Raw genomic sequence first — 72089 nt, forward strand, 5'->3', positions numbered from 1 at the left:
TCCGAATCCTAATAAGAGATGGACATTTTTGTTTTCTTTTAGCCTTGATCCCTTTGATATATTTTTTTATTATTATTTCCGTAGCAAAATAACGTCTGGAAACTCGATACACGTTAATGGAAACTACTATATTCTAAATCAATAACATGTTTTTTTTAAAATGGACCGCCTAAAACCTCCCCACCCTCCGAAGGTGCGACGAAGAGGAAAACGCACCCCTTGCCTCAATAGAAACAATAGACCCGGAGGCAAAAAATTGATTCCAAACAAGGGTCGGAATCACCCTTAAATTACAAAACCTAGAAATGTGCTCTTTAACCGCCCATTTGCAAAAAGCATGAGCAATAGCATTCACGTTCCTTTTAACCCAACAAACAGAAATAGACTCGAAAAAAACTAACTGATCCAAAATCGCCACAATAAAGGGAAGACATCTCCACTCAGGGCACTCCTTCCTATCCCGAAGATTGTTCATAATTCCCTGGTTGTCTCCTTCAATAGCTACACGTTTTATATTCCGAAATTTGGCTAGCATGATTGCCTGCAGTACACCTGTTAGCTCCACCTTTATCACATAATTAGCGATAATCGGGCTCCTCCAAAACCATAGAAACCGCCCCTCATTGTTTCGAGCCACAACACAAATAGTAGAGCCCCTGGTGGAAAAAGCCGTGTCGGTGTTTACCTTTACTGTTCCTACCTCAGGCGGCCTCAACACCATGTCACGTTCAACACCAATTCCTGCTCTGAAACACTGGTCTTGGCTACTGCTATCCGGGGTATCCTCTTTAGTTCTCTCCACTATTCCCGCAATAATAGAGTTCATCGTCTGTTGAAAGTTGAGGCTCTTGGGGTGATATAAGCACGAGTTCCTCCATCTCCAAATAGTCTCAAGGATAACATTAACCCGGATAAGAAACAAGTCTTTCCTCTCCTCAGGGGATCTCCAGATCACGTTTTTCACAAACACCTCGCGCATCAGCTCAACCCTAGGCATCTCAATCTCAAAATCCCACCTAATACCCATCCCTTCACGGAACCAAAGACACCTCACGTGCTAGCACAGAAACAAGATGTGGGTCATCATTTCATCCTTTGAACCACACACACGGCACTCCCTCGGAATGGTTATCCCCTTCCGAATCAGATTCATCGCAGTAGGCAAGCACTCAGCCGCCATCCTCCAGAAGAAGACCTTGAATTTCTCTTGAATTTTAGACTTCCATATAGCCCGCCAAACATCATCTGTCAGAGCAAGAGGAGCACAGAGGGCCAAAGCAGCTGCCGATCTCACAGTGAAAATGCCGGAATTCGTCCCGGTCCGAATAAGGCGGTCCTCGCGCTGAGCAAGGAAGGACCAGATCCTTTCAATCTCTCTCGCCACTTCGGTCAAGAAAATCTCCCTGACCAAATCCACCTTCCAAGCGTCACTCCCATGAACCAAAAGCTCATTCGCCCTCATCTTCGGAATTCGGTTATCCCCAATGATAAGAAGCTTGTCCGTGAAGACCCAATGGTCCTCGAACACTTTCGTCTGACTCCACGTACCATTAACGGAGCAAGAATTATGCTTTATGAATTCTCTGGTAGACAAAATATCCTTCCACGCCAAAGACTGGCCTCCTTTAAAATTCACATCAAGAAACCTGTTTGTGTGACAATACTTGGATTTGAGAATCCGAACCCACATAAGATTAGAGTTCGCTGCAATATTCCACCCAATTTTAGTGAGAATGGCCATATTAGTATCTTCAAATTTCCTTAAGCCAAGGCCACCGCTCCCTTTTGGTTGACAAATCAAATCCCATCTTTGAAGGGCCAAAATCTACCGTCCCCACTTCTGCCTTGCCACAAAAACCTACTTGCCATTTTGTTTAAGGAGCGAGAAAAGGAGTTCGAAAATTTGAAGGTAGACATGGAATACGTGGGGATTCTTTGAATAACGTCTCTCACTAGCGTAGTCTAACCCGCTTTTGAAATCGTCTTCGCCATCCACCCTTCAAGCCTCTCGTGAACCGTTTTCTTCAAAGACACAAAGGCCGTCGATTTCTTGCGGATGACTAACAATGGGTTCCCCATGTATATAACATCTTTCGAACATTCCTTCATCCCAATGCAAATACCTATAACTCTTTTCAAAGCCAAAGAACAATTCTTAGAAAACATAAGCCCGGATTTATAGATATTTACCTCTTGCCCAGACCAACGTTGATATTTCTCAATGCAACTCCACACCGCTTCCACTTCCCCCACCTTAGCACGACTAAAAAGAATTGTGTCATCAGCGAACATAAGATGTGAAATGCTCGGGACTCTTTGGCCGATTTTAATCCCATGAAAGCGTCCCATAGCTTCCTCTTTCGAAAGTAGCCAGCTAAGCACCTCGGAGACCATGATGAACAAATATGGATATAATGGGTCGCCTTAACGTAGCCGTATTTCAAGACAAAGGGGGTTAAGAGGGCTCCCGTTAAGGAGAATGGAACTAGATGCTTTATAAACACATAGCTCGATAATCTTGATCACTTTGGAAGAGAACCTGAAACAACGGAGGACTTCAAGAAGGAAACCCCAATCGATTCGATCGCATGTCTTGCTCATGTCTATCTTTATCCCCATGAGTCCTCCCATACCTTTGATTGTCTTCATCTTATGCATAACTTCCCTCGCAAGGATTGTGTTTTCTGCTATCCACCTGCACGGAACGAAGGCAGACTGGAAATGGGAAATCATCTTATCCATCAAAATCCGAATGCAAGAAGTAATAATTCGGGTGATTACCTTGAAGCTAAAATTGCATAGACTTATAGTTCGGAACTTGTTAACGGAGTCCGCTTCCCCGATTTTAGGAATGAGCACAATATGGGTGAAGCTCATCTTATCTTCAAGCTTATTCGTCTCAAAGAAGATTTGACACAATCAACATGAGATTTTCCAACCAAATCCCAATACCTCTTATAGAAGACTCCTTGGAGACTGTCCGGTCCCGGGGCTTTGAGCTACGGAATATTCCACGCCGTTCTTTTGATTTCGGCCTCAGTAGGAATCGCCACTATTCTCCTATTATCTTCATCCTAAACATACTTATCAATAATACCTTCGAGCCCCATAGGAAACTATGTCTCCGAAGCTTTAAAGAATTCCCCAAATTTGTCTTCCAAAAGCTTCCCAATCTCCGTGCGATTTCGGCATAAGGATCCATCCTCACGGTTAAGGCTCCCAATGAAGTTTCTTTTCCGTCTAAAATCTCGTGTTCGCATCTCCATCTTTAAGCCAAGTTTCTCTAGAGCGTTACCTCCAAATCTTATCGACATTCCGGTTCAACTCTAAAATCTCCTCTTGAAGCCGATACTCTCTCTCCGCATTGACCCTCGAATTGGTATTTTGAACTGTAAGAAGTTCCTTTTCCCTTATACTCTTTTGTAACGTTCTCTAATGCATAGCTTGCCAACAATGAAGCATTTTACCCACCCGTCTCATCTTCTACATGAGAGGCCCCTCGCCCGACCCTTTCCCAGTAGGAAGCCACACCGAACTAACAATATCGCGGCACTCCGGAACATTAGCCCAAGCCTCATAAAAATGAAAAGGCTTCTTGCCCCTAACCTCATGACGGAAATAGTCCAGTATAATCGGGTAGTGGTCTGAACCCACCATAGGAAGCACCTTGACTCCCGCCTTGCCGAACCGACGGGTCTCTACCATCCGACCAAGTGAAATGACATATGCTCGCCCTAAGATAAACACCTCCCGTCTTATCCATAAAGTTTCTAAGAATAACACTAGTATTCCAAGAGACCATCCGGCTAGTAGAATCAATCATAGAATCCCAAAACGATTGATGTTCTTGAGCATACGGGGGGCCATAGACACCGAAAAAGTTCCAATCTCCTTCTTGATAATCTCCTCGAACAATCCTCCCAATCACATTTTTAGTCACCCTCCACGCTTCCATAGTAATACTTTCCTCCACCATAAACACAAACCCCCTGTTAAACCATTCGCTGAGTGAGCCACGCCATCCCTAAACCCCAACCTCTTCTGTAACAACTATATACGCTCAATACTCATCTTTGTTTCCATAAGAAAAACTAAATCCGAGTTCCGATCCCTCATGAGGATCCGAAGAGCCTCCCCCGTCGGGTCTCTATTGAGACCACGACGATTCCAAGAGAGGACTAACATTGGGGGGTTGAAGGCATGGGGTGACCCACCTCCTCGGTCTCGAAGCTTGTAGCAATAGTATCAGATCTAGATCCTTCCCCCTTCACCTTGCTGGTTACATTGCCCAGTTCGGTTATATTTTGCTTAATCTGATTAACCTTGGGCTTCCCTTCACCAATTCTCTTACGGCGTTTTAAGGTCTTGGCCATTTTTTGGCCCTCCACAAACGAATTGTCCATCTTACCTGCCGCAAAAACTCTTTGAAAGATATTAGCAAGGTTACTTACCTCACAAGTATTGTCCACTATATCCTCCATCTTTCTCAAGTCACAAGCTTGTTATTTTTTATTACTCCCCGAGCCCACAGAGCCATCCTTCTGCATTTCGTCCACCAAGCCCATATCGATATTTCTCTTTAGCGTAAGAGAAAATTTTATCGGTATTGAACTAGAAAGAGAGACTGGTGTAGCAACATGAGCTAAACCCAGTAGGCCCTAAACTCTATTATTATGAGGAGTAATGAAACTTTCATCATGGGCTTTGGCTTTCGGCCCACTAGGAGTCAACTTTCTCTTTGGGGATTTCATTTGCTTCAAAGTACGTTTTAAACTTTTGGCAACCATACCTAGCTCTTTTCCACGTAGGTTCACCTCCTCATAACTATTTCCGCCTAGACCTATTTTGCTCAAAGTTGGTATGTCAGATCCTCGAGCCTCCCGATCACCCTTTTAGGACTGACCTTCTCTTAGGTCCTCTCCTGGTTTTTTGTTAAAAGCACTAAAGAAACTTGAGAGTCCACATGTTCCCTTTGACTCTCGTCATCTCCAACGCTCACCAAATTTTCTGGTAGCTTTCTCGGCGTTGGACCGGACTGGAGCCCAGTTGCTTTTCCGAAGTACCTTTCATTAGACCCTTCTCTTCTTCTCCGATCCGCCACTGCTCCAGAAGAGCTTGCACCATGCTCTCCGGTAGCCGGTCATCGTTGTTATGGTCCTCCAGTCAAGCTACAGCTTCCGGAAACTTGCCTTGCCTTTGCCGATCAATCTTTCCAGTCCTGTGTATGATGTTCTGGCGCTTGAATCAATATTTGTAACAGATCCAACCAATATTTTCAAATTTAGCCTGAATCCACAGAGGAGGATACGGGCTCCGATCCAAGAAGAAACCAGTTAGGAGCTTTTTCCTAGTATCAATATCAACCCTGATCTTCATATTATTCCCTTGTCTGACTAAGCAGCTGATAAATCTGCCAAACATCCCAGCCAATTCTTTTGCGTTTAAGAAATTTTGATACCCCGGGGGAAACCCCACCAGTCTTACCCAGAAATGGGACGAACCAAAATCAATCTCATCCTCTGTAAGGAAAGGCGGCCATTCATATAAAAGCATTAGAGCTCCCTTCACCGTCCAAGGTCTTCCTCCTATCACTCGTTCCACGTCTGCTCTACAGCCAAATTTAAACTGTAGTATACCAGGTCTGATCTCTTTCACGTTCCAAGGCTTTCCACACCTGCAAATTCCCGAGAAAATCTCAAAGATTCATTCGTCCCTGCCGGATTCTTGGTCAAGACTTTCCCAGCGAGGTATAGAGTTCCCTCTGTTTCACCATCTTCGTCACCTCTTTCAGACAACAGAAGATTTCTGGCCATGAATGAAGTTGCCTTGTCCACCTCATCTTCAAGATTATTGCTATCCATAATCAAACAAACTCACACTCACCCGACAAAACCCCAACTCACGGAACCTTCAAAGAAAAACACTCTAAACCTGTAGAAGAAAAACTCACTTGTGTTTCCCAGACCAGAACTATCCACAAACAAAAAGAACTAAGGACTCAGCCTCACTAGTACGGAGTTAAAAAAAACTCAATTTGTACGGAGAGAAAACTCAACTCAACTTGTACGTAGAGAACGATCAATAACATGTTTAGTCAGGTTATTAGTGAAGGAATTGAATATACCGTTGACTATATAAAATGCGGGAAGTAAGTAGAATTCACCCAAAGCAGCGTTTAAATTAATTAAGAAGAAGGGTATTGATATGAAAAGCATCGTTTGTTACTCATTTTTTATATTTAAAAAACAAAAAACAAAAATCTATCAAAGACGTACTATAGATTCTTCATAATCCATATTTTTGTTCGTTTATTTGACACAATTTGTCACAATCTAAAGGAAATCTCAACTAAATATGAAAAGAAAAAAAATAACAAAAATAAAAACAAAGGCGGGCCTCAATGTTCTAAGAAAAGACATAAGATTGTTCATTAGCTTAGGCGAAATGTAATTATCACGGGTTTTAAGAAACTATATATTTTTTTGTCACAACACTTTTCTTCTTTTCATATATTTTTTTATTAAGCATTTATTTTACGTCAATATTTTAACCGAAACATAAGAACAAAAGAAAAAAAAATCCTTCATTCCAAATTTCTTTCATATCTTAAGCTCATTTGAAGTATGTTTTTAAATCAAATATCCACTTTAGTGTTAAATTATATATAAATATGGAAGATTATTAGGAGAAAAATATGAAATATGGAAATAAAATTCTACCATTAATCAAATTGACAATAAATGATATTTTTTTCAAAACAAAACGAAGCTAAGAAAGAGAGAAATTCTCGTTTTGTGAATGGGGTTAGTGTTGATGATGATTCTGGGATTGTCAACAATCACAAATATTTATACGATATATTTGTTTTATTTAATAGGTCTCAGAGGACTTCGTATAAGAAACAGAAATGAAATCCCGATTTAATTCAAAAGAAATATTAATGCGAAATATAGAAAGAATAAGCTTTAGTAATAGAAAACGTTGACCCGTGGCTTCGCGTGAAGACGTGTTCTTTAACACGTGGCGCGACGTGATTGTATTTCAGAAGTCGGAGTCGAAGAGTCGCGAGCGTTTGTTGATATCCTCGAAGATATCGAGAGAATATTTTCGATTTGATCAGATTTTATTCGAAATCATTAGATTTTCACAAGATTCGGTTAAACATAAAGATGTATAAATAAGCGCGTTGAAGAGTCACTTCCTTTCATTTATATTCTCATCATTCGTGGTAAAAAGGTAACTCTTTCTTTTCCTCACATACTTCGAACTCGAGTTCTCTCTCTAAGTTCTTTGAATTTGCTTAGACTTCGGCTATTTTTCGTTCTTAGTTCGATCAGCGCACTCAAACAAGTTCATATCTTTATACACTTCATCATTTAAAACTCTTTGTTTTGGATGTTGAACTCAAGAGTTCGTCCGTCAGGTTCTCAACCGTTAGGAAACGAGGACATTCTTTTACCCTTTGTCGTAACCTCTATCGATTTAAGGGGAATTTGTGAGAAATACCAAATACCCCCATAAATCAAAAGCCTTCTTTCCATAATAGGGTTTCGTGTTTCTGCGTCGACTAACGACTTGCTTACCTAAAATATTGGTCGTTGGTCCTTGCTCTTCTCTGACGAGCACACCGCTAACTACCGCTTGGGACACGACGACGTATAAGTAGAGTGGTTCTCCCTCAATGGGTTTTGCGAGGATAGAGGGTGTCGACTAGTATGTTTTCAATTCTTTAAATGCTTCTTCGCATTTTTCATCACATTCGAGCTTTTTATTCCCTTTAAGGAGTCGATAGAATGGGAGGCATTTATCCAAAGACCGAGAAATGAAGCGATTGAGAGCGGCGATTCAGCTTGTCAATCTTTGCACCTCGCGCCTGTTGCGAGGTGAGGGCATTCTCTTAGGGCATGCAATTGATCCGGATTTGCCTCGATTCGTCGCTGGGTCACTAAGTACCCGAGGAACTTGCCGGATGAAACTCCGAATGAACATATGGTTGGGTTAAGTTTCATTTGGTACTTGTTGAGTACTTTGAAACATTCTTCCATATGTTTGATATGGTCATTTTCCCTTAGGGATTTTACGAGCATATCATCGATATACACTTCCATAGTTTTTCCTATTTTTTCAACGAATATCTCGTTGACTAGCCTTTGATAAGTGGCGCCAGCGTTCTTTAGTCCGAAGGGCATGACCTTATAGCAATATGTGCCTTGGTCTGTTATGTATACCATTTTTTCTTGGTCGTCGAGATGCATCAGAATTTGGTTATATCCTGAGAACGCGTCGATGAACGACATGATTTTATGTCCCGCTGTTGCCTCGACTAGTTTATCAATGTGCGGCAAGGGGAAACTGTCTAGATCGGTAAAATCGATACATACCCTCCATTTTCCGTTTTTCTTTTTGACGACGACGGTGGTTGCCAACCAATCCAGATATTTTTCTTCACAGGTGGAACTTGTGGCTAGGAGCCTGTTTACCTCATCATTGACTACTGGCGCCCTATCGGAGCCGAGCTTGCGTCTCTTTTGTTTTACGTGCTTGAAACTAGGATCAATGTTGAGCTGGTGAGATGTAACGTCGATGCTAATTCTTGGCATATCTTCCGTGGTCCAGGCGAATATGGTATTGTTTCGTTTTCGAAAACAAATCAACTCCCGCCGTCTATTCCCTTTGTGCTCGGCTCTGATCCCTACGAACTTGGTGGGATCGAGGCCATCGAGCTGCACTTGCACTGTCATCTCGATACTTGGGGAGTCCGACTCTTAGGTTTTTGGGTCTTCTCCGTGAGTCGGCTCAATATTCATTAATCACTATTATTTCTCATCGGATGTCTCAGTTTTTATCTTGTGGCTTGTGAGGTAACAACTACGAGCGGTTGCTTGGTTTCCTCTTATCTCCCTTACCCCTCCAGGTGTAGGAAAATAGATGCATTAATGGAATGTTAAAGGCACTGCCCTCATCCTGTGTATCCATGATCTTCCCATTATAAGGGGGGGGGGGGGGGGGGGGGCGACATTCCAGAACCTGGAACTCTACTATTTTGTTATTCCTTCCGTCTTTACGGGTAGCGTAATGGTTCCTATCGAAGGAGTGGTTATCCCGTTGAAGCCTGAGAGTTGGGTTTGTTCCCTAGGGTGTCCTTGAAGATAAGATCCACAGAGCTTCTTCCGTCGATCAGGACACTGGCGACCTCACAGTTGGCCACGTCAATCGTGATAACGAGCGCGTCGTCGTGTGGGTCTGTTGTCCCGGAGGCTTCGCTTTCTGAGAACGAGATTTGGACTTCCTGCTCTACTCCGGGCCGGGTGGTCTTATTCATCACCCAGGGTGGTCTTATTCATCACCCATCGCTGATGAGCTTTGATCGATTTTACCGAGTTGCTGCAAAATTTTGAGCCACCCATTATGAAGTCTACTCGATGTTTTAGTACGGTTGGCGGGGAGTCGGGTTCCCGTTCTTCTATTGGCCTTGACCTTTTAGGCAAGGGATTACCTCTCCCTCGGTTATTTTTTTAGGTGGGGGACGTAAGTCGACATTCTTTATTCCCTTTTTGCGTATTTTTCGGCCAAGACTTTATGCATAGTCTCGCAATTTACCGTCGCACGGCCGTGGCTTTGATGGAATTCGCAATACGCATTTCGATCCCTCGTCCATCTTTTCGTTTGGGGTTCCCCCTCCTTGCTTTCATCTCCGATGTTGAAAGCGAAACCAGGATGAGCGTGTTGCTTCCTAGCTTGAGGTCCGGCGTCTTTGGGACTGACCTTTCGAGGATTATTTTCGCCATTTTCGTGTCGTACCCAGGTGTTCGAGTGTGGTTTCTTTTCGACTATATGCTGTTTGACCAAAGAGGCGAGTTCCTCTTCTGCTTTAGCATAGTTTGCGGCTCTATCGATAGCATCCTCTAAAGTGGGGGTCGATTGATGGTCATCTCTAGTTTGAATCTCGATTCGTGCCACATTCCATTCTTCAGAGCGGTCATTGCAGATTTAGGGTCGACATTCGATATTTTTTATAGTACCTCCTTGTAACGGACCATGAAGTTCACCTTCTTTTTGTTGGACCCCCTATAGGTCTGTCATTGTTGGTTCGTCCTCGACGAACATCGAGTAATGTTTCAGGAATGCTGCAGATAGTTTTGCGAAACTATCAATGGAGTTGGACTCTAGTCTGGAAAACCACTTTAGAGCGGATCCATATAGGCTTTCTGCGAACAATTGACAGTAACCTGCTTCTCGCTCTCTCTCTCAGCATGGCTCGTCCCATAGCTATTCTAAAGGATAGAATATAGGACTTCGGATTCGAGGTGCCATTGTAGCGCGGGAGGCGAACTTTCCCGGCGTCTCCAATGAACACGTCGGTTATGTTTTTAGCGAGCGGAGTCCTTCCCATTTCGGCGATGAGCCGGTCTATTTCAGGGGCCGAACTGGTCGCACTGTGGAACTTCGAATTGACAGCCCTTAGTTCGGCTACCATGGACATTTTGAACTTTTCAAATTCTATAATGCTGGGTTCGCCATTCTGAGAACAGCGAAGTCCCGTGCGGAGTGGTGTTATGGTTCTAACTTCACCTGGAGTAGTTGTTGTCTGATTCAGCTCGCCCGGGATTTGGGTGGTGAATATTTGTGAGGTCACCAAGGGACGAGATCCGGAGTTCGCTGGAAAGGACCCGAAGGGTGCTCCAGTCGGCGGGGTCGGGGGCAGCCCGATCGGATCATTTCGAGCCCCCGGAGTTGCCTCATCTGAAGTCCCGCTGAGCTGGAAGCTTGGACAGGGGGTCTGGTCTAACCCTTGAGAGACCTGAATCTCAGTAAAGTCCAGTTGGATGCCTGGAGGGAGAGGTCGGCCCGTCTGTGATACTGACGCCGCATTCCGAGTCGACTCAGAGGCGGTCATTTCGCTAGATCCAGATCGCGGATCCGGAGTATTTAGAGGGGTTGTGAAGGAGTCCAACCTAGCGCTGAGAGCTCGGTTGGTTTCTTCCTGATTTTCCAATTTTTTGTTCCTCTCCTGATTCATAATGAGTCGGAGTGAAAGACATGGTATTTCTTTTCTGGGAAAGTTGTTTCTTTCGACGTTTGTCTTTCCGATGATTCTCACAGGCGGCGCCAAATTGTTGATGTTGATTTCGGGATCGTCAACAATCCCAAATATTTATACGATATATTTGTTTTATTTAATAATAGGTCTCAGAAGACTTCGTATAAGAAACAGAAATGAAATCTCGATTTAATTCAAAAGAAATATTAACGCGAAATATAGAAAGAATAAGCTTTATTAATAGTAAACGTTTAAAGAACAGGCGAAGTGCCGAGGTCAAGAGGGCGAACTCAACAAAGACTAGAGAATTCGAATACAAATATGTAAGACTGAGTCGAAGCTTATGTGTGTGCGAAAATGAATACAACAGTCTTTGTTTATAGGCGAAGAAAGAATCATCTCTTGGACACGTGTTGATCAGCTCGTCCTCGTCACGTCGCGGGTTGGTCAATTCCCATATTCGGTCTTCTCGGTGAGGTTCCAGCTTGACACGACTTCACTACTTTGCTGGACCAACGCGGGCGATCTGTTCTCCTCGACAAGCTGGGCTTGGGCTTCTTACTTAGATCCGGGCTGAATCACTTATTGGGCTTTGGCCGAACCAAGGCCCAATAAAAATAAGTATTTAAAAAAAATTTATACCCCTACAACAGTCTTATTTATAGGCGAAGAAAGAATCATCTCTTGGACACGTGTTGATCAGCTCGTCCTCGTCACGTCGCGGGTTGGTCAATTCCCAGATTCGGTCTTCTCGGCGAGGTTCCAGCTTGACACGACTTCACTACTTTACTGGACCAACGCGGGCGATCTGTTCTCCTCGACGAGCTGGGCTTGGGCTTCTTACTTAGATCCGGGCTGAATCACTTATTGGGCTTTGGCCGAACCAAGGCCCAATAAAAATAAGTATTTAAAAAAAAATTATACCCCTACAATTAGATTTTCTATATACGAGATTTCAGGTTGAAGATGCCCTTCTTCTTATAGAAAAGCTTTGAGCTATTATTATATATAAAATATATATATATATATATATATATATATATATATATATATATATATATGATTTCAAATTGAAGAACGAGAAAGCTTCCTTTTCGGGTCACATCTTGAATGGAAGTCCAGTTAGCTAGTCTAGACTTCTGGCATTGTTTCATAAGTCAAATTGTTAAACATGAAATTGAAAGTAATGGAGAAGAGATTCGCAATAATATTTTTTTTCAACATTTCAGCAATATATTTAGGTAGGTGTTAGACGCAAGTAGTAGGATAAGAAGAGAACTCGATAGCGGCCAAACAATGAGCTACCAAAATTTTCGTTCTTGTAACAAAATAAAAGCAAACCCGAGAAAGACTCATTTACTAAAATTATATTTTTAACCAGATGACCTTTCTCTGATGAAAAAGTCTAATAGCCAATTTATATTTTTGGTCTGAATAAGTCTTCTTCGAATCTGATTCAATTTCACATGGCACGTGTATCAATGCCAGCAAACTGAATACCACAAGCCACATTGCTCTCATATCTACAGTCAGGATCCCATGTCGACATATCTACGTTGTTCATATTGTCCGCCGTGTTTGGTGAGAAAGCGATCACTGAGTCTTCTAAATTCATAAACTGCTCAGACATATTCGAATAGGTCACGGTACTTTTCCAATGGTAGCACTTTACAAATAAACTATCACGATTAAGTGGATATGCGAGACTTCTCTGCTTGACTTGTGCATTTTATGAGAGAAATCCCCCATGATATTGGGCGGTTATGAACTGTGTCAATGGGCGGTCAGATCGGATTGTTCTTGTTTTTGTAATATATTGGACATTATTCGACCCTACGCGGAGAGCCTTTTCAGCAGACTGAGAATCTCAATCGATGCTTGAGTACTCTTTCCTCTACAGCTCTTCCCTCCCGGGAATGACGGAGAGGTTTTAACGGGCCCATTTTCAAATAAATAAAAATAAAATCTCTTCATCTCTCCATGGTAACTCTTAAAGCAATACACACATTAAGAATACGAACTCATATAATTACACTATCATCTAGAGTTTTCTACTAATCTACGTCAATAATGAAAATTTAAATATGAATACGAAGATTTACTATCTCACGATAAGAGAACAGCCATAGATAATAATTTTATGGTGATCAAACACTAGAATGTATTAAACACAATTTAAACCAAAAAATCATAATATTAAACAAATAAGCAATCATCGAATAAATATTGACAATGAAACACACAATAATAAACAAAAATCGGGAATTGAGAGCAAAACGAATTCATATTAATAAAAATTGGTGTTCAACAATAATTTAAGAGCAATATATATAAAATAAATAGTAGGGAGAAGAAAGAAAAATTATTGAAGCAAATGAAGATGAATATGTCAGGCTGTCTATTTCGTTTAGACACATTTTTCTTCAACAAAAGCTCTCAATAAAACTAACCAAATATTTTTCTAAAACTCTATTATGTGTTTCCGAATGCCTGATCATAAGGAAATTATATGTTGAAGGAAATGAAATACTATTTTTAAAGGGTAAATGGTGTCACTAAGAGAAAAAAGGCTTATAGAAGCGACAAAAGTCGCTTATAAAACTAATTTAGAAGCCACATTAGAAGCGACGATGTCACTTCTAAAACACCGCTTATAATACTTTGTCGCTTCTAAGACTTAGAAGCAAAATATTTTTAGAAGAAAATCAGAGAGAGAGAGAGAGAGAGAGAGAGAGAGAGAGAGAGAGAGAGAGAGTGTGAATGTGTGTGTGAGAGATTTGGTAAAACAAAATATTGGTAAAAACAAAATCGCCTGAAATCGAATGAAAAGGAAAAAGAAGAAACTAATGTATATCATGTCAAAACCTATGTCAAATAAGAAAACATCAAAACTCATTGCTTCAAAGAAAAAGTGGAAATTTTTTAGAAAAATTTTTATTTTTAAAATACCATGTTTTTTTTACTCAAACGAAATGTCGCTTCTAAAAGTCTCGACGCTTCTAATATCACTTAGTGTAAATTTGGAAAAATATGTGCAAAGTTTCAAATATTCTGTTACACACATAGTTTTCAAATATTTACTTATCTCTTCTCTTACTTTCTATCACTCTCATTCCTTCCTACTCTGTCACTCTCTCTCATGTCAAACGCCTATCATCAAGTCTATCGCCACCCCTCCTATCAAATGCAAACGTCGAACTTCAATCGCCCCACCTCACGCAGGCTACTCTCCCACCATCGCCATCTCTCGGGTTAGTGTTTTCGCAGTTTTCAAGTGATTTATGTTAGAGGTTAGAATTTATATTTTTTTTATTATTAATTTGGGTTAGTTTGGTTCAAAATATTATGTTATTTATGAATTTAGGGATGATTTGTTTGATAAATTGTGTTTATCGATGATTTAGGTCAAAATATAAGTTTATAGATTTTTTGAGTCCAAATCTTAGTTTAGTTGCGATTTTCGTTCGTGTTCAGAACTTTTTGAATTCGAGATCTGCGGTGTATTGAAGATCAACTATTCTCTGTGTTTGTCGTTTGGAAAATTGCTTGTCGTTCAAGTTATTTGCTTATTAAAGTTTTAGTGTCGTTTGGTTTATATGTAGGAAAAACGACTTGTCGTCGTTATCTTATCTGTTTTGTTTTAATAAAAAGATTGTTTTACTGTTTTATTGGAGTGTTGAGACACATACTTTTTCGATGAATGAAAATTCCTTCTGAGCTTAATTCGAGTTTTCAGTTTTCTCTTCGTTCCCAAATTCTTTTTTGCAATATGGTATCAGAGCTCATCCGCTGAGATATTCTGTTTCCTTCGTCATCAAGAATCCTTGAGATCGACTCTTTCCACCAGTGTCACCGGAAATCCTTGACCTAGGTCGACTATTGAAGATCAGTCTTCGCCGTATGATCTTCACCACTCCGATTCGTCTGGAGGTAGCCTCGTCTCCAACGTCCTGAAAGTTACAAATTACATGCCATGGAGTAGATCTATGCTGATCATTCTTGAAGGCAAGAACAAGATAGGGTTCATAGATGGAATGATCTCGAAACCTTCACCTGAAGATCCACATCTTCTTCGCTTGTGGAGCCGAAACAACTCAACGATCATCGCGTGGATCATGAATTCGGTCAGCAAGGAAATTGCGTCAAGCATCCTTATTGGGGGAACTGCTAGAGATATCTGGAATGACTTGAAAGATCGGTTTCACCAATCGAATGGTCCAAGAATCTTCCAGTTAAGACGACAATTCGTCAATCTCTCCTAAGATCAGCAATCCATTGGCGTCTATTTCACAAGACTGAAGTCAGTTCATCAAGATTTGTGTGACTTCAAGCCTGAGTCCACTTGTCCTTGCACTTGTGGAGGTAAGGCTAAATTGAGTGAATATGCAGAATCTGAGTATGTAATGCAGTTCCTCATGGGCCTCAATGAGAACTACAAACACGCTCATGGTCAAGTCCTTCTTATGGAGCCTATTCCTCCGATCAACAAATTCTATGCGATGCTCACTCGACAAGAGACTCAGAGGTCTATTGGATTGGATTCAATTACTCTTATTGAATAATCAAACACCCGCCATGGCAGCACGTGAAGACCAGAAGAAACTCAAAGGGAAGGATCGACCAATCTGCACTCACTACAAGATTTCCAGTCATACTGTTGATAAGTGTTATAAGATACACGGCTATCCACCTGGTTACAAGTTCAAGCCAAAGAACTCAGCCAACAGTGTGGAAGGCTCCAACAATGGGGGAATCTTGGGGAATGTCACCTCTACGGATGCCTCCACGGGCCTTTCTACAGAACAGATTCACCAACTCATCAATCATCTGTCAAACCAGCTTACTGCTTCAACAATGAGTCAGCCTTCCTCGTCCAGTGAAGTCAATTTGACTATGACTTCATTGCCAACAGGTTTACATGGTTTGGTCAACTCTATACCTTCTTATATTCCTGCACATGATGCTTGGGTTCTTGATTCAGGGGCTTCTAGGCATATATGTGCTAATAGGAATCTTTTTTGTAGTCTCCGTCCTTTAAACAATTCTACTGTTACTCTTCCTAATAAGACTGTTATTGGTGTTAGTCTTATAGGAGATGTTAGACTAAGTCTTGATTTTGTTCTTAACAGTGTCTTGTTTGTTCCTAGTTTTAAAGTAAATCTTATATCAGTCATGCTTTAACACAGGAATCTAAAATGTTGGTTATTTTTATGAATGACTCATATACTATACAGGATTCCAGTCTCTTGAGGACGATTAGCAAGGGTAGAAGCTGCAATGGTCTCTACATCCTGACTCAAGAAAATCTCATCAAATCTACTGCTCATGTGAATAAAGTCTCTGCTCAAGTTTGGCATCAACGACTAGGACAGTTATCTTTCCAAATACTAGACACTCTCAAACATCGGTTAGATTTTAAACCTCATGATGTTGATAAAATGCCTTGCTGTATTTTCCCTCTTGCCAAGCAACATAGACTACCTTTCAATTCTGCAAATAATTTTTCTGTTTCTAGTTTTGATTTAATCCATTGTGATGTTTGGGGACCTGCAATACGGTAACCTATGGTTATTCTTGAAAAAGACGCAATAAACAATTTTTATTATTATTTATTACCGCAAGAGGCTGCCGCCTACCGTACCGCAAGAGGCCATAGGTGATCGTAGGATGCCACATGAGAGCACAACCCACCACAAGATCGAAGCTCACTGCAGGTGGCCGCAGGAGACTGCAGATGGCTACAGGATACTACGGCCCACCGTAGGAGATCCACAGTTTTAAAATGTTCGTCGAAATTACCAAGATTCGCTAGAAAAACTGTAATATTTTATCTTTCTTCACAAAATAGTACGAAATATGCATTCAAGTTTGAAATAACAAAAGTAACAAACTTATCCCTAGATTATCATGTTCAAATTAATTTTTGGTGTATTCTTTGTCTTATAGTGAGGGAAAAGAGACGGAGAGAGGAAGAACAAAAAGAAAAATGAGAACATAAAATAATAAAAAGGTGGGTGCATTTCGGGGTATTTTAGTCAAAATACATATATACTACAAATTTATTTCAGATCTCTATATTTATAGAAATTCTATGTTATTGACACATATACAACAAAATTACCTTATTTATTTAAATAACATGGTGATTTCGGAGAAATTTTGGCCCTTGATGATGAGATCTAGTGGTTTAAATTGTTTTAAAAAGGGAAAATTAGAGCTTAGAAAACCGCCGGGCTTTGGCGCGCAAGGATACTGAGCATAACGTGGTGCGTTGATGAAGACCGCAGCACGCTGAAGCATTTCCTCGCAGCACAGAGCAACGAGCAATTTTGTGTCCAAAAATAGGCATTGACCACAACACGTTGGGCTTGACACCCATGGTTAGAACATATAATTATGTTCTACGTGTGAAAAAGAGCCCGTTTGACTCGATTTAACTTTCAAATGTTCAAAAACAACGTTTAATAACTCAGATGAGGTTTTATCACTAAATTTGAGCCCAAAACATAAAAAATTTAAAAACTCATATAAACTATCAAAACACTCAAGAACAAGTTAAATTTAAGCTCAACATTAGGAGATAAGTGTATATAAAATGAACTCAGGATTCATGATTTCATGTTTTCTCAATTTGGATATGCATCTTCTTTTTCTATCAACCTGTGTAATCACTTTTTAAGGCTCTGGGTTCAAAAGAAGCATAACCAGGCTATGATCGGACCTACAATAAGCTATGTTGTCAAAAATTCTAAACTTCGGGAAAATCTTTGTTATTCATTATTACAATTTAAATGGTTGAGCCTCTCTTCAATGAAACCTAGAGGTAATTTTGTCCACAAGTGACGTCATGCCCTTTGTATCTGTTACTCGTGTGATTTGCAGAGTCCAAGAAAGTACTCGGACGGTCTGAGAATAGAAGATATCCAGCAGTGAGTTCGAGTCAAATAGGCCCAAGAATTCTTGAAGGTTAAGAACGACTTGTTCATAAGTCAAGAACGAAATCCATCAAGCAGAACTTCGAAGAGAATAGAAGATGATAGATCAAAGATGTTGTCAATGGTGCCCACAAGAAGAGTTGTAGTCTTTATTTTGTACATTTGATGTAATAAAGTCTCACGAAGACTCTTGCTTGTAATTGCTTATTCATTAATAAAAATTTGAAACGTTCATTCATTCTTCCTTGTCTATTTGAAGCTTTATGATAAAACATTAGTCTTTAGTCCATAAACAAACTTAACAACTTACGAAGAGACAAATATAGATTTGCATGAACAAACTCTTCGTAGTTTGCTTAAAACGATATATTCGCAATCTAAGGGTCAAAGGACTATTGACCTCAGTACGATTGTTAGGAGAATCTATGATGTCTGGTTACGCGACATTGAGAGTAGGAGACTCTATAGTTCTTCTAGGTATCTTCCGAAGGTACTAAATTGACCAATGCACTTCTAGAGACAAAATAAGAACAAACCATTTAACCTCTTATGTCTCGAAGTCACTACGTATGAATTGCATCATGCTTACCTTAATCCTAAAATGAGACATGCCATTTCACACCTTACGTATTCTCATTTGAGAAAGTCAGAGTTCAGACTCACTATGTGATTCCGAACAAGGCCTATTGGTGAAGTACAAGTTGAGAGAATGTCATGAGTAACTTTGTGAAGTTCTCATAGATATGGAATTCATGTACAAGATTGTTGAAATGCAATGTATATCACCTCATGCTTTGTTCCTTGTAATGTGAATAAATGAACTGGCCAGTGTCCAAATTGAGTCCTGACTCTTTTGGATGAAACAATGTGACTTGTTAGCTTCTCGTCAAGACATTGTTTCTAACTTATTCAAAAGCGACAAAGGAGTTGAGGAAATAACAGCTAGAAGGGTAAAATGATAATTTTGTAAATCCCGACTAGCTGATGATATTCATGAAGGGTAAACATAGATAATATTCAGTGGATCCGCTCATCACAATTTGGTTGAATTCTTGAGTAGAAAATAAATTTATTTGAACCGAGAGATTTTCAGTGTCAACTATTTAGTGGAGTCAGTTGACATTAAGCTAAACTTGGAAAAGGTTTGTGAACTTTTGAGTCCAAGTGTTTAGCTCAAGCTTTGTTCATTTGGATCCATGAGGTCACTGTCACAAATCACATCTAGTAGGAATAGTTAAACTAGAAGCTAAGTCAAAACAAGAACGAGACAAGTTTTACGAAAATTGTCAAAAGGGTATTTTTGTCTTTTGAGACATAGGATGAAATGAATGTCAATAAATTTTTTGACATGGTCATTTGATGACATGCATCACTCTTCCAATATTAGTTTTATTAGGCCTTTTTCATGTTGTCATGAACAAATGAAGGACCTTCTAGAAGAGAGAAAAGAGAGAATATTTTGTGCATAAATGTATCAAGATAATTGCCAATAGAAAAAGAGGAAACAAATTTCCTATGCAAGCATAGAGAATTTCGGCCAACCTAGAGAAGGAACAAAATAGGAAACAAATCCAAGGGCTTCTAGAAGCCTTGTTGGCCGTGTGAATTAAAGGGGCAATGGGCAATATTTGCTCATGAATATGTGATATTCTATAGAAGAGGAAACTACTTTATTGAAGGTGAGACTTCTCCTATAAATATGAGCCCCATTCTTCACATTTCATTCATCCAAGTTTTAGAGATTTGAGAGCTTCTCTCTCTAGCTTGGCCGACTCCTCTCTCTCTATTCAATTTCGTTTTTGGTTTTGGCACCTAGGTCCTCATTTGACCTAGTGTTGTAGCTCTTCGACTTCAAGACTTGTTATTAAGTCGTAGTGTTTAAAAGTGCCCACACACTAATTCCTATTTCTCTCGAGTGATTTAGTGATAGAAACTTGCGTGTTTGCTCGAGTTGGCGAGGAAAGAAAGAGAGACGTGTTGCGAGGGAGACGAACGTTGCAACTTTCCAAAAGCTTCTCAACGTTCAAGCTTCTAAAAAGGTTAGTAATCTTCAATGCTCATATTTGTTTTTATTTACATGTATGTCTAGGTTAGTAAAAACGTTTTACTTGTCAAAAGAAAATTTTTAAAATTCCGCCGCTTACCGAAGCGTTAAAACTTTTTCTTAAACCGTAGATCAATTCAAACAAAAGACTAGTCAAAACAAAGCAAACACGTGTACATAATATAAAATTAAAACAAAATACACACCTCTACGGTTATGCCGAGCACACGAGGAACAACCACCCACTACACATGTTCTGGGAGCGATTATTTGATAACTGTCAAGGACGTGTAAGCTCAAAGCTTCACCTATCGTTCAACACCCTCATTTACTTACTCTATTTTATTATATTAGTTTGTATTTGGAGAATGTGTCACCTAGTTACTTGGATTTTTCAGGACTGCATTCTCGGTACCAAATTGTACTTCGCGAGATAGTTGTTGTACTAATTTTACTTGTCAACAGTTTGACGCTAGAAGAAGGGGGATAATGTTGAAGATCAATAGCTAGCTCATCAATTCCATCCGGAAACAACACCACTGATGGTTCCGATTCTTAGATCAAGCACCACAACCGCACTTTGCCACTCACGCTGGAGGAACTTGCCGAGTATCTCCCCTAACCCAGCCTAGTTGAATAGTTCAAGGAAATGCAAGAGCGTCTCCTAGTCTTGGTATCCATAACCAAGGAATTGGAGTGAAGACTCCAAGAAAAATAGGTAACACTGCGAAGTGCAATAGTAATCCTCGAAGAAAAGCCATGACGCCGATTAGGGAAAGAACCTATGGAACAAGAAGCACGGATTAAGAAATCCCGTAAAGCTAAGGATCAGTATGAAAGGGAAGAAGATTTCTGATCAGTATCAATTCTCGATTGAATAAAGCAAGTCCCAAACCACCAAAGATCATGAAGAAGATTTAGAAACTGGGGACAACACAAGCATAAACGAGACGCACTTCAAAAGATTGGAGCGTCGCATCGAGGAAGTAACACTAGGACAGAAAGAGCCGACTCCAAAGATAAGATAAGATGTCTCTCTTTTCACGGCACGGGTGTTAGAACACCCGTTACTCGATCGTTTCAAGATGCCAAGCATCCTACTATACAATGTAAAGACTGATCCTGGAGACCACCTCGACGCATTTTCATCATGGATGCTTTTGCAGGGTGTAGGTCTCGAGGTAATGTGTCGAGCATTCTCTATCACCCTTGCATGCTCAGTCAAAATGAGATACAGGAGCTCGAGCCAAATTGAGTAGGATCTTTGAAATAGCTATCTCAAAAGTTCATTAAAAAATTTGTCGGCTCGAGTTCCGAAAAAACTCCCAAGGAAAAGCTTGTGGCATCAGGCAGGCTCACCATGAATCACCGAAGGATTACATCAATCGCTACCCGGAGCAAGCATTACAAGTAGACGATATTATTGTCAATGGTGCCCACAAGAAGAGTTATAGTCTTTACTATTGTACATTTGATGTAATAAAGTCTCACGAAGACTATTGCTTGTAATTGCTTATTTATTAATAAAAAGTTGAAACGTTCATTCATTATTCCTTGTGTGAAGCTTTATGATAAAACTCTATTTTATCATCAATCCAATCATCATTCACCTTTTTTTCTTTTTAGCCCCGTAACTTTGGGAGAACGGGTGCCCCCTCACAAATGGGGTCGCAGTGACCAGGCCCGGGCGACTGTTTACCAAAAACAAGGTCTCCGCAAAGTCGTAAGACCATGTATGGGGGCTGACGCCTGCCCAGTGCCGGAAGGTCAAGGATGTGAGGCATCCTAACAGACCGGTAGACTTGGGGCAGGCAAGAGACAACCTGGCAAACTGAAACATCTTAGTAGCCAGATGAAAAGTCTTTTAGTTAATAAACAAACCTAACAACACATGAAGAGACAAATGTAGATTTGCATGAACAAACTCTTCATGGTTTTCTTAAAACAATATATTCGCAATCTAAGGATCAAAGGACTATTGATCTCAGTACGATTGTTAGGAGAATCTATGATGTCTGGTTATGGGACATTGAGAGTTGGAGACTCTATATTCTTCTAGGTATCTTCCGAAGGTACTGAATTGACCATTATACTTCTAGAGACAAGATAAGAACAAACCATTTAACCTCTTATGTCTCGAAGTCACTACGTATGAATTGCATCATGCTTATCTTAATCCTGAAATAAGACATGCCAATTCATAGCTTACATATTCTCATTTGAGAAAGTCAGATTTCGGACTCACTATGTGATTCTGAATAGGACCTATTGGTGAAGTACTAAGTTGTGAAGATGTCATGAGTAACTTTGTGAAGATCTCATAGATATGGAATTCATGTATAAGATTGCTAAAATGCAATGTATATCACCTCATGCTTTGTTCCTTGGAATGTGAATAAATGAACTGGCCAGTGTCCAAATTGAGTCTTGACTCTTTTGGATGAAACAATGTGACTTTTTAGCTCCTCGTCAATACATTGTTTCTAACTTATTCACAAGCGACAAAATAGTTGAGGAGATAACATCTAGAAAGGTAAAATGGTAATTTTGTAAATCCCGACTAGTTGATGATATTCATGAAGGTAAACATAGATAATATTCTGTGGATCAACTCATCACAACTAGTTGAATTCTTGAGTAGAAAATAAATTCATTTGAACCGAGAGATTCTCAGTGTCAACTCTTTAGTGGAGTCAGTTGACATCAAGCTAAACTTGGAAAAGGTTTGTGAACTTTTGAGTCCAAGTATTTTAGCTCAAGCTTTGTTCATTTGGATCCATGAGGTCACTGTCACAAATCATATCGAGTAGGTGTAGTTAAACTAGAAGCTAAGTCAAAACAAGAACGAGACAAGTTTTACGAAAATTGTCAAAAGGGTATTTTTTTCTTTTTGGACATAGGATGAAATGAATGTCAATAAATTTTTTGACATGGTTATATGATGACTTAAATAACTCGGCCATGATGAGTTCATTGGGCCTTGTGGATTAATTTCATTTCATAGAATTTTACTTGAAAATTCTTAATAAGCCTTTCTTATGTTGTCATGAACAAATGAGGTAGCTTCTAGAAGCTCCTTCTAGGAGTCTTGGCCGCCCAACCCAAAGAAAAAAAAGAGAGATTATTTTGTGCATTAATGTATGAAGATACTTACTAAAAGAAAAATAGGAAACAAATTTCCTCTATGAGGAAGGATGATTTTCGGCTAACAAGCAAGAGAGAAGCAAAAGAGGAAACAAATCCAAGCCTTCTATAAGGTGTCTTGGCCGTGTTGAATCAAGGGAAGGAGAGCAAATTTTGCTCATGAATATGTGATATTCTATAGAAAAGGAAACTACCTTATTGAAGGTAAAACATTTCCTATAAATAGAGCCCTCATTCTTCACATTTCATTCATTCCAAAGTTTTAGAGATTTAGAGTTTATGTCTCTAGCTTAGCCGCCCATCTCTTCCCTCTCTCTCTCTCTCTAGTTTTCTTTCGTTTTTGTTTTGGCACCTAGGTCCACATTTGACCTAGTTTTGTAGCTCTTCGACTCTTAGACTTGTTCTTGAGTCATCATGTTTAAAAGTGCCCACACACTAATTCTTTTCTTTCTCGAGTGATTTTAGTGATAGAAACTTTTGTGGTTGCTCGAGTCCTGAGGAAAGAAGAGAGACGTGCTGCGAGGGGAGACGAACGTTTCAACCTTCTGAAGGCATCTCAATGTTCAAGCTTCTCAAAAGTTAGTGAACATGTATTGCTCGTTTATAGTTTAAAATTATATGTACTTGCTCTTTGTCTAGGTTAGTAAAATCGTCCAACAAATATCAACGAAGACTTTAAGCTCTTTGGGATCATCTTGGAGATCCGAACAGAATCAGAATTCTGGTGGTCACTTCAGAAAACAAGTCCTGTGAGTACAACAATATCCTGAAGACAGCTAAAAAGTACATCAATGCTGAGGAAGCAAGGATTACAGCCAGGAAGGTCGAGCCCCTGGAGACTTGATGAGAAGAGCAAAGCGGACAACACTCTGAGGACACCCGTCCCCCGGAGAATAGCCGGTCAAGAGCAGGACCACAAAATCTCTTCTCCGGTGAGTATGATAAATAGCATCCTCTAAATACTTCAATAGAAGAAATATTATGTCTTACTTAGGATCAAGAGGACTTTCCAAAGCCAAACCGAATCAAGAAAGATATCTTGAACAGAAATAAATCGAAACTGCGCATTTCACCATGATGTCTGCCACAAGACTACGGATTGCTTCAATTTAAAAAAAGCTATAGAAGCTCCGATCCAAATATGGTCATTGAAGAGGTTCCGATCCGACAAGGACAAGAATGTCGAATAAAAGAAAAAAGCATAAAGAGAAATCTCTTTAATCATGGACGGGCTACATGTGGGGGGAAACCTAAGAAGTGCCTAGAAAAACTATGTCATAGAGGCTTAAGCGGGGCATCAAAAAATCCGCTTCACAGTAGGACAAAGGCCGAGCAAGATCATCAAGCCTAGATCAGAACCCATTATTTTCACGGCAGAAGATGCTCGATGGGTAATGTTCCCACACAATGACCCTATGGTGATCTCGGTCCTTGTCGGGAATAGGAATGTCCACAGGATCCTGGTAGATAATAGAAGTGTTGTCGATGTTATTTATGAAGAAATATTCGACAAGATCGGTCTTAATAAAGAATCCTTCGCTTCTTCTCCATAAAATCTCTATGGATTCACAGGTGACTCCATTAAGCGAAGAGGTAAATCCGAGAACTAAAACTATCGCCGACTCTGCAAGCACTTGGAGCCATTACATCAATGGAGTACCTGAAGATTAAGTTCTGACCGATCAAAGAGTCAGAGAAAGTATAGGAAACCCTAAGGATGAAAGAAGTTGTTACGCCGACAATCTCAAGAATAATCAGGACAAAAATGCCCACAAGGTGATGGCGATCGGCACACATCTCGACCCACAAGATTACCTATCTCATTTTTTCTGATCTTCATGCAAAGTTCAACTTTGTGTCCGAGGACATGGAGACTAGGGAGCTTCGACTGACTGATTGTCATCGTGCTGTCATTAATAAGACTATCGTCCGCGACGCGAAGAACCATTTTCGTGACAGTAAGGCATAATACAATTCCCAATTCAGGAATTTGTGTGGTAGAAAACGAGATGTCGCATTGGCTAACAAGCCGAAGGTGTTGACGGTCAATGAGTAGACACCTTGCATTGATAGAATGGAGATCGAAGACTTCAAGGTAATACTTATTGTACATGATATGCAAATAATATTGTAACAAATAAGAAAACTGACTAAGTAGAGGTTTTCGCTTGCACTGCTACATAAATGACATTTAGAAGCGACACGCGGTTTTAAAAGTGACATTTTAACTTTAGAAGCAATTTATCGCTTCTAACCTATTCGACGGATATATAAACATTTTGCAATGAAAAAGTCATTCTGTTTGAGGTTAGAAGCGACAAGTCGCTTCAAAATATTTCTCGTCGATTAGAAGCGACATTAAAAGCGACTAGTCGCTTTAAATCTATCAATATTTTAATTTTCTTGTTGTCTCCGCCAAAATTTTCTGATGTTAACAAAAAAAAGACGACGTTTTGACATTTAGAAGTGACAAGTCGCTTCTAATCGGTTGAAATTTTTGGCTCGTTGTTTTCTCCCCCAAATATCTTTAATCTTTTAACAAATTTACGGCGTTTAGTGTAACGTAGACATTAGAAGCTACTAGCTGCTTCTAATGTAGGTCATATAGATTAACTTCGCGCGACCCTTTTCTTTTTCCTCATTTCATTCCTAGATTCTCTCTCTCCTTTCTCATATTCTCTCTCCCTCTCTGTGTGTCTCTTCTCCTACGCCACCTCTACCGTGCACAACCACCATGCCACGACCGCGCACGACTGGCTACTCGTCTCTTCTCTAACCCTTCCTCCGAACTCCGACCACCGTAGAGCTCGCTGCCCGATGCCTCGTCCAACCGCCGACCACCCGACGCTCGACACCCTTCTCCGGAGACCCAACCCGGCGCCGCCCGACGCCTGACACCCTTCTCCGACCACCGCGAGCTAACATGGCCCGGCCCACCGTCGTCCAGCTGTGCACATCCACGCCGGCAAGACCATCTCCCACGCCGCCAGCCCCGCGCATCCCTCAGCCGTGTCGAGCTCCACAACCGCGTCAAGCTCCGCTTCCTCGTCGTCGGCCTCGCAACCTAATCGCAGCCCGGTGACAGCCTCATCGCAGCTCCGTGGACAACCCGTCGCAAACCCGCTCCGCCTTGTGCCTTGCAGCCGCTTCGGCGGAGGTACGTATAATAGTGATTATTTATGGTAATTAAGTTTGGTTAGTAGTTAGTTTAGAAAATAAATTTGTTAGGTATTTATTTTAGTAATTAAATTAAATGTTAATATTATGTTAATTAATATGTATTTAGATGTGAAGCACATAGAGAAAAATGTGTGCAAAAATTTACTCGGGACATTGCTGAACATTGACGGGAAGGATAATGACACTGAGAAAGCAAGACTGGATTTGGAAGACTTGAAAATCAAGTCTACTTTACAATTGCTCACACCGACGGAAAGGAAGGAATTTGTTGAGCTTCTGAAGTATGTGAAGTTTCCTGACGGACTTGCTGGAAATTTGAAGAAGAATATCACTGCTTATGGGAAGGTGAAAGGGTTGCAGACCCATGACCTCCACGTGATCTTGCAAAAGGATGCTGGTTGTGGATATCGGTCCCTACTTCCCGAAGCAAATTCTATGAAATTATCGCAGAGTGGTACATTTTGACCAATTGTACCGAAATTGATAATTACATGGCATAAGTTTGATTTAATCAATAATTTCTCAAAATGATTCTCAAAACTGATGAATATTTTCAAAAATATCTATCATAGGGATCTCATGGTATCCGAAGGTCGACCCTATGTTGACCAGGCGCATAGGAAGGGATTTAGAGTCTGGTTTGCCAAAAGGGTATGTATAATATTTTTCATACTAATCATGGTACTCATCAGTCTATAGTATTTATCTAATTGCAGATATACAATATGAAAGCAGAAGGATCTGATGTGTCTGAAGAGCTTTATGCTCTTTCAGTCGGCTTGTGCATACCTGTAGATGACTACACTTTCTACAGAAGGATGGAAGATGTCATTGTGCTGAATTATCGACATGATTGTGGAGTCGTATTATTTCGATGTCGTTGGTATGGTGACAAACACAACGCACGGAGACGAGTATGCACGGATAACATCTGGGAACAACGCTTATGTGGCAAAAGAATGGTTCGCGGACTAGCCTTTTATACTCGCAACTCAAGAAAAACAAGTCTTCTACTTGAATGATCCTAGTAATGTTGATGATGGGGAATTGAATGTCGTCGAAGATTGTAATCATTGATTTGTGTCGGATTTACCTGACATCGACGTCTCGTCTTTGGCTCTAGTTCCATTATCAGTACAACAAACTGACTTTGAACTTTTATCTCATCGTCACGAAAATTGTGAAGCAACTCTTGTGAGTGATGACAGTGAGGACCAACCAGTTGATTTTATAGACGACGACGAAGACGAGGAAGATGTATCTCATTTTGTTGGAGATAATGTTGACTTTATGTCCAAAGACATGGAGACTGGGGAGCTTCGACCGGCTGATTACAATCGCGCTCTCATCGACAAGACTATTGTACGTGACGCGAAGAAGTGTTTTTGTGACGTAAAGGCTAAATACAGTTCCCGATTCAAGAATTTATGTAGCAGCAAACGAGATGTGGCATTGGCTAACAAGCGGAAGACCTTGACTGTCCATGAGTAGACCGCTTGCATTGATAGGATGGAGACCGAATACTTCAAGGTGGCAAAATAATATTATTATAATATAGAAAACTGAACAATTGGATTTCTCGGATGCTCTTGCTCGATGTGACACGGATCTTTGATAAAAAAAAAAGTCTTATCAAAGACGTGTCATATTGAGTATAGAGGATCCAAGAAATCCAAGTGAATACCTCCACTTGGTTAGTTTTCTAACTTGTAATATTATTTTGAAGATACAATCTCGATAAAACAAAGCCAACCAAGCAAAAAATACCACACAAAGTCGACAAGAGACGGTATCATTTGCTCATTATCAATGGATGAATGTAATTTTTAATTAAATCATAACTTATTCAATTTATCTAACAAGTATACTAATTCGTTATCTACTCGGAGACAGGCTAATGGTTTGATGCCGAGTTCGCTCGTTGCATGGGAGAGACTCCATCCAACCACTCACGGAGAATAGACGACACATGTTGCTGGACAATACTATGTAAGTTTAATTTAATTTTCAATAACGCTTCATGTTTTCAATTAATGTACTTAATTTTGTAACTATTGTATGCATGCCCAGATCGTAGATTATGTAGTGGATATATGACGAAAAGTTGAGGCGCAAGGAGAATCCCCGAGCCAAGAAACTATAGAGGAGGCTGCCATGGCCATTATTCTTGGCACGAAACATGATTGGACTACAAGTATAGGTCCATTGATCCCTCGTTTGGATCTGCTAGAAGCCTAGGATCACGATATCGAGACGGGACCTTATGCAACTCAAGTCTAGGGGGGAGAGATGTATACGCTCCGGGAAGCAGTGAGAGACTTAGCCGGTGCATATGACACAATGTCTAGGGGAGCGTTCAACCCAGAGATTGCATCGAGGTTGAGCCAGATTGCGAACCATTATGGGTCGCCAGCATCAAGCTCCACGCGTACATCTGAGCGCACACCAGAGGCATGACGTCGAGGAACATCTGAGGATCCTCCATCGTCATCTGCGCAAGTCGTGGCCCCGACCTTGATGAGCCCGGATATAGACCAAGTGGAATACGTCCGTCAGGAGGACGACGTTGAGCATAATTATTCTTGTTTAGACATTTTATTATGTACAGACATATAATGTTTCGTTTTTATTTTGTTAAAACTTTTGATTAGCTTTATTACTACGTATTTTGGTATAAATGAAACTTTTACTTTTATGTTTCTAAAATTAAATTAAATTAAATTAAAAACCAGGACTTTTAGAAGTGACAATCTACTTCTAAAGTCGCTTCTAAATATTACCCACGATATGTTGGAAAAGATTAAGAAGCGACAATACGCTTCTAAACTCTTCCTGCCATTTCGCGAGAGTTTTTTTCGGCGCCAAATTTTTTATTTTGAAGTGGCTTTAGGGACGACATGTCGCTTTTAAAAGTGTCACTTCTAATTTATAGAAGCGACTTTAGAAGCTACTGACATTTAGAAGCGACTTTTGTCCCTTCTAAAGGCCATTTTTGTAGTAATGTTGCATTTCTCGGATCCTCTAGCTCAATCTGAAACGTCTTTAATAAAAAAAGGCTTATCAAAGACGTGTCAAATTGACCATAGAGGATCCGAGAAAGACAAGCGCATACCACCACTTGGTCATTTTTCCAACTTGTAATAATATTAATTTGCAGAAAAGGTCTCAACAAAATGAAACCAACCAAACAAAAAAGAACACACAAAGTCGATAATAATGGATGGTATCATTTTCTCAATATTGATTGATAAACTTAAATTTTTATTAAAGTATAACTTATTCATATTATTTAAAAAAAGTATATTAATTTGTTATCTACTTTTCTGCAGAGGCAGGATAATGGTTTGATGCTTAGTCCGCTCGTTACGTGGGAGAGACTCCATTAAACTACTTGCAGGGAATGGACTACGCCTGATGCTGGACAATACTATGTAAGTTTAATTTAATTTTCAGTAACGATTCATGTTTTCAATTAATGTAATTAATTTTTTAATTATTCTATGCAGGCTCGGCTCGTAGATCAGGTAGCTGATATACGACGACAAGCTCGGTCGCGAGGAGAATCCCCGAGCCAAGATGCTATGGAAGAGCCTTCCATGACTATTGTTCTCAGCACACGACGTGATTGGGCTACATGGATAGGTCCATTGATCCCTCGTTCGTATCTGCTAGAAGCCTAGGCTCACGATATCGAGGCTGGACCTTCATAAGCTCAAGTCCAGGGGGACCCCACATGAGAGGAAGAGATGTCTACGTTCTAGGAAGCAGTGAGAGACCTAGCTGGTGCGTACCACGCATTGTCTAGAGGAGCTTTTGACCGAGAGGTTGCATCGAGGTTGAGCCAGATTGCGAGCCATTACGGATCGCCGACATCAAGCTCCCCGCGTACATCCGATCGCACCCTAGAGGCACAACGTCCGGGATAACCTGAGGATCCTCAATCGTAATCGGCTTGAGTAAGTAGAGGAATTCGTGGCCCCGACCCTGATGAGCCCAGATATGGATCAGGTGGAAGACGCGCCTCAGGTGGACGACGTTGAGCCTAGTTATTTCATATATAGACATTTTATTATGTTCAGACACAATATATTTCATTTTTATTTTGTTTAAGCTTTTAATTAATTATATTACTACGTATTTTGGTATAAATGAAACTTTAATTTCATATTTTAAAAACTGAAATTAAATTGAATTCAAAAAATATAAAACATTACTTTTAGAAGTGACAATACGCTTCTAAAGTCGTTTATAAATATTACTCGCAAAATGACGGGAAAAATTTAGAAGCGACTATCCGCTTCAAATGTCGCTTCTAAACCTTTTTCACTATTTCGCTGGAGCCATTTTCGGCGCAAAATTTTTTGCTTTCAAAGCGACTCTAGTGGCGACATGTCACTTCTAAAAGTGTCGCTTCTAATTTTTAAAAGCGACTGACCTTTAGAAGCAACGTATTGGCCTTGTCGCTTCTAAAGGCCTTTTTTTGGTAGAAGTGAAAGAATTGGAGTGGACCGAATGGTGCAACAAAAATTTTGAAGGAGCATTTGTGTGGCCCCCGATCTTGAAAAAGGTAGAAGGTGATGAACCACTAGAAATCTAATTGGCCGTCTCGGAACATGCTGTTAGCTCAGCTCAAATCAAGAACGAGGAAAAAAAACAATTTCCCGGTGTACTACACTTCGAGATGCCTCAACGATGCTGAAGGAAGGTACTCGGAGCTAGAAACGCTAGCATTCATCCTCGTAATCACGTCCAGGAAACTGAAGCACTATTTCTTGGCACATCCCATAATTGTGCTCACCAACTTCTCACTCCAGAAAGTCCTGCAAAAGCCAAATGTCTTAGGGAGGCTTATGAAATAGTCGATCGAGTTAACTTGATATGTCATATTGTTAAGACCCCGACTTGCCATCAAATGACATGTTGTGGCACACTTTATCGCTGAGTTCACGAACAGGCCAGTCGAGTATCCTCCCTGGGAGATGCACATGGATGGAGAGGCAGATGAAAGAAAAGCGGGAGTCGGGATCGCATTCTTGGAACCAAAAGGAGACAAGTTACAATTTGCTTTAAAATTTACATTTGGTTCGTCTAATAATGAGCCCGAGTACGAAGTCATGATACATGGACTCGAAATGGCCAAAGATTTAGAAATTAAAAATCTAAAAGTCTACTCAGACTCTCAGCTTATAATTAATCAGATAAAAAATGAGTTTCAGGAAAAAGACGAAAAGTATCGCTGTATGCCGAAAAGGCATGAAGCCTCATCCAAGAATTCGAGCTTTGAGAGATAACATAAATCCGTAGAGATTTAGAGTACTCGTATTGAAACTTGTCTCACAAATCAGTTATACTGTGAACATCATGCACCAAAATAATAAAAGGTTCTCTATTTTGATTTAAATATATAAATTAAGATACGCTTTTATAAGAAAAAAAGAAGAAATTTTTAAATATGTTTTTTTTTATTATTTTCACTAATATAATATTTATTTCTATTCATCTTCGTCCACGCTCGAATTGAATTCTTGGGTCCACCACTGTCCGAAGTACTCGGTATCATAAAAGACTAGTCAAATAACACTTATAATGGCACGTAAGTATCAATAATAACTTTGATAACCCACGAGCGGTTATCAGAGCAGTTGCTCCACACACGATGTGATCGATTATCTAATAACTGTTTAGGACGTGGGAACTGATCAACCAATGTAGAAACCTTACCCCCACCTAGAAAAAACACAAGATCCCAAGAAGAAAGGCTGGATACTTATTCGCACATAACACACTTACGCTGTCAACTTTTCATCTGTTTTCACCTTTATACTGAATCTCCTGTAATTTATATTTCTTGTATTGAGATTCGTCTAATATAAGAACAATCTGATCTTCACATTTGTTATAATACAGAATCTATTTGACATATACACGTGATTGTCAAGACAGATATTATATCTATTTTCTTACCTCAACAATTATTATAAGGAAAATGCTTTTTATCAGCGCATAAGCATTGATCAACGCTAATATGGCTATGTTTTATTCGTCACAATAGCTTCATCTTTAAAATATAAAAAGTCGTAATAAATTTAGAGCCTAGCTTGCGCTGCAGCAATGCTCAGGAGCTGTATTTTGGAAAACCAGAGAAGAATAATTTGACCTTTTTTGTCGTTCCACTTCCACAACCCGTGTGGTCAATAATCCAAGCGATATACTTTATTCAAAATAAGAAAAGAAAAAGAAAGAAACGAAGAAGACAGTCTTTAGTAAAATACATGTACATTTTTTCTTGAGGAAAAATCGTGAGATGGAATAGGTCAATAATTCCGAACCGGCAACCTTTATGGAAAATAAAATAACTGAACCATCATTTTCCCCATGGCATTTTCCACCTATTGCTCTATGACCGATCACAATCCTGATGTTGAAATGAGTTCTCACTTGCAAGTAAATACCAAATACTAAAATAACAAAGAAACCTACTCTTTATTTCATTTCCTTTCTTTCTTTTTCAGGCCGAGACATTTTATTTTACTACAACATAATGCTTTTGTTTTTGGAAGATTTAGTAAGCGTTGTTCCAACTTCCAACTTTTTTAATTATTACTTGGCAATAATTAGTTTCTATGGGAATAAAATAAATCACAACAGTTTTATTTGCAAGAGTCTTTGCTAAATTTTATGGGCAAATAGGCTCCTATACTTTTTGACTTTTTCAATACTTTTTATACAAAAATCTAAGTCAATTTTAATCTAAAAATATGACTATTCATTTTGGGTAATTATATTTTTAATCATTTTCTTTTCTTCCTCTATTTTCTCATTCATTCCACTTCCCTCCTCTCTCTCATTTGCCACGCCTGAAATTTTTTGTCGGTCTCGGCCAAATAAAAATTGCAGTCGTCAATAATTCTTCGAAAATCCATCGTACCCATCTCTCTCTCTCTCTCTCTCTCTCTCTCTCTCTCTCTCTCTCTCTCTCGTGCGTGGCTGCCTTTTGTTTACGAGTTGCTGAAACCTCAAGGCGTTCATCTTTGTTCTCATAAATGTGCTTGAAGATATTTTTATTTTTTCATTTGAAAATTTATTGACATCTTTGCCAATTTATTGACATGGATGTAAATAAATCTACAAAGATTATGAAAATTTCTTTCAAGATTTATTGACATCTTAGTCAATTAATGTTATTGATATTAATATATCTTCAACGAACTTTGTTTGTTGAACATTTATTGACATTTAGAAAATTTATTGACAAAGATGTCAATAAATCTTCAAACGAATTCTCAAATTCTTCAAACGAAAAATCGTCGACGAAAGCACTTTTAATTTGTTCGAGACAAACAAGAAATTCGAAGCGTGGAAAAGGAGAGAGATGAAGGAAGTAAAATGAATGAGAAAAAAGAGAAAGAAAAAAAATGGTTAAAATGTAAATAAAAAATAGATAGTTGTAATTTTGAATTAAAATATATTTATTGAATTTTAGTAAAAAATTATTGAGAATGTCATAAATGTTTGTACTTGTGATATAATATGGCACCAGAAACCTATGACATATAAGATACCCGTAGTAATTATTCAAATTTATTTCAATTTCCGACCAAAATGAAATTTTAATTGTGCTGCCTATTACTATGTAAGATGAAACAGAGTCAATCATGGAATTATCATCACCAAATCAATATATTGATAATAAAAAAATTGGCGTAGCTTTTTTTTTTCCCCATATAAATGACCCACCTTTTATAATAAAATAAGGTCGCTCAGGTCCAGGTCGCAAACTTGAGGTTTTACACAAATTAGGAAAAAATGACCACGCATCCCAAGTTTTTTCAAGTTCAAAGACTACTAGTGAAAAAAAATTATTATCTATCAAAATATGTGAAACTCACGCGTACAAACCAATATAAACTAACATTTAGGGTTATGACTCGAGCAAGCGTAGGTTGACTACTCGTACCTCCGTCAATGTGATTGTGCGTCGGCCACCGTTGATCACTGTCTCATTGCCTTTGTTCTGGAGGTGGATTTGCCGTAGGATTTTTACAATAAATAATGACTTACAGAAAAGTAAATTACATGAAATTTCTAATGGTTTCAATTTCGAGCAAACAAAATTGACCTAAGCTTTAAAACCGGTTGTCAGAAATACATACCGATAACGTATGAAAATTAAGAAAACCTATTGTATTTAAAACTATAGAAAGGGATATATATATATATAGAAAACGAAGACCTAGATCTCGTGTATGTGACACGCTATATAATCAAAGCTATGGATTTATGCGAGAAGTAAATAACTCGGTTACTTATTAGTTGAATAATGTCTTAGATTGACTTCATGTGCACATACGCAATTAGTCACCATTATTGGGATAGGAGCAACACTAGTCCAATATTATCGACGGATAAGTGTGTTTCATACTCACTTATCATGTGCTTTTAATCTTTAATGAAAATAGGTCCTGTTGAGTCAGCTGCCAGCGTGGCACAAGGTTGTTAGAGTTAGTTAGAGTTGGGCCTTGAGCGAGCGAAGTCGAGCTGCGAGCTAGTTGAGCGAAGTCGAGCTGCGAGCTGCAAGCTAGTCGAGCGAGCTGCAAGCTGCAAGCTAGTCGAGCGAGCTGCGAGCTAAGCGAGCTGAGAGTCGAGTCATCGAGTCTGTAACGTGCTAGTATAAAGCACCGCCTAGTCTAACTAGTTTAGAGATCTGAGAGTCTTTTCATTGTTGATCAATTGTTTACTTTACACTGGTATTCACAGAGATTTGGGAGAGTGTTTGAGCGGGTGAGAGATCGGGAAATACGTTCTTCTCCGGGTAGCTTAGAACGCACGTTTCTCTGTGCTTAGTAGTCGAAGAACTCGGATTGTGAGTCTTCGAGGAACCGATAGTGTTCCTAGGTGTGTATTGATCGAAAAAGGATAGTGCAACGAATTCCTGTGGGGAATTCCGGGGAGTAGGCGTATTTGCCGAACCTCGTAAACAATTCTCGTGTATTCTTCGTTTTGGTTGTGTGTGTGTTCGTTGATTTGTCCAAGAGAGAAAAGGGTGAATAACCTAACAGTGGTATCAGAGGATATCACGTGGCTCCACTGTGGTGATTAAAGGTCAAAAGATTGATGGTCTCTATCACCTGATTGGGGAAACTCAAGAAGCCTCCTCAGTCAATGTCACTGAAGCCAAAGAAGTTCAGCAGGCTGTTCTCTGGCATAGAAGGCTTGGCCATATCAGTGACAAGGGTCTGCAACTCATGAAGGATCAGAAGTATTTTGGCAAGGACAAGATAAGCAAGATTGAGTTCTGTGAGCAATGCATTCTAGGGAAACATCACAGACTGAAGTTCAAGGCTGGGAGTCACACCTCAAAGGCCATCCTGGAATATGCTCACTCAGATCTGTGGGGTCCTGAACCAAATACAACACATGGTGGTAACTCTTACTTTTTATCTATAGTTGATGATTTCTCTAGGAAGGTTTGGGTGTTTCTTATTAAAAATAAGAGTGATGCTTTTGAAAAATTCAAATCCTGGAAAATTCTTGTTGAAAATTTAACTGATAAAAGGTTAAAGACATTAAGGACAGATAATGGCTTGGAGTTTTGCAATGATGTGTTTGACAGGTATTGCAAGAGTGAAGGCATACAAAGACACCACACTGTCAGAAAAACACCCCAACAAAATGGTGTGGCTGAGAGGATGAACAGAACCTTGCTGGACAAGTCAAGGTGTATGATTTTCAGTGCAGGGCTACCAAAGAATTTCTGGGGAGAAGCTGTGGTCACAACAGCTTATCTTGTCAACAGAAGTCCCTCAAGTGCCATTGAGTTCAAAACTCCTGAAGAGGTATGGACAGGTAAAACTCCAGATATATCTCATCTTAGAGTTTTTGGCTGTTCTGCTTATGCACATCAAAAGGAAGGAAAATTAGACCCCAGGGCTGTGAAATGTGTGTTTCTAGGTTATCCTAAGGGTACTAAAGGATATAGACTTTGGCTGAAAGGAGATAGAGGTTTCAAAACAATAAACAGTAGGGATGTTGTCTTTCATGAAACTGACTTTCCTTGCCTGAATGAGTCTAGTGTTAAAAGAACAGATATCTCTGGTAGTACTAACCCTGCAGGTACAACAAGCATTGAAGTCTCTCTCATGATTGCCTCCACTGGTCAAGGTTCAGACAGAGCCAGCAAACCTGAAGAGTCTATGGAGCATAGACAAGAAGATTGTGGTGAACACAGCTCAAGTGAAGTCAGAGATGAAGCACACGAAGACTTGCCACAGTCACCTACAAGCTATCAGCTGGTCAGAGACAGAGAAAGAAGGGCTTCAAGACCTGTAGAGAGATATGGCTTCTCAGCTTATACAGATCTTCTGGCATATTCTTTCTTCTCGGCAATAGAAATTCAAAGGTCAGAACCTGAGACCTATGATCAAGCGGTCAAGTGCTCTGAGTCACAGAAGTGGAAAGAGGCCATGAATGAGGAGATGAGTTCTCTGCACAAGAACAAGACCTGGGAAGTTGTGGAAAGGCCTAGAGATCAGTCAGTGGTAGCGTGCAAATGGATCTACAAGATCAAAGAAGCAAGCAGTGCATCTGAGAGCCAAGTTAGTGGCTAAAGGGTTCACTCAGAAAGAAGGTGTAGATTACAACGAGATTTTCTCACCAGTAGTCAAGTATAAGACCATAAGGATCATGCTGTCTCTAGTAGCTCAGTTCGACCTTGAACTTGAGCAGATGGATGTCAAAACAACATTCCTTCATGGTGAGCTTGATGAAGTCATCTACATGGATCAGCCACCAGGGTATGAAGTCAAGAAGAAGAACAAGGATCTGGTTTGCCTGCTTAAGAGATCCTTGTATGGGTTGAAACAGTCTCCTCGGCAATGGTACATAAGGTTTGATACCTTCATTACCAAGCAAGGCTTCAATAGAAGCTTCTTTGATACTTGCTTATACTTCAGAGGGTCAAACATTGAAGAGGCTGAGTACTTGTTACTCTATGTGGACGACATGTTGTTAATCAGCAAGGAAATAGGTCGAGTTGAAATCATGAAGAAAATGTTATCCTCTGAATTTGACATGAAAGATCTGGGAGCTGCTGGAAAAATTCTTGGAATGAGAATTGAAAGAGATCGAGGAAGAGGTCAGCTGTTCTTAAATCAGCAGGGTTATCTGGAGAAGCTTGTGGACAAGTTTTCTGTCAAGGATTCTAAAGTCACCAAGTTGCCTCTTGGGCCTCAAGTTCAGCTGTCCAAGGATCAGTGTCCAAGCTCTCCAGAAGATATAGAGTTTATGGGGGATAAACCCTACTCTCAAGCTGTTGGCTCTATCATGTATGCAATGACTTGCACAAGGCCAGATTTGGCTCATTCAATCAGTTGCTTAAGCAGGTACATGGCTAACCCAGGGAAGAGTCATTGGTTTGCAATCAAGGGTATGCTCAAGTATCTGGCAGGTTCTACAAGTACAGGATTGATGTACAGACAGGGCAAGTCAAAAGAAGTTAATGTTGAGGGATTTGTGGATTCTGATTACGCTGGTGACAGAGATACAAGGAGATCAACATCTGCTTACTTCTTTAATGTGTGTGGCTACTGTGTAAGTTGGAGATCTCAGCTTCAGCCAGTGGTTACTCTCTCGACCACTGAAGCTGAATACATTGCCGCTACTGAAGCAGTGAAAAAAGGGATATGGATTCAGGGTTTGTTGAGAGAGTTGAAGCTCTATGATGGTGTTGCAAGTGTTTACTCAGATAGTCAGAGTGTAATACATCTGAGCAAGAATCCGATGTTCCATGACAGAACCAAACATGTAGAGATCAAGTATCACTTCATCAGAGAGAAGATATCTCAAAATGTGATCAAGTTGGAGAAGGTTTCTACTGAAGAGAATCCTGCAGACTGTGGGACTAAGGTAGTGCCTTTGAGTAAGTTCAGACATTGTTTGAACTTGCTTGGGGTAGTTAAGAGAAACTAGTTGGACGAGTGATGATCCACAGGAGTTCTGGTTGCACTGGCCAGCTAGGCAGCTGAGGTGGAGTTTGTTGAGTCAGCTGCCAGCGTGGCACAAGGTTGTTAGAGTTAGTTAGAGTTGGGCCTTGAGCGAGCGAAGTCGAGCTGCGAGCTGCGAGCTAGTTGAGCGAAGTCGAGCTGCGAGCTGCGAGCTAGTTGAGCGAAGTCGAGCTGCAAGCTAGTCGAGCGAGCTGCGAGCTAAGCGAGCTGAGAGTCGAGTCATCGAGTCTGTAACGTGCTAGTATAAAGCACCGCCTAGTCTAACTAGTTTAGAGATCTGAGAGTCTTTTCATTGTTGATCAATTGTTTACACTGGTATTCACAGAGATTTGGGAGTGTGTTTGAGCGGGTGAGAGATCGGGAAATACGTTCTTCTCCGGGTAGCTTAGAACGCACGTTTCTCTATGCTTAGTAGTCGAAGAACTCGGATTGTGAGTCTTCGAGGAACCGATAGTGTTCCTAGGTGTGTATTGATCGAAAAAGGATAGTGCAACGAATTCCTGTGGGGAATTCCGGGGAGTAGGCGTATTTGCCGAACCTCGTAAACAATTCTCGTGTGTTCTTCGTTTTGGTTGTGTGTGTGTTCGTTGATTTGTCCAAGAGAGAAAATGGTGAATAACCTAACAGGTCCGTAGATATTTTTTATGTTTTCTAATAGTTCTATTTGTTTATGGATCTTTAGTGAGATTATAGATTATGGAGTTTAATAAAAAAAATTGGGGAAATTCAAGACGATTCAAATGAGTTTGAGCAAGATGAGCAAAGAGGCGTTGTCTTCTATATAATATTAAGGTTCTAAATGTAGATTTTTGAATTATTTCCTTGCATCGTAGAATATACCTTTCAATAAGATTTTCAATTCCAATCTATTGTTAAAACTCAGACATCAGAGTGGGAAATTGTGGCACTTTGAAACACCATTGTGCGTCAGGTACGCTATGACGCGGCTTAGGAAACTTTGACGAGAGTTCAAGAACCAATAGAATGTTGACATTTTCGTATCATGCGATTGTGACTGAATATTTGGATGAAGAATCAATGGTACTTAGAGCTTATATGTGACTTGAATGGTATATTGGTATATACACCCTTCTTGTCAAGTACTGATGAATTCCAACAAGAGGTTGGCTGAAGACTATGTGTGTGTGATTTCTACGTGTAGATTATGGATCGAGATCAGGTGCTGATGTTTAATTTGTTGTAGAGACTATTTCTCAGCCTTATCTTGATGGCGCCAACTCGAGAACATTAAGTAGGTCCTTGAGGTTTATTCGGACTGAAAGTATGATGCCCTAGTTGGGAACCCAACCTACTATACCATGACCAATGCATTTTAGGTACTTTTTTTTTTCTTGAACCCTTGGTTCCTCGACAACTTGCCTCTTCCTTTTGTAATCCCTCCTTCCAACAAGAAGGGAAAGTCTATGAGGGTTCCTATGATGTTGAATGCTCTACTAGAGAAATTGAATCCTAGCGCAGGCCTCATACATCATATGATAAATTCTAAATGGTTAGAAATTATACACTTGGTCAAGTCCACTACTTGAGGCTATTTAGGGGGAGATTTCCTTAATCAGTGTAAAACAATATGTTCTTATTTGCTGTCTCTTTTTTGTTCTTGTTTTGTTTTCTATTCTCATTAATTTTCTTTCCAGATCATACCTTATACTTTTCTATGCTCTATAATGAGCTATGTTTGGTCGCACGAGCTCGAAGAGGTACGAGACATTTCTAGAATGAGTGAGGCCCCTTCAACGAAGAAGACTCATATCTCTTCTAAGCGGGTTAACGCTACCTCTACGGCTAATCAATCAAAGTTTATGGATATCGTCGAGACAACTAGATCTTACAAGAGTTCTTGACCCTTTGAACGAGATGAATGTCCATAAGGAAGTGGTTTCACCCAAATACTAAATAAGGGCCGGGCTAGAAACTATTGAAGCTGAGATCATTATATGGCCAATGATAAATAGATTAATTGTGCATTGCCAAAGTTTACATGTTGCTATTAGCCTTGATTGACTACTAAGTACACACTGAATATCTTGTATGATCCCTTGTACTGGACCTAGAATATTTGGTTTTGGTCATCAAAAGTTTGTTTCTATTTGATGACCAAAACCAAATATTGGTCATAAGTCCCAAAACACAAGGGCATTAATGTGAAGACGAAAGCCTAGGGGATCATTTTGTAATAAATAGGATTTTTTATTTTTTTTGAATGAGTCTAAGTACGTGTGATCAACAACCTCACGACACCCGCCGTTACCCATGGCATTCCCATAAATATTCTCAAAGAAAAGGGGCAGTTTCGGCATGGCACAAACAATCTGCGGCGTTCTTAGTTAACTTAACTCCAATCAAATCTGCCAACAGAGTTGAGTTCTATCAATTTACTCGTTTTATACCAAAAAAAAAAAAAAAAAACTCTGAACGACAAAGTTCGCTGAGATTGCACTTTAAAAACAGAAGTTAGAATTTAACCGCGGTTTAAACCAACCATGGTTAACGTGTCTCCGCTTATCAAACCCCACCCTGTCTTAATTCTTATATTAAACCACAGCCAAGCAGACCGAAAGAACGAAAATCGCGAAAGAGAGAGAAAGAGAGAGAGCGCGCTAACCCAAACAGAGTTTAGTTTAAGAGAGAGAAAGTGAGAGAGAGAGAGAGAGCGAGAAGATCTTTTGCTTCCCGGTGAAAATGGCGTTCTATGCGGACGAGGAAGACGCGTGGAAATGTCCGAAACACCCTTCGAAGCGGCGGCGGAGCGGAATCTGCCACGTGTGCCTCCGGGAGCGCCTCAGTAGCCTCTGCCCGGACTGCGCGGCGGTGCGGCCGTGTTTCTGCTGCGCGACGCCGTCCTCTTCGTCTTCCTCCGGCGGAGACGCCGTCGGATCGTTCGGAAGACTCTCGAGCCTGATCGAGAGCGAGCCTTCGTTCTGTCGCTCGCGATCGGTGGCGATTCCGTTTCTCCGATCGAGTTCAAGGTTCGTCGGCGGCGACCGGAGCGAGCCGGCTTCCGGAGGCAAAACTTCGGCGTTCTGGTCGGTCTTCCGGTCGAAGAGTAAGAGAATCGACGGCGAGGGGAAGAAATTAGGGTTCGAGGAGAAAGATGATGTAATGAGGAGGACGATGATGACGAGGTCGAGATCGGTGGCGGTTCCGGTGACTTCCTCCGCCGTGGCGGCAGAATCGAAGCCGGCGAGGGGACGGAGTTGGTACTTTCCTAGTCCGATCAAGGTTTTTAGGCAATCGAAGATCTCCAAGATTGTTCAAGAGCGATCTCCTTTGTACAGAGGTTAAATAATTGATCCATTACCCAATGGCCAATCTTATATAATATTATTTGAATTTTTTACATGTTTCAGTAAACGTTCATTTTTTAATAATTATTAACGGAGAAAAATAATTTAAACTGTTAATCTTCTTATAATTGGTTGGTATCAAGTCTCATCTCATATAACGATATAACATATTTTCATATTTTTTTTATTATATATATATATATATATAATTATATGGGTGTAATAATTGGGAATGAAACAGTTAAATTTGTGTGTCGATGTGGTTGTTGAGTTGCGACTAGCTTTGTTTCTTATGATTGTATGCCAACTTGATTACGTCGAGGATTAGGCTTGCCTTTTGGTCCAGTTACTTGCTTTTTTGTGTTTATATTAACATTTCCTATATGGATAACGGTTGAAAGTGTTAAATTACAAACAAGAAGAATTAAGGATCCAGTTTTAAATTTTGAGGTCTTTTTTTGTTTCTTTCAGGAACTGGGCCGAAGGAAGTATACCAACGGTGATTTTACATTGGTAATATTTTATTTTTTATTTTTTTTGGGTCTAATTAGTCATAGGGTTTCAATTGAGACATTCACATTGTTGACGTAGAAGTTAGGGTGTTCACACTCAGTATTGCTGTAGAGAAATGTAATAACAAAATTATGGTCCACTGAGGCACGTGGCTCGTGTAGAAAACATGGATTTTTATGTTGGGATTTACGTTTTCATGTAAAAGAAATTACTTGCAACAACATTGTACTACCAAACTAAATTAAAGTTAAGAACCAAAAGAATATAGTTGTACTTCTGATTATAATTTCTGGTTATAATTGTACCATATTTTTCGTGGTACCTAACACAGTGGCGGAGCCAGAAACAAAAATTAAGGGGGGCCGGAAGTTTAAATTACATTTTGTGGAGTAAAAGTTACAATTTAAAGATAGCTAAAGCTTAAATTTAAAAAGAGTTTGAATATATTTTTATATTTTTTTAATGTAACTTTGTGAGCAAATTTTATAAGAGTAATAGGATTATAATTTCATTACAGAACATAGTAATTAAGAGTTACTAAAGTCAATAAATAAAAACTAAAAAATACAATTAAGACTTATGAGTGTTATTATTTTCAGAAACTAAACTAGAAGGAGTAAAACATAAAAATTGGAAAAGTTAAATTACTTTCAAAAACCTATGTCCGCTTCGTACTTAACATAGTTTAGTTGATAATTTCAAACATTTTCAAATAGAGGTCGTGGATTGAATTTCACTGACAACAAAAACTGTTTTTAAACTAAAATTTGTACAATATTTTACTGATAAATACATATTGATTGGGTAATGTAGCTTTGTTTGTTTTTGTCATATTGCAAGTTTAATATTAAGAGTTAAATTACTATATGCTCCAATGAAAAGTGTTATTAAAAGAAGAAAACACAAAATGGGTTTAAAAAAAGAAAACACAAAATGGGTTGCCTGGTGGCGCCAAGTCAATACAGCTAATTAATGTGACATTCCCTTTGAAGTTGGAAATCTTTTTCCAACAATGGGTTTAAAATGTAGTAAAAGAAAAGTCAATAATCTCATGTCCATAACTCCATACTATACTTTAGTGCTTAAAAATGTTATATTATTTAATTCTTTACGCGACAATTAGTCCACATCCAACACTAGTTCGCAAATAAGCTTAACGTTACCAACCATGTTTTAATTGATTGCGTACTTACAAACACTAGTACACTGTTTTGAATTATCTTCCGATTAAATTCAGATTTTTTTATTTATGAAATATTAATTGTGGTCAGCAAGATGGATCGCTAACTTTCTTTCTCTATGCCCTCGATCTTTAATTTCGGGGGTCGCTTTTGAGCTTCTTTTTATTTTTATTTTTTTTCCTGTGTGGGGTCATTCCACCATAATTGTACCATAAAGCAAGATAACTAGCTCAAAACTAACATAAAAAATAGAACTGTGAAAGTTTGTAAAAATGATTGCCATGAAAACTTGAAAAAAAAAAAAAAAGTTTGTAACCCAAGTCGAAAGGCTCAACGCGACCAGCACACGTGGCGAGATGTCTCTTATATAATAAAATTCGAAACTTGGGATTACACTATCTATTTACACACTCATGAACCACTGACTTCTAGTTCTTCTGAATCTACACAAAAAACTGAAGTAAAACAAGAACGAAGATCTAAAACTCATGAATAAGGAAACAGTTTTCAACAAGAAAAAGAAGACCGTATTTGGAAGATCATGTTTCTAACGCTTTTAAATCACTGTTTATCTCCCTCGATGATTTCTTCATGTTTTCATAATCTGGTCAAAAGTATATGCCTAGCAACTTTGTTAGAGTTATGTGGGGATTAAAAACCAATTTTCTAAAAAAATAATAATAATCATTTTAGTTGGGTTTTAGTTCGACGAAAGTCCAACAGCCGACCCAGTTCGACTCTTGATGGTCAGCCTAAGCCCAATCATCAGCTCAGTTCGCCAAAAGAGGGACGAGTCGCTCTTGTTGACTCAGTCGAAAGAACCAGTCTTGATTAGATAAAAGATTTTGCCGCGAAGACCGGATCTGAGACGACTTCGACCAGTGGCATGGCAGAGCCGAACAGATCAACATGTGTCCTCCCCGATGAACTCCTCTTCGGCTATAAATAGAAGCCAATATGTTGATTTTCACACACAAGCCTACGCAATAACTTTAAATATTTACATACTATCCGTATTCTCATTGTTGAGCTCGCCTGTTAGAGTTCTACACCACGTTCCCTTTACAACACATTTAGTCATCAATAAAAATATTAAATTCTTTTGTTCGCCTTTATTCGTTTATTTTTATAAAATCTTTGTTTCTTGTACGAAGTCTTCCGAGACCCATATTTAAATAAATCAAATATATACCATATTATAATTTGTGATTGTTGACGATCCCGAAATCGACATCAACAATTTGGCGCCGTCTATGGGAAATTTCAGAAAGACCAACCTCGAAAGAAACAAGTTCGCCAGGAAAGAAATATTATGTCTTCCACCCGACTCATTATGAATCAGTAGACGAAATCCCTCCGGCGATCAGGGCAATCCTGGATATGCTGAACAAAAAAATAAAAAGTCAGGAAGAAACCAACCAAACTCTTACTGCTCGGTTGAATTCACTCTCGACCTTTCAGAACACTCTGAATCCCCAGGCGGGATCCGGCGAAATGACCACCTCAAAATCTGCTTGGACCACGACGTCAGCCGCGTAAACCAGTCGAGTTCTTCCTCCTGGAGTCCGCTTGGACTTCAACGGGATTCAGGTTTCCCAAGGGCTAGATCAGTCCCCCGGTCCGAGCTCCCAGTTAGGATGGAACGCAGAAGAGGCCGCCACTGAAGCTACGATCGATCCAGCCAGACTGCCCCCGCCCCTGCCGGCAGGATCAGCCACTGGATCTTTTCTGGCGAGTTTTGGACCTCACCCTTTGACGACCTCCCAGATGTTCACGGCCTAATATTTTGGCGGAAAGAACCAGACCCAATATAATCCGACCGAAGTCACTACAGTCACAACAATGTGCACGGGACTTCGCCCCTCTCAAGGGGGAGAACCCAGCATGACTGAGTTCGAAAGATTCAAGGAATCGGTGACGGTTGAACTAAGAGCAGTCCACTCAAAGTTTCAAAGTGCGACTAGCTCGGCCCCCGAGATAGAACGACTCGTTGCAGAAACGGGAAGGACTCCTTTCGCTAAAAACATCACCGACGTGTTCATTGGAGACGCTGGGAAGGTTCGCCTTCCTCGGTACAATGGGACTTTGAACCTGAAGGCTTATATCCTTTCCTTCAGAACTGCAATGGGACGGGCCATGCTGATAGAGAGAGAACAAGAGTCGGGGTGCTTCCAATTGTTCGCTGAAAACTTGTGTGGAACTGCCTTTGGATTTCAGACTTGAGCCTAACTCTATCGATAGCTTTGCCAAAGTATCGGCATCATTCCGAAAACATTATTTGATGTTTGTAGAGATGAACTCACAATAGCAGATCTGTGGGGGGTCCAATAGAAGGAGAACGAATCCTTGATGGACTACATGGTCCGTTACAAGGACATACTCTCAAAAATCTCTAACGTTGATCCCGAATCCGCCATAACCTCTCTAAGGACCGGTCTGTGGCATGAATCGAGATTCAAGCTAGAGATGATTGTTAACCGCCCCTTTACTTTGGAAGACGCGATTCACAAGGCCACAAACTATGCTAAGGCTGAGGAGGAATTCACTTCCTTAGCGAAATAGGCGCACGGCCGAAAAGAAACCACATGTAAACACATGGGTGCGGCCTGTAAACGTTGGGGGCAGCCCCCGAAGGGCCAATCCCCAAGATGCCGGGCCACAAGTCAGAAAACAACACGCCCCTCTGGGTTTTACTTTCAACATAGGAGATGAAAGTAAGGAGGGAGGTCCCCAAGCAAAAAAAATGGACTAGGCTGCGATTTCCATCAGACCAACGGCCACACCACGATAATTTGCAAAACTATGCGTAAAGTCTTGGCTGAAAAATATGCAAAAGGGGAACTAAAGGACATCGATTTGAGTCCTCCACAAAAAAAAAGGTCTTCAACAACAACCGAGGGAGGGGTAACCCCTCCCTTAAGAGGTCTAGGCCCACCGATGAAGGGGAACCTGGATCTCCGCCGATCACAGCAAAACATCGAGTGGACTTCATAATGGGCGGCTCAAAATTTTGCAACAGCTCAGTCAACTCGATTAAAACTCATCAGCGTCAGTTGATGAACAAAACCACCAAAATCGGAGCAGAACAGGATGTTCAAATCTCGTTCCCTGAAAAAGAAGCCTCAGGGGCAACAGACCCGCACGATGACACACTCGTATTAACGCTCGACGTGGCCAACTGCGAGGTCGCCCGAGTCCTGATCGATGGAGGAAACTCTATATATCTCATCTTCAAGGACACGATCACGAGGATGGGGATCGAAGAGTCCGATATCGAAAGGGAACAGACCCAATTAACATGCTTCAATGGGTCAATTACTCCATCGCTAGGAACCATTAAGTTGCCCGTAAAGACAAACGGAGTAAACAAGATAGTTGAATTTCAGGTTCTAGATTGTCTCTCCCCTACAACATCATCTTGGGACGACCATGGATACATAGATGAGGGCCGTGCCCTCAACCTTTCAGCAATGTATTCAATTTCTCACGCCTGGAGGGATATGAGAGATTAGAGGAAACCAGGCAACCTCCTATAGCTGTTATCTCACTAGCCACAAGCATAGTGTTAAAGAGGCTAGGGAAAGACAATAGCAATTAATGAACGTGGAGCCGGCTAAAAAAGAAATCTCCAAGCTAGAAGAGTCAGATTCACCAAGTATTGATGACAGTACAAGTACAGCTCGATGACCTCGATCCCTCCAAGTGTGTAGGAATCGGAGTCGAGCTCAAAGGATGTATACGGCGAAAGCTGATTTGTTTCTTGAAACGAAACAAATCTACCTTCGCCTTGATGACGAAAGATATGTCGGGGATTAGTATCGATTTTGCGTCTCACCGACTTAAAGTTGATCCTAATTTAAATCGGTAAAACAAAAGAGACGCAAGCTCGGGTCAGACAAGGCATCAGTAGTCAACGACGAAGTCGAAAGACTCTTCGGGGCTGACTCAATCCGCGAAGTGAAATATTTGGATTGGTTAGCAAACATCGTCCTCATAAAGAAAAAGAACGGAAAATGGAGGGTATGCATTGACTTCACGAACCTGAACAAAGCGTGCCCCAAAGACAGCTTCTCATTGCCGCATATCGACCAATTGGTCGAGGTAACCGTGGGGCATAAGATACTTTCGTTTATGGACGCATTCTCATGATATAACCAAATCCTAATGCATCCAGACGATCAAGAAAAAACGGAATTCATAATAGACCGATGCACGTATTGCTAAAAGGTCATGCTATTTGGACTAAAAAACGCTGGCGCCACCTATCAAAGGTTAGTCAATGAAATGTTCAAAGAAAAAATAGGAAAAACAATGGAAGTGTATATCGATGATATATATGCTCGTAAAGTCCCTAAAAGAAAACGACCACGTAGGACATTTAGAGGAATGTTTAGAGGTACTGAATAAGTATCAAATGAAACTGAACCCCACCAAGTGATCATTAGGAGTATCCTCCGGAATATTCCTTGGGTACATAGTCACCCAACGAGGAATCGAAGCCAACCCAGATCAGTTACATGCCCTACGAGAGATGCCCTCACCTCGTAACAGACGCGACGTGCAGTGGTTGACGAGCCGAATTGTCGCCCTCAATCGCTTCATCTCTCAATCCACGGACAAATGCCTCACATTTTACCGACTCCTCAAAGGAAATAAGAAGCTCGAATGGGATGAAAAATGTGAAGAAACATTTAAAGAACTAAAAGAGTATTTGTCGACACCCCCGGTCCTATCAAAACCAGTGGCGGGAGAGCTACTCTACCTATACGTCGCTGTTTTCCAAGCGACGGTTAGTGGAGTGCTCGTCTGGGAAGAGCAAGGGGACCAACGACCCATATTCTACGTGAGTAAGTCGTTAGTCGATGCAGAAATTTGATATCCTATTATGGAGAAATTGGCTTTAGCCGTCGTTTCCACCGCACGAAAACTCCGGCCATACTTCCAATCCCACTCCATAATAGTGATGACGACCCAACCGCTGAGAAGTTTCCTACACAGCCCTAATCAGTTTGGGAGATTGACCAAATGGGCCGTAGAACTGAGCGAATACAACATGAGTATCGAATTAGGACATGCGATAAATCCCAGGTTTTAGCAGACTTCCTTGTCAAACTCCTAAGAGAAGACCCCGCCGTGACCAAAGTCGAGGGCACGTGGACACTGAAAGTGGACGGAGCATCGTCAAAACAAGGGGCATGAATAGGAATACACTTAACATCTCCCACGGCAAAATCATCGAGCAATCATTCAGGCTCGACTTTGTTACATCCAACAACGAGGCCGAGTACAAAGCGCTAATAGCCGAACTAAGATTAGTTACAACAATTGGAGCAAGACAAGTGCAAGCTTTTTACGACTCTCAGCTCGTAGCAAATCAATACTCTGGTGAATATGAAATGCGGGACGAACGAATGGAAGCCTATTTGAAGGTCGTAAAAGAAATTACGACACAATTCAAACAATTCTCTCTAATGATAATCCCTAGAGGTGAGAACATCTCGGTAGATGCACTGGCCGCCTTGACGTCCACTTCGGATCCGGACCTTAAAATGATCATACCAGTAGAAAAAATCAAACAACCTTCCATAGCCATCACTGTTACCGCAGTCGTAACTATAGAAAGGGGAGATTGGAGAGATGAAATAATGCATTACATCACAACTAGTACAGTCCCGTCCGACAAGATGGCAAAACGCAAACTCGTACTAAGAAGTGCAAGATTCTGCATGATAGACAGAAACTTGTTCAAAAGAAGCTTCGCAGGACCATATCTTAAGTTCGTTGGAATGGATGATTCAAAACAAATCCTAGAAGACGTACACGATGGAGAATGCATAAGCCACATAAGTGGAAGAGCACTCGCCATCATAATAAAGAGGCAAAGCTACTTTTGGCCGACCATGTTGGTAGATTGCGAGGCACATTCGCACTGCTGCGACCAATGCCAACGCCACGCACCTAATATAAAAAGACCCGCAAAAGAGTTGTCCTCAATCTCGGCTCCATACTCATTCATGAAATGGTCTATGGACATCGTGGGACCAATGCCGGCCGCCCTTGGCGGATTAAGATTTTTATTAATCTTAATGGTTTATTTTTCCAAATGGGTCGAAGCAGGCGCCTTCGTCTTGATCAAAGACGTCGACGTCGAAGCATTCATCTGGAAAAATATAATTTGTCGGCATGGAACTCCCCACGAAATCGTGGCGGACAACGGATCACAATTTATATCCAAAAAATTCAGAACATTTTGCTACAACAATAACGTGGAACTAAGGATGTCAACACCATGATATCATCAGGGAAACAGACATGCAGAGGCAGCAAATAAAACCATCATAAACTTCATGAGAAAGAGGCTCAAAGCTAAGAAAGGACGATGGGCAGAAGAGCTATCAAGTGTGCTCTGGGCCTATCGAACCAGCCCGCGAAGACCGACAGGGGAAACTCTGTTTTCCTTAGTACATGGAGTCGAATCAGTCATCCCGGTCGAACCCCAGGTGCAAACTCTAAGGACGATGCACGCACACGAGGATGGGCCAAAAAATGAACAATTGATATGCGATGATTTGGATTTTATAGACGAAAAGAGGGAGTCGGCCTTGATATGGCTATCCCAGTACAAACAGTCTATCGCCAGGTTCTATAACAAGGGCGTAAGCTCTAGAAAATTTGAGATAGGGGACTTAGTCCTCCGAAAATTATTTCAAAACACTACCGAGACTAATGTCGAGAAACTAGGCACAAATAGGGAAGGCCCTTATAGAGTCACCAAGATTGCGCATCCCGGCTTCTATGAACTTGAAACACTTAACGGAATCCCAGTTTTAAGGTCACGGAACATCTCGAATCTTAGAAAATACTACTGCTAAAACTAGTAAGAATCCAACTACGTCCGACTTGATCCCTACATAAAGGTACGTAGGCAGCTTTTCTTTGCAAATGCACAGTCCCATCTTAATAAAAATATCTTAATCTCCCTTTTCTCGAAAAGAACTAAAAATATAACAATCGGGCTTCGGAGCTCACACTTCGTCCGAACAGTCCGGACCTCGGACTAGGACTACAGTGTAATTACCTCACGACTAAGGCGAGATCCAAAATCTCACTTCTTCATCTCACGTAACATTTGAATTAGAGGTTGCACCTCGACAAGATCGACCTCGCCCAAGAACATTAAGTGAAAGTTTTGAGATCTCGAAAATCTAAAAGACTTAACAACATCTAGTAAAATTCATTACTTCAGCCTAAAGAAAACATTTTAGATATTTGACGAACTAAAAGACTTAGCAAATATAAAAGATATGTCCACGCGACTCCGGCCTAAGGAAAACATTTTAGATAATAGACGATCTAAAAGACTTAGCTAATTTGAAAACATCACTATATGACTTCGGCCTTAAATCTTAATGGAAACGTTTTGGGTCTCGGCGATCTAAAAGACTTAACAGGTTTTAGAAAACCCGAGTTGTTAAGACTACGACTTAGTAACATTAGATGGAAACCCTCAGAGCAAGAGGGCGACCTAAAAGACTTAGCAAAATCCAAAGATAAAAATATCATGAGAATTATAAAGCGTGATTCAAAATTATAATAGCGGGAATATAAAATAGGGGTACCGAAGCCCCCTATAATTGTCTGAAAAACATAACAAGAATCTTGCCCAAAACAACGGGCCCAAAAAATTTAAACAAAAAAAAACACAAAAAGAATTCAAGAGGACTTGAACTGGAATCACCGCCATGAGCTTAGGCTTCCAGATGCTCCGGGGTCGGGGTAAACGGCTGTGTATTCTCGTTGCCCTCTGAAATAGGGTTCAAGGCCTCGTCCATCAGGCCCATAATCGACCCATGCTCGTCAAACTGTTGAGCTTTCGGCTCTGGGACCTCAGCTAGGATATCAGTGGCGGAGTCGATGGGGACTTCAGGAGGGGAGCGATCGGCGTAGGGCGTGAAGGGGATATCTTCTACCTCGGGGACGGTGATGGCCGCGTATTTGGCTTCACACTGAGCGATATCATCCTCTGTATCCTTCAGTTCGCCGGCTCAGTCTGAAATATCCCCCATCAACGCCTCCGAGATCAACTCCTTATTGTCATGGCACTGCTCGAGCTTTTTGAGGACGAGGACGGCCTCGTCTATCTTATCCTTCTGAGCGCGATACTTGAGTGTGTGCTCCCGATATCGCAGCGAGGTCGCCTTCCTCGCCGCTAAGACCGCCCTCTCATTCTCAGCCTTGGCCAACCTCCTGAGTTTCGCCGCCTCATCCCGAGCGGCCTCTAGATCTCGGTCCCGGTTCCTCACCATGGCCTCGGCCGCATCGAGCTTCTCCTTCAGTTCAGCGGAGTGAACACCCCACCGATCGATCATAGCCTCAATCTTCTCGACTTCGGCCTCCAGAGCTTTAGTCTTCGCGACCAAATCCGCCTGGGCAGTTTTGTACTTCTCCAGGAGGGCGTCCTTGGCAGCGACGTCCTCCTAAAGAGTAGCAACTTTACCGCCCACCTCCTTCAGTTCGGCCTGAAGCGACTCCATCCCCTTCTTGACCGAGGCCATTTTGGCAAGAGCAGTACTAGCCTTCCGAAGGTGCTTCTCGTACCGAAACACGCCGCGGTTGAACTGAGTCAACAACTGCACACAAAATATCCCTATTAGTTCGGCCATCCCTTGTTCTTTAAAAAAAAAATTCCTAAGTGTCGAAGTTCGACTTTGTAATAAAAAAAACAAAATAAAATAACAAGGAGACTTACCTCGGTAATGGTCGACGTCATGCATTGGTACCAGTTCGCCTCCACTAGCTCGGGAACCTTAGGCAGCTTGTGACCCTCTATGGTCAGCTGCCTGAGGAACCCCATAGACGAGTATAGGTCGTCGCAGAGCAGGTGGTCCCAGTTATAATGGAAGTTGACGGTGTATGCCTTCTTCGGCTTCGAAGAAGAGGCACCGAGATCATCGCCTCCGTGAGACCTCGCCTAACCGTTTTCCCCGGCTGGGGTCTTCTCCCCTTTGTCCCCCTGAGTCACTTCGGCCTCGGGGGCTCCATCTTCGGGCCTGCTTGCGGCCACCACGGAGGCCGGGTTTTTACCCTCGTTGCCCTTATTGTTCTTCTTCCTCACCTCGCCTTCGTCAGGCGTGTCACCCTCTTCGCTTCAACCCACTGACAACCTTTTTTTTCTTGGAGCCGCTGCGGCCTCAGCCGACTTGTCAGCCTGCCCAGCCGCCACAGCAAGAACAGACCCCAGGGGTTGATCGCCCTGCACATCACCGGTCCCCGCAGGGGCCGCATCATTCTCGACATCCACGACTGAGATGTCGGACCAAAGATGCCCTCCGGTAACCTTGACTTTGGGGTTTTTATAGGAGGACCCGAAGGCGTTGTGGCCGAAGAGGAAGCCATTGCAGCTTTCTTGTTGCGCCTTGCATCACGGGCGCTAACATGAATGTTCATGCTGTCCTTGACAACTATACAAACAAAACAGAATTTTCAATCGAAAGACTAAAAAAACAACTACAAAAAAAACAGAGGAAGAAGTTTTGGTCGAACTAACCTTCTTCTAGAACAATGGTTGATGGAGATGGCCAAAGTCTGGCCGAGATAAAACGCTCTGGAGTGAAGCTCGACCACTCTCCACGACCTTCCAGAAGTAGGGCGAGCTTGGCAGTAAACTCAGCGAGCGAAAGAGCCTTGATTTTTCCTAAAAAAAATATACACGCGTTAATATACTTAACCAAAAAAATTAACAAACTTTTAAGACACAAGAAAATCCGCATACTTGGCGAGCTCGCCCACTTCGCTGGGAAATTGCGAGCTCGGCTCCCGAGGGATTGTTCGTTAACGGCGAAGTAAAAGTAACGTAGTCCCCAATTCTTATCTTTTGAAGGGAGACCAGAGATCACTCCCCGGCCCGCGGCCTTCGAAACGTAGAAACACTTGTCGTGTTTCGAATTCACCTTGACCACACAAAGACGGACTAAGTCCATCTGATCGAGGTCGACCTTCTGTTCGTGGGCCACGACTAGAAGGCCCAAAACCATTCGAACAAAATTGGGGCACATCTTGGGTAGGGTTAACCCCAGGGCCTCGACGAAGTAAAAAAAGAAGAGGATGGATTGGAAATCGAAGCCCACACGATTCCAACCAAACCTCGTAAATACAGTCGTACCCATCAACCAGAGTATCCGTCGTAGCGAGCGGTGGTGGAAGAAGGAGTCCAATCTCGTGGGCTATTTAGTATTTGCATCGGATGTTTGCAAGATCCAAGCTCTTGACAGCCGATGGCATGAGGATGTCATCATTACCCAAAAGTTTGGGTTCCGACTGAGTAGCTCCGGACCCAGACCTTTGAATTCGAAGGAAAAGAAGGGTAAAGTATGTGGAGTTTTGAAGTTTGCTTGAGTTCGCTAGCCAAAAATGGAGCAAGTTAGTTTTAAAAGAATTGAGTTCGCTAGCCGAGCTAAAGCGAAGTGTTTAAAACTTTGGATTTGTTTGAGTTCGCTGGCCGAACTGAAAGAAATTCAAAGTCGAAATCACAAAAAATTTTAAAGTCGTAGAGAGAAAACGTAAGTATTTTGAAGCAAGTGAAAGAAGAGAGAAGTTACCTTTTCACCGAAGTCGCTGGAATATAAATGAAATAAGAAGTCTTTTCGAATTACTCTTATTTATAACCTTCATATTAAACCGAGTTCCGATAAAATCTAATGATTACGAATCAAATAAAAAATTATGTCGGTTAAAATAATATAAAATCCTAACTGACACCCGACTCTTCAATTTCGACCAGTGAAGCGCGACTAGTATCGCGCCACGTGTTCGAAATATATCATAAATGCGCGGCACGCGCCAAAAGAAAATTTTGGATTTTCCCCCTCTTTTTATTTCGGGAATTTCGACAGTTTCGCTCTAGTATTTTAAAAAAATGTTTGGAATATTTTTCAAAATACTCGGGGGCTAATTGTGGGGGTTAAAAACCAATTTTCTAAAATATATATCATTTTAGTTGGTCTTGTTCGACCGAAAGCCCAACAGACGACCTAGTCCGACTCTTGAAGGTTAGCCCAAGCCCAATCAGTAGCTCAAATCGCCAAAGGAAGGATAAGCCGATCGTGCTGACTAAGTCGAAGGAACTAGTCTTGGTCAGATAGAAGACTTTGCCACGAAGATCGGATCTGAGATGACTTCGACCAGCGGCGTGGCAGATCCGCACTTATCAACACGTGTCCTCCCCGATGAAGTCCTCTTCGGCTATAAATAAAAGCCAACACGTGGCAGATCCCCGATGAACTCCTCTTCGGCGTGGCAGATTACTAACCTTTTTAGAAGCTTGAACGTTGAGAAGCTTTTGGAAAGTTGCAACGTTCATCTCCCTCGCAGCACGTCTCTCTTCTTTCCTCGGCAACACGAGAAACCACGATAGTTTCTATCATATGAATCACTCGAGAGAAAATGAATTAGTGAGTGGGCACTTTTAAACACGACGACTCAAGAACAAGTCTTAGAGTCGAAGAGCTAAAACACTAGGTCAAATATGGACCTAGGTACCAAAACAAAAAACGAAATTGACTAGAGAGAGAGAGAGAAAGGAGTCGGCCACAAGGTCTAGAGAGAGAGTCTCTCAATCTCTAACTTATGTGGAATTAAATAAAATGAGAGGAATGAGGGCTCTATTTATAGGAGAGGTTTTACCTTCAATAAGGTAGTTTCCTCTTCTATAGAATATCACATATTCAAGAGCAAATATTTCCCTTTTCTCTATCCAAGTCACACGGCCAACTATGCCTTCATGACACCTTGGATTTGTTTCCTCTTTTATTCCTTGCCTTGCCTTGACTTGTCTTGGCCAAATTCCCTTATGCATGCATGGGAAATTTGTTTCCTCTTTTTCTTTTGGCAAGTATCTTGATACATTTATGCACAAAATATTCTCTATTTTTCTTTGGGTAGTGGGTGCCCATGGCCTTCTAGAAAGGGCTTCTAGAAGTTTTTCCATTTGTTCATGACAACATGAAAAAGGCCCATTAAGAATTTTCAATAAAACTCTTATGAAATGAAATTAATCCACAAGGCCCAATAAAACTAATATTGGCCGAGTGATGCATGTCATCAAATGACCATGTCAAAAAATTTATTGACATTCATTTCATCCTATGTCTCAAAAGATAAAAATACCCTTTTGATAATTTTCGTAAAACTTGACTCGTTTTTGTTTTGACTTAGCTTCTAGTTTAACTATTCCTACTCGATGTGATTTGTGACAGTGACCTCATGGATCCGAATGAACAAAGCTTGAGCTAAACACTTGGACTCAAAAGTTCACAAACCTTTTCCAAGTTTAGCTTAATGTCAACTGACTCCACTAAAGAGTTGACACTGAAAATCTCTCAGTTCAAATGAATTTATTTTCTACTAAAGAATTCAACCAAATTATGATGAGCGGATCCACTGAATATTATCTATGTTTACCCTTCATGAATATCATCAGCTAGTCCGGATTTACAAAATTACCATTTTACCTTTCTAGCTGTTATTTCCCCAACTCCTTTATCGCTGGTGAATAAGTTAGAAACAATGTATTGACGAGGAGCTAACAAGTGCACTGGTCAATTCAGTACCTTCGGAAGATAACTAGAAGAACTATAGAGTCTCCAACTCTCAATGTCCCATAACCAGACATCATAGATTCTCCTAACAATCGTACTGAGGTCAACAGTCCTTTGACCCTTAGATTACGAATATATCGTTTTAAGCAAACTACGAAGAGTTTGTTCATGAAAATCTACATTTGTCTCTTCGTAAGTTGTTAAGTTTGTTTATGGACTAAAGACTAATGTTTTATCATAAAGCTTCAAACAGACAAGGAAGAATGAATGAATGTTTCAACTTTTTATTAATGAATAAGCAATTACAAGAAAGAGTCTTCGTGAGACTTTATTACATCAAATGTACAAAATAAAGACTATAACTCTTCTTGTGGGCACCATTGACAACAATAGAGAGAATAAGGAATGAGAAATGATGTGTATAGAGTTTGTCCCTTATAATTGTGTCTCCCCCTTTGGAGTAAAATATGGGATTTTAATAGGACTTATGAGGTGTTGGGGAGTCCTAAATGAGTAGTGGGGCCCATTTTGGATGAGGAAAAGGGTATAAAGTGTACTTAGTACGATTTTGATAAATTTGGGGCCATTTCACTCTGTGATTGGGTCATTTGGCCTTGTTCCATGGGTTGGACGAGAGGGTCAAAGCTCAAACCCGAGAGGATGGGAGTTGTACGGCCAGGAGGTGAGCAGTACGATCGGTGGAACAGCTGTACGGCTGGTGGATAGGCCAAACTCGGTCAAGGGTCAAGTATACGTCCGGGGGTGAGCTTTACGGCCGGTGGGCAAGCTGTACGGCCAGGGTGCAGGGCTGGTGGTCAAGCTTTATGGCCCGGGAGTAGGCTGTACAACCGATGGAAAGGCCAAACCCAGCTTTGGGTCAAGTGTATGGCTGATGGGCAAGCTATACGGCCGGCAGTCAAGCTGCACAGCTGGAGAGCAGGTTGTACCACCGGTGGAGAGGTCAAACCCGGTCTTGGGTCAAGTGTACACCATCTAGAACTACTCACCGGAGGACCTTAGGAGATGTTGGCCTTTCGAGTTCATCTCCACCAGCATTGATCTCTTTGTGGCCAAAGGAAGTCATCTTTAGCTTCAAGATCGTCATTTTCAAAGAACCTTTGAAATTGGTATCTTGCGGTTTCTACCCCTTCTAATTCCTATGGAACATACAGAATGAGATCTCCATCTCACGACTTCTATAGCCGGGCTCCTCAGTTATATCCACGTCACAAATATTGTGTGAAAAACTGCATTAATATTTTGGTGCTAGAATGAGTGGGTCTCGGGAACGATCACGATATTCCCGCCGGAAAATCTTTTCTCTTCATGAGAAAATCTCTCAACGAATAAGTTCACCATTTTCAAGACGAACCAAGACTACTTTACGCTCGGAAAATGCCTCCCCAAAACGCCGCTTATAGAAGTGCCGCCCAAGCTCGAGGAGGAAGTGTTGCTCACAAAACGCGCTCGTAAATTCAAGCCCGCCAAGTCCAAGTCCAATAGGCTCCTCGAAGTAGTGTCACCTTTGGCACCAATCCGGTGGAGAGAGACGCTTTTTTGGAATGCCTCAAAAACAATCTCTTTCGACTGGCGGATGCCCTTGCGAGGGTCGATGGACACGAACTTTCCTTGAAGAAATCTACAACGATTAATAGGGACAAGAAGAGATCTTATTAGAGTTTGAGGAAATCTTATTCCGATTACCTCCAAATATAGGCTTATCATAATGCCCAAATTTCCTACCACAAAGAGAAGGCATAGAAAATAAATTGTTCTCATTCCAGACCAACGAGTTTCTAGAAAGAATCTATTTGAATCTAAGTTTGCAGAGCTCCAAATCTCTTCGAATTTTCCAAATCTCAAAACCCGTCTCACCGATTTCCCTTAACTGCCTTTACGAGAATGGTTCTCCCTGCTCTAGAAATAGTTTTGATCATCAAACCCTCGAGGCGATCATGATATTTTTTTTACTCAATGCAAATCTGAATGATATATTCTTCATGAGAATCATAGGATTTCAAAAGTACATCATATTCGCCCGCTCGATGTTGTATGAAGACTAGCACAAAGCAAAGTTGGATTGGAATTATTGGGACAAAAATGTTTTGGATTCGGGATTTCAACTCTTGTTTATACCATTTTTGGTGTTTCTCAATATAGCTCCAAACGACGAAGACCTCATTATCATTTTCCTACAAAAGAGTATTGTGTGATCCGTGAAGATCAAGTGAGAGATATCAAGGACAAATATCATGATCTCAGTCCAATGGAAATTTTCAGACAAGCAACCATATACGCACCTTGATGACTAAAATAAACAGATTGGGGGAAGAGAGGGGATCTTCTTGAGTGCCCTCTTCCCAGTTCGGGCTCTCAAATAAGACAGCCATTGACATAGAGTTAGATGCTTGACTTTAGAAACTCGAATATGAAACTCCACTCCTTTTTACCATAAGATTCCTTTTTTTTTTTTTTTTTTTTTTTTTTTTTTTTTTGTGTTAGTTGTAACTCAACTCCCTAAAACAAAGGTGCTAAAAAAAAATAAAAAATAGGCGCGGATTGTTATTAGCAATCTTCTGAATTAATATTATATTCATGAGCCACGTCATTTTATTACTTTTGGTGCATATCAAAATTCGTATAGATTCATGAAATTAGCTTAAAATATTTGCAACAATCGCAAGAAAATTGTACAAGGGAATGACGAGGTATGGAAAATCTTTTGTAGTAACATATGCTTAAATCATGGACGATTCTACTATTTTATTCTATTGGCATCCCAACTCGCATGCAATTGTATCATAATATATCAAAGCTTAGCCGGTCATATATATCATGATATCCCAACCTTGCAAATATATATCAAATATATCATATGATATCCCAACCTTGCAAATATATATCATATATATCATGATATCCCAACCTTGTAAATTTGGAGGTTAATGAATTTAATATGTTTGGAATTCTTTTATAGTGATTGTTTTATTCAATGTCAAGAGGGCTAAAGGAGTTCCACTGTAATGATGACGCCTCATCTACACTCACTTTTGCTTGATCTATACCGCGTACTCATATGATATGCATAGCTATATAAAATAATTAGTTAGTTTTAAACGCAATATTAATTTACAGAAAAATAATTTAGCTAGATATTTTATTATAATCCTCTCCAAGTATGATATAAAGCTTAACTTATTTGTTCCTTAAACTACAGTATTTTAGGAAATTTGATCTCTAATTTTGTTTATATATAAATAAAATCGTCTTCAAATTTTTATTTTTTTGGTAACCATAAATCACTCATGTGAGGATTTATTATTTTATAGACGGAATAGTCATATGCAAATCATGCGATGACTTATTAGTCAAAAAAATATTTTCTCCCATGGATTAAACATTGAGCAATGCTATACGGCCCGATTCACGATTCCAAACGATCTACTCACGTGTTGACACGTGGCAGTTTGTTGCCACGTGTCAACACGTGAGTGGATCATTTGGAATCGTGAATCGGGCCGAAAATCAATTCCCTTAAACATTTGTCACGGCTACATATTGTGTTAGAAGATGTGGAGCCTAAAATACTAGGAGTGAAAAAAAAGTCTCACATGAGAAAGGGAAAACAAATTTGTGAACTCTAAGAGTATATAAATAGGGGCCCTTAGTGTGTATTCTATTCATCCCAAAAAAAACAGGAAACACTACCAGAAATATGGTATACAACTACAGTTTTTTTTTAACTTCAGTTTAGCTTTTTAATTGAGTCTTTGAATACAGACTACGGTCACCTTTTTTTTTGCCTATATTAGACTCTAGTTGAATATAAAACTGTAGATAATGGTCTACTTTTCTCTACAGCTTATACAAAAAAGTAGTGGTTTTACTAAAAAAAAAATTAAAAATGATCAAAATTTCACCATTTTAAAATGGAGGGAAATTTCCCACAAAATTTTGGCACATTTACACTACAGTCAAAGGTAAAGATGGAGTTGTAATACTTAAAATATAAAAAATTAACAAAATTTTACTATTTAAGTGTGGAGGGAAATTTCGCACTAATAATTTTGTTTAAGACAGTGTATGAAAACTTCAAATTTGACTAAGTATAGAAACAATGATATATTCACTTAGACAAATTGAATATTTTCTTTATGTTCTTTGCTTCACCGTAAAAACATAAAAAAGAAAAAAGAAAAAGAAAAAGAAAAAGAAAGAGAGCTAGAGGGAGCGAGCCAGAGAGATTCCGAGAGTGAGAGTTAGCGAGAGCGAGCGAGTAAGTGAGGGTTGAGCGTCGCCGGACTTGTGTTGGTGAGATCTCGTCCTTCCTCTGTTCTTCGTCTTTCTTTTTCCTTCGTTCATCTTCGTTTCTTTAGTTGAATCGCGTCTAATCATAGTCTATGGCTCCGTTTCATTTCTTTACAAGGTCTTGAGCGCGGATTTCTGGTTAAGGAGAGACAAAGAGTCCGTGGTTCGTTCATTAATAAGAGGTAGGAGTTTCTATTTGAAAATTTCTTCTTTCTTTTAGTTCGATTTAGGTCTAGAAATTAGGGGTTTTTTTATTTCTCTTGCTTGCTCTGTGATTTTCCGTGGTATATGGGTTGGATTGGGCTCGGTTTGTTGTTGTTCTTGATATGAAATTCTTTGAGTTAGGGTTCTTGAATTTTAATTGATTTTTTGGCCGAAATTTTGTAAAGAAATTGGGTTTTTTTTTTTAATGTTGTTTAGCTTGAACCTGTTAATTGATTTTTGGGCCTTGGTTTTGAGAGTTGAATTGGAGTTTTTGCTTGGTCAATTTCAGATTTTATGTGAATTGAGATTTGATTTAGTCTCTTACATTTGTTTGCTTGTGTTTTGGATATATTTCATTATAAGTTCTGTCTGCTCCGCTCAGTAATGTTTCTGAATGAGTATTGGTCCTGTTTTTTAGTAGTTTAGGTTGTGGATTTGATATTTGGAATATGAGATTGTCTTGAGAGTATGGAATTTTGGTTTGGTTTTGAAATTGTTTAGGTAAGGGATCAGATTTGAGATTGTGGTGTTGTTGTTAGACGAGTCGGAGACTCACTAGGATGTGAATAATGTAGGACTTACAAGATAGTTTACTTGGTTCGAACTTGTCCCTGTGTTGTTTGTTGTTGTTTTCTGTTTGGGACGGGGTAGGATCGGGTAGAACTTAAGAAAACCTGTAATAATCAAAAGCAATGTCAATTTTACTGTTGTATCTTTTTACTGATTGTAAGATAGTGAGTCTGATTGTGTATCTTTTTACTGCTGTAAGATAACAAAATATTTTCCTCTTATTGTCAGGAGGAGTGCAAGAGATTGTGTCAGAGCATAAAATGTAGACTTATTAAATTAGAAGTCTGATCAAGTACTTTTGTTGGAAATTTGGTAGGATGATTTTTTTAAAATAAGCCACTTGCATTTTTCTTCGTACTTAAACTAAGAATCCAATCAAATTGATTATTGTGTCTTAGCTCAAGCTTTTTACAGCCTTCTTTGCTTGTGTCTTTATCGTTGTACATCATGTATCATTGATTATTGTCTTTATCCATGTTCGTGTGTGTGTTTATGTGATGTGCGTGTGTGTTGCCTAACTCTGTGGGTGTGTTTATTAGTTTATTTTATTTTTTTCAGACCCTTTGTCGAGCGATAGAGCTGCTGTCCCGCGATCGAGCCACTGTCCCTGCTACCAAGCGCAAGGAAGCTGGTCAGAAGTAAATGAAAATTCCACCGAAGCAAACTCTCCAAATCACTGTATTTCGTTAGTGAGGGAATTCTCTGGTATCACTTTAAAACGATTTTGAGTGGCGGGCATGAAAAATAAATAAAAAACTATTTATAATGTTATGTCTTTTTATTTTTCTTTTAGTGTAAATTTTAGAATGTTAGGAGTCTCTGAGCGAGTTATGGAACCAGTGGTTTTCAATAGGTTGAGAAATTGCATTAAGTTATTTTTAATTAGTGGTTTGCTTTTTCCAATTGACTCAGCTATGTCTTGGTTGAATTCATTCCAATGGGCTTATTGAGTTTCTCAGCAAGTGATCTGATCCAGTTTTGGTGATATTCAATGGGATGGGAAATCTAAATATGGCTGATTGTGTTTTGCGAAATTCCAATAGTGATACGCTAATTAAAGACCCAAAAGAAGTAATATACTGATATTGTATTGCAAGTCTGTTAAATCAATGTCATTTGGTACTGGATTTTGTGAAGGCTTATTTTGGTTTCTGTGTTTTGGGTCTTGTGTTTGTGTGAGGGTCTAGGCTCTGCAATGAGGTTGTTGCGCGGCATAGGCGGGCTCCACAGAGCTCACAACGATTCTGAAAAGCGGAGGCGCTGTGAGAAACGGCGGAGGCTCTAAGCAACGTGGTGGCATTGGCTTGGAAGGTTCGGGCCCCGGATCGGTACAAGTTATGCTTTGTCCCCCCTCTGCCGGTAAATGAATTGGTCTTTGTTTGAATGATAGCTCTGCAAGTCCTCCTTGAAAATATAAGAGTATAACTGTTATGATTGGTCATGCTTATTATGGAGTTGTCAATAACAGAATACTATGGGTTCATTTTATTGACTGTTCGGAGAAATTTTGGTTTTAATCTTCTTGACTGCAACTGTGTCCATGGATTAATCTCTTTATATGTTTAATATCAATTATGTCATTAAACATCTATTCATCTGATGCATTCTTGTCACTTGTTGTATTGAATTTTTAATTACTTGTTTTGCAGTTTCCAAGATATTTGAGATTTGTCAAGGGAGCTTTGTTAACTTAGTAATCAATACCCACCTCTCTTAATTTGGTTCTCAATAGTTTTAATTATTACTTATTTCTCTTAAGACTTGATGTTCACTTTCCAGTACTAATTTTGGGTATATTTCTTATATTCCAAAATTTTGTAATGCCATATTTATGTCAATGATATTTATTATTGATTGAATGAAATATGAGATTTTTGGATATTATTATTATGTGTTTTATTGGATATTTATATATTATAAATGTATTTAAATATATATTTTTATTAAAAGAATGCTCTACAGAAATAAGATGTAGTCTATATTGTAAAAATATAATTTCATAAATATAAACTACAGCTAAACAATGTAGTCTTCAACAGAAAAGACTGGAGTTATAGGTAAAGAGATAAGACTCCAGTGCAATAGATGACACACCGTAGTCTGTTTAATTGAATCAATTAAGACTACTTGTTAAAACTTTAGTGTTTTTTTCTTATGTAATTGAGTTATATATAACTACAGCATAACGCTGTAGTATTTATAGATGAGACTAGTAAGACTACATCTATAAAATGTAGTTATATATTTTAACTACAGTCTTATAAAAGAGAAACACTACGGTAAAAAACTGGAGTCATAATCAAAGAGATAAGACTCCAGTGCAATAGATGACAGTCGGTAAACTGTAGTTGACTTAAAATGACTACGGCGTTCGGCAGTAGTTAGAGGCAAAATTTCTGGTAGTGAAACACTTGTATACTGTAAACACCTCCCTATTGGGTTTATAGTGATTTTGCAGCGGCAAAGTGGATGTAGCTTCGCATTGAAAGTGAACCACTATAATTTCTTGTGTCGTTTCTTTGCTATTTATTTATTTTGGTTTCTTTCTGGGAGAGGGGTTTCGACGAAGAAATCCCAACAACTGCCATCAGAGCTTCTAGGTTTACAGTTTCTTTAATTTCTTAGTATTCTCTGTGGTTGCGGCTGAGTCCGATCTTCCACATCAAAAAAGAATTATTGAAACGGAGTGCGGCTTGTGGAGAGTGCGACTTAGTCATTAGTTGCGCTTAAGAAGCGGCAGAGAAGACGATGAGAGGCGAAGAAGGCACGGTGCACGGGATCGGCAAGTTCGATGGGTCGGACTATGCATTCTGGAGGATGCAGATCAAGGATTATCTGTATGGAAGAAAGCTTCATCTACCACTGAGTGAGAGACTAGAGAAGATGGACGAGGCAGAACGGAATCTCCTAGACAGGCAGGTTCTAGGAGTTGTTCGACTGACGTTGTCGAAGAACGTGGCTCACAAAGTGGCGAAGGAGAAGACCACGGCGGGGATGATGAAGGTCCTATCAGACATGTACGAGAAACCCTCGGCGAACAGCAAGGTGTTTCTGATGAAGAAGTTATTCCATCTGAAGATGGATGAAGGCGCTGGAGTGGCGACACACGTGAACGAATTCAATGCGATTGTCAATCAGCTGACATCGGTTAAAACCGAGTTCGACGATGAAGTGCGAGCTCTGATCCTGCTCGCGTCATTACCAAATGGCTGGGAGCCAATGATGGCCACTGTTAGCAACTCGGTTAGAAGCGCGAAGTTGAAGTTCAACGACCTGCGAGATCGCATTCTCGCCGAAGAGGAGCGGATGATTGATTCTGGCGAGATCTCGACAAGTTCGGCCTTGAACGTGGAGAACAGGGGGAGAAATCACAATCGGAATCAGAACCGAGGGAAGGGCAGATCGAAGTCACGAAACGGGAGAAGCTAATCCAGACAACCTTTCGAGTGCTGGAACTGTGGCAAGACGGGCCACATCAAGAAGTACTGCAAAGCGCCGGTGGAGGAGGAGAAAGGCGGTGCCCACGCCGTCACTGAAGATTTAGCAGATGCATTACTGCTAACGGTAGACAGCTCGATCGACTCTTAGGTGCTCAACTCGGGAGCGTCTTTCCACACCACTCCCAACATCGACATCCTAAAGTCTACGTGGCTGATGGCGAGCCTCTAGACATTGCTGCTGTCAGCGACGTCAGGCTAAAGATGGGAAACAGGCAAGTCTGGAAGATCAACATAGTCAGACACGTGCCGAAGCTGATGAGGAACCTAATCTTGATGGGTCAGCTCGATGATGAAGGCTATACCACGATGTTCAGGAATAACTCGTGGAAGGTGTCAAATGGGGCTATGGTGGTAGCATACGGACAGAAGACGGGTACGCTGTACATGGCATTGAGCTACCGAGACATGGTGGTCGTGGTCAACAACACCGAGAAGACCGAGCTGTGGCACAAACAATCTCGGACACATGAGCGAGAAGGGGATGAAGATGCTGGTGAAAGATGGCAAGATCCCTGAGCTGAAGACGTTGGAACATCACACCTGGAGAGTTGCATTCTTGGGAAGTAGAAGCCAGTCAGCTTCACGAACGCAAGCAGAGAGCTGAAGGCGGAGAAGCTCGAGCTGGTACATACCGACGTATGGGGACCAGCTCCTGTCCCTTCACTCAGGGGATCTCGCTACTATGTGACGTTCGTCGACGACTATACAAGGAAGGTATGGGTTTATTTTCTGAAAAATAAATCTGATGTGTTCGCTACCTTCAAGACGTAGAAGGCAACGATCGAGCTGGAGACGAGCTCAAAAGTGAAGTGCTTGAAATCAGATAATGGAGGGGAGTACGTCGACTCCGACTTCAAGCAGTATTGTGCTGATAATGGGATCAATATGTTGAGAATGATTCCAGAAACTCCCCAACAGAACGGCGTAGCAGAGAGGATGAACCGAACGCTGAATGAGCGAGCTCGGAGTATGCGGATTCACTCAGGGTTGCCCAAGACGTTTTGGACCGATGCAATCAACACTGCAGCCTTCTTGATCAACCGAGGACCGAGCGTTCCTTTGGGTTTCATAATTCCAGAAGAGGCGTGGAATGGGAAGAAGATAAACCTTTCTTATTTGAAACTATTTGGTTGCTTGTCTTATGTTCATATCGATGATGCTGCTAGAAATAAACTTGATTCGAAATCTAAGTAGTGTTATTTCATTGGCTATGGTGACACTGAGCTCGGTCGTGAAAGTGAAGACGAGGCTGATGAGGACACCGAGCTCGAGGTGAATCAGCGGACTCTAGTGACCGAGCTACTAAGATCGAGCAGAGTGAGAAAACCAGTGCACAAGTTCTCTCCGACTCTCAACTACATCCTCATGACGGATAGAGGAGAGCCGGAATGCTACGAAGAGGCGATACAGATAGACGCCTCGATCAAGTGGGAGCTCGCCATAAAGGACAAGATGCATTAGCTGATCACGAATCATACTTGGGAGCTGGCAGAGTTACCAGCTGGGAAGAAAGCACTACACAACAAGTGGGTGTATCGGATGAAGGATGAGAGCAATGGAAGCCAACGGTTCAAGGCGAGACTATTGGTGAAAGGTTTCCAGCAGAAGGATGGAATCAATTTTATAGAAATCTTATCTCCGGTCGTCAAGCTCGTGACGATCAGAACTGTGATAGGGTTGGTTGCCAAGGAGAATCTGCATCTTCAGCAGCTGGATGTGAAGATGGCATTTCTTCACGGTGATCTCGACGAAGAGATCTACATGAGGCAGCCCGAAGGCTTCAAGGTGAAAGGACGAGAGGAGCTCGTGTGCAAGCTCCAGAAGAGTCTCTACGGGATGAAGCAAGCCCCGCGCCAGTGGTACAAGAAGTTTGACAACTTCATGAAGCGATCTGAGTTCAGCAGGTGTGAGGCCGATCACTGCTGCTACTTCAAGAGACTTGAAGACTCCTACGTGATTCTTTTGTTGTACGTTGATGACATGCTGAAGAAGAAATTGTCCGAAGAATTCACGTGAAGGATCTAGGAGCCGCGAAGCAGATTCTCGAGATGAGGATCAAGAGGACCAGAGAGAGCATTGAGCTCTCACAGGAGGAGTACGTGAAGAAGTTTCTCCAACGCTTCAACAGGGAGAACGCGAGGTCGGTCAGCACACCGCTGGCCAGCCACTACAAATTGTCCAAGGAGCAATCTCCAATCATGGAGGACGAGCTGGCGTACATGGACAAGATCCCCTATGCTTCGGCCATCGGAAGTTTGATGTACGCAATGGTGTGTACGAGGACGGACATTGCTCATGCAGTGGGAGTTGTGAGCAGGTTTATGAGTAACCCAGGGAGAGAGCACTGGGAGGCTGTGAAGTGGATCCTCCGATATCTGAGAGGCAGCTCGAGTTCGGAATTGCGAGGACGGACATTGCTCATGCAGTGGGAGTTGTGAGCAGGTTTATGAGTAACCCAGGGAGAGAGCACTGGGAGGCTGTGAAGTGGATCCTCCGATATCTGAGAGGCAGCTCGAGTTCGGAATTGGTATTCAGGAAGTCCGAACTGGGACTCCAAGGTTACGTTGATGCTGACAATGGGGGCGACGTCGACAGTAGGAAGAGCACGTCCGTATACGTCTACATGTTTGGAGGGACGGCTATCTGTTGGGTGTCGAGGTTGCAGAAGATTGTTGCCTTGTCGAGCTGCGAGGCGGAGTACATGGCCATCACCGAGGCCACAAAGGAGATCATATGGCTGCAGACATTTCTACACGAGCTGGATCAAGACCAAGACGGGAGTGTGCTGTACAGTGACAGCCAGAGTACTATTCAGTTGGCGAAGAACCCAGTGTATCATGCTAGGACGAAGCATATACAGTTGAGATACCACTTCATCAAATCGGCGTTAGAAGATGGAGTGTTGGTTCTTGAGAAGATCGCGGGAAGTCAGAATCCAGCTGACATGTTGATGATGTAGAATGGATACACGTGATGAGATTAGTGTCCAAGTGGGAGATTGTTAGAAGATGTGGAGTCTAAAATACTAGGAGTGAAAAAAGTCCCACATGGGAGAGGGAGAACAACTTTGTGAACTCTAAGAGTATATAAATTGGGGCCCATAATGTATATTCTATTCATAAAAAAAAAACAAGAAACACTTGTATACTGTAAACACCTCCCTATTGGGTTTATAGTGATTTTGCAGCGGCAAAGTGGAAAGCTTTCGCATTGAAAGTGAACCACTATAATTTCTTGTGTCGTTTCTTTGCTATTTATTTATTTCTTTTTCTTTCTGGGAGAGGGGTTTCGACGAGGAAATCCCAACATATTGTGCCGGAAAGAAGAAAAGAACTTCTAAACTTTTGAGGCAAAATCGTAGTCATAATTAGAAATATGGAAATGGAGGAGGAAATAATAGATAATTGCTAATAGTTGTTGATCGTGTCTATTGATTTTCTTTAGCAAAAAAGAGCGGAAAGATAAACAAAAGTCATAAAATCAAAAAATTTTACAAATCAAAAGACTAATCATTTGAACTATAAGATCAAGGGGTTTGGAATATGGTTGGTTAATATTTTAATTCTAGTAATTCTTGTGGATGAGGGGTGGCTAACATCTTCACTTCGACGATTTGGGTGTGGAGAGAGAGAGAGAGAGAGAGAGAGAGAGAGAGAGAGAGAGAGAGAGAGAGAGTGAATGTAACCCACCCCTACAAGAGGGAGAGGGAGACAAAGAGAGGGGGATTCATACCTATATTGCAACAAAGGCGTAATGATAATTAGAGAAAACGAGGTTCTACGACTCACGTAGAGAGCTCGATTGACAATCATAGGCTAGTGAGACATGACTAATTTGCTAATAAGCTCGTGAGATTGTATAACAACAATGTGTTCGACCTGTGTGAGTTCTTGTAGCAGGCGCTTTGCGTTAATTTATCCTAAAGATTGGACATGTTGATTACTTATGGCATGTTTTTTGGTTTGAAAAGTTATTCTTTAAGAAGTTATGCTACATATTGTTCAACCATTTGTTGGGAACTTCAAGAACAAATTTGTGTGTATTATCATGTTTTAAAATAGTTTACTTAGTTCTATTTTTTTAGATATGTTTATATTTGATTTTTCAATCTTGAGCAACTTGAGAGAGAATGCTTTCAACTCTAACAAATACTCGGTGTGGTCTACGTTAATCAATAATATTTGTTAAGTACTTCACACCGAGTTTACTTTCGCTCAATGATTCTGAGTATTTTGTCATCCCGCATAAGAGGAATTTAACAAACTTTGTGCGTTTAACAAAGTTTTTACAATCCCAAATTCGCATTATTGTTTGAGATTGGTTGTGGTCTGATCATTCAATCAATAATAGTTGTTTCAATTTATTGTTTCTATGGAACGACTCTCTTTACGCGTGGTTAATAATTTCATGATCGGTTATCTGATTGAGTTTCGCTGGGTTCTAATACCATGTTGTTGGGGGTAGCAACCCTAGTCCCACATCGAAAGAGTAGGCAAGAATTGCCTTTGATATAAGAGTCACACCAACTCCATTAGTATGAGGCCTTTTGTGAAGGTGCCCAAAGATAAAACCGTGTGGGCTTGGGCCCAAAGCGGGCAATATCATACTAATGTGGAGTTATGATGGGTTGACAGCCCAACACGGTGGAGAAAAGGGGCCCTACAAGTGGTATCAAAGCCAAAGGTTCATGAGTACTGGGAGTTTGGGTTGTGTTTGCGATGTGGAAGGAGAAACCCTCAATGTGATGACCTCGCGATGGGAGTGCCTTGTGTTGAAAGTCTTCCTGACAATGGTGATGGTCAGGCGGCGTGTCCCGCTGGTGCCAAACGGCAGTACAAGATGATTTCGCTAGAGGGGAGACCACGTGTATGTGGTTCTTGGTTTGAGGGGAGGATTGTTGGTGTAGAACCCCAAGTCCCACATCGAAAGAATAGGCAAGAATTGCCTTGGATATAAGAGTCACACCAACTCCATTAGTATGCGGCATTTTCGGAAGGTGCCCAAAGATAAAACCGTGCGGGTTTGGGCCCAAAACGGATAATATCATACTAATGTGGAGTTATGGTGGGTTGGCAGCTCAACACGGTTGAAAAGGGGACCCTACTCATATGACGTATCATAATTGACAATGAGATAATTAACACGAGATCTCATAAACTTATATATGTTAGTTATTTTTTCTTTTTGATGTGATATTTTTAAGAATCTTGATCGTGTTCTTATCTAGAGATGTCTGAGTATATGATTAGTCGTAAGAGAGAGAGAGAGAGAGAGAGAGAGAGAGAGAGAGAGAGAGAGAGAGAGTGAGTGCATTTTAGCAAAGGAAATAAATCCTCATGTGGCAACGAATATATAGTATTATCGTGTTCTTATATAGTATTACTGTATAACTATAAATAAGTGAACTTATAAATAAGCCTACTTATAAGCAACGAATATAAATCATCCTATTAATTAATGCCCAATCAATCAACTTTATAGTAACGACTTTTAATCACGTGATTTCAAGACCTAATACATGGTTTGAGAATCCTGAAATCGATATGAAGCGTTGGACGAGAAATGTCGTGGAACATTATCACATGGATATTTGACTAACAACGTATTTTGATACCTACTTCACATTCATTTTGACAGGTAATATAGATTATTGTAATTAATAAAGACATTCTAGCCGGTTTCTTTTTTCGAATCTCATGCGAAACAGCCTTAACTATACGTATGTGTCTTATCATCCAAAGCTGTAGTTGTACATTATTTATCTATTTCAGGAACGGATATAATTTAGTTGATAAACATGTCATAATAATTGGTAAAGCCTCTAGTCCCAAACGGCGTTAATAAAACAAACTGGTTTTTTTTAATAAATAAATAAATAATTGAAAAAAAAAACAGGGACGCAAGAAGCAAATGCTTAACCTTATTATTATTATTTTTTTTTGAACTACTGTTTTAAACACGCCCATGCACGTCCATATATGCATATTCATAATGTATGTTAATCTTTACTTACAAAAGTTACATCAAATGATTGATTATGTATTAAATCCGTAAAAATATTAATTTAAAAATGAAAGATAAATAATATTACAATATACTTTTTGATGAAAAAGATATACCCAAAATTATATAGGGAAAATACTCAAAATATATCATCATATTTTTTATCTGAATATATTAAAATCAATTTCAAATAATATATTAGTGTCAACATACTCATAATAAAAGAACCAAGATAATAATTAACCTCTGATTTTATATGACATCATGTTTCTAACATATTAATTAATCTGTTAAACCCCTTTATTGTAATCCTCCAATATATATATATACATATATATATATATATATATATATATATTGTTGGAATGTGGTTAATAAATTTTATTTATTATCATGTGGATGGCTGATTTGTGGCAACAAGTTGAGTGGGTTCCACTCATCGGAATTGAATAATTCCAAGTGATACGGATTCCTCGTAACGAGGGCTATAAAATCGAATATTTTTTTGCCAAAATCGGACCTAAGATGAATGAGAAATTGATGCTCAAAGTAGGCTAAAGAAACACAATTGTTGTTGTGTTATGGAAGTGAAAACCAAGAGTCCCACATTGGTTGGGGATGTGTGTTGTGGTAGTGTTTATATACTATCCTCTCTCTTTAGTGGTCAAGCAAGTGCAAGAGAGGAGAGTGTGGGTGGGTTATCTCTTAACCCCTCGCGCGCGCGCACACACACACGCGCGCGCGGCCGCCGCCGCCGCCGCCGAGCCGAGCCGGGCCGGGCTCGGGTTTCGGGAATTGTCTCGGTCTCGGGCTTTCTTTTTACTACAAATTTCACTTCTTAATGATTTAATTCCTCATGTTGCGCGTTATGGTTGGGAATTAAACATGAAACCGTGCGTTATGGCCGTGCATCAATGCGCCAAGAAGGCTGCTGGAGGATTAACGTCGTGCGTTAATGACCTCATTAGGAGTGAACGTTGGAGGATTAACGTTGGCATGTAACCGCGTGTTAATGGCCTCATTAGGGGCATTAAACTCCTTTAAGGCTGGGCGTTTTGCTGGGTGGTTCAAATTCGGATGCCTTGGCCTATATAAAGGGTCCGAAGCTCTCATTCAGGATACCTCGAAAATTCCAGATATTCCCCACTGTTCCCGATTCTCTCTCGTTCAAAGAAAATTTTCTTTGTCTTGGTGATAGTATTCTCGCAGGTTCTAGTTCGCCGAGAGAGTCAAGTGGTTGGTGCTCAACTTGCCTCTGAAGTCGTTGTATCCTGGGAGGCTTTCGCTCACGAATTCCAGCACCTGTGGGAGAGCGATAAAAAGCTTCAAGGAGACCGTCCAACGGGCCTCGACTTTTCGACCTATTTTTGTTTTTCCGGTTCTTAGTATAAAGGTGTAACCGGGTTTTTGTAATTTATTTTACGTGTACTTTTCATGCATGCAATTTGTCTTTTATTTACGTCAATATCACTATAATATTGCTAACATATATGCTTGGATTCTATGTCTTTTACCTTCTATTCACTCCCTGCAATCCGGTAATTCTATTTTCATAACTTATCA

At 40.5% G+C, this 72089-nt stretch overlaps 3 protein-coding genes across 4 annotated transcripts; all 3 read left to right on the forward strand.

Moving 5' to 3' along the window:
• Positions 1-15027: 15027 nt before the first annotated feature.
• Positions 15028-15603, forward strand: LOC149404813 (uncharacterized). The gene is made up of 2 exons (XM_089607685.1): positions 15028-15256; positions 15431-15603. Exons 1-2 carry the CDS (start codon positions 15028-15030, stop codon positions 15601-15603), a joined length of 402 nt encoding a protein of 133 aa, XP_089463811.1.
• Positions 15604-40756: 25153 nt separating this feature from the next.
• Positions 40757-43605, forward strand: LOC149404814 (uncharacterized). Of its 2 annotated transcripts, XM_089606845.1 has the most exons (2): positions 40761-41644; positions 42123-43605. In XM_089606845.1, exons 1-2 carry the CDS (start codon positions 41047-41049, stop codon positions 42152-42154), a joined length of 630 nt encoding a protein of 209 aa, XP_089462971.1. In that variant the 5' UTR covers positions 40761-41046; the 3' UTR covers positions 42155-43605. The 2 variants fall into 2 exon arrangements, with proteins under 2 accessions (XP_089462972.1, XP_089462971.1); XM_089606846.1 differs by lacking the exon at positions 42123-43605 and having other exon boundaries at positions 40757-41706.
• A 4935-nt stretch (positions 43606-48540) lies between these two features.
• Positions 48541-49638, forward strand: LOC149404815 (uncharacterized). Its single transcript, XM_089607687.1, has one exon. It carries the CDS (start codon positions 48541-48543, stop codon positions 49636-49638), a length of 1098 nt encoding a protein of 365 aa, XP_089463813.1.
• Positions 49639-72089: the final 22451 nt, after the last annotated feature.

The sequence above is a fragment of the Urtica dioica genome, chromosome 2, assembly GCF_054948205.1.
Source record: "Urtica dioica subsp. dioica isolate 48M chromosome 2, U.dioica_male_clone48M_v1_H2, whole genome shotgun sequence".
NCBI lineage: Eukaryota > Viridiplantae > Streptophyta > Magnoliopsida > Rosales > Urticaceae > Urtica > Urtica dioica.

Bases quoted from the DNA above. Each gene is read 5' to 3' on its own strand.
- LOC149404815 (XM_089607687.1), top strand. From the start codon at position 48,541: ATGAATAGGAATACACTTAACATCTCCCACGGCAAAATCATCGAGCAA.
- LOC149404814 (XM_089606845.1), top strand. From the start codon at position 41,047: ATGGCGTTCTATGCGGACGAGGAAGACGCGTGGAAATGTCCGAAACAC. The intron at 41,645-42,122 runs GTTAAATAATTG...TGTTTCTTTCAG, and splicing joins GCGATCTCCTTTGTACAGAG to GAACTGGGCCGAAGGAAGTA.
- LOC149404813 (XM_089607685.1), top strand. From the start codon at position 15,028: ATGCTGATCATTCTTGAAGGCAAGAACAAGATAGGGTTCATAGATGGA. The intron at 15,257-15,430 runs GTCCAAGAATCT...GTGAATATGCAG, and splicing joins TCGGTTTCACCAATCGAATG to AATCTGAGTATGTAATGCAG.